The following is a 72,089-nucleotide window of genomic DNA, read 5'->3' as shown; positions in this document are numbered from 1 at the left end:
TTAAGTGATTTGGATATGTAGAAAATAAAATAAAATTCAAACACTAACGAACATTCGTGATCGTCAAATCGACCCATCATCAATATGGGTCGTTGGGCTCATATGTTCATATGAACTAGTGGGCTAATCTCAGCTTTTACCATATATATATATATATATATAAATTATAGAAAACACTACGCAATGCCGATAGGAAAAAATAAACAGTAATTTCGCCTACCCCCATCACCGTTCAAAGTTCATTGCGTGGTCACGATTTTTCGGTAGTGTTTTATTTTTCATTTTTTTTAAAAAATTGGAACGACCTGAAATTTGGAGCTTGTATTCATCAAAAATAGGGGAATCTTCGAAAAAATAAAAAAATTATTTTATTTTGGTCAATGTTTTTTTGTAGATAATTTTTATTTTTATTTTTATTTGATGCGCCCAAGTAAGATGTACATATATTCTAAATTTCAGGTCATTCCGATTTGTAGAAAAAAAAAGAAAAAAGATACTGCTGAAAAATTGTGACCGCGTGATGAAATTTGGACGGTGATGAGGGTAGGTGAAATCACTATTCATTTTCGCTTATAGGTGTTGGGAAGACTTTTCTTATATATATATATATATATATATATATATATATATATATATATATATATATATATATATATATATATATATATATATATATATATATATATATATATATATATATAAAGTGCGCAGCCTAGTGTAGATAAGTTAAATGCACAAATGGCCCAGATTGAATCTGGGCCGATCTGATGATCACATATGTTCAGTAGTGTTTGAATTTTAATTTCTTTCTACAAATCCAAATCAATTAAAATTTTAGACATGTATTCTTCAAAAATAAGCGAATCTACGAAAACTATTAAAAAAATATTTTACATGAAAAACATTGACCAAAATACCTTAGAAACGGTTTTGGAGTATTTTGGTCAATTATTTTCATGTAAAATATTTTTTAATATTTTTCGTAGATTCACCTATTTTTTGCATAACACATACCTAAAATTTTAAATGATTTTAATTTTTAGGAAAAAAAATTAAAAGTCAAACACTATTGGATACTGCCGAGCATCTGTAATCGTCAGATCGGCCCCAGATTCAATCTGGGCCGTTGGCGCATTTAGCTTATATACACTAGGCTGTGTACAATATATTTTTCATATATATATATATATATATATATATATATATATATATATGGAAGATACTAGGGTGAGCCCACTAGCTTATAGAATAGTATAAGCCCAATAGTCCAGATTGAATCTAGGCCGATCTAACGACCAAAAGTAGTTGAATTTTTTTTTTTTTTCTACTAATCCAAATCAGTTGAAATTTTAGATAAATATTCTTCTCATCAAGCCGTACCTAATAAAAATATAAAAAAATAATCCATAAATTAAAAATGACCAAAATAACCCTAAAAATTTACAGGGGTATTTTGGTTATTTGTTTTCATGTAAAATATTTTTTTTAATATTTTTCAAATATTCACCTATTTTTTATGAACACACATATAAAATTTCAAATAATTTCAATTTATATAAAAAACATTAAAATTCAAACAGTATCAAGCATTTGTAATCGTTAGATCGGCCTAGATTTAATCTGGGCCATTGGGCTCATTGTTTCTTGTGAGCCCATTGGCTCACAGAAGCATTTTCCTATATATATATATATATATATATATATATATATATATATATATATATATATATATATATATATAAAGAAAAAACTAAGATTAGCCCACTAACTCATTTGAACATATGAGCCCAACGGCTTAGTTTGAATCTGAGCCGATCTGACGATCACGGATGTTTTGTAGTATTTTAATTTTAATATTTTTTCTACATATCCAAATAACTTGAAATTTTAGGTGTGCGTTCTTTTCATCAAGGCACACCTAATAATAATAAAAAAAATTATCCGTAAAAAATAACCAAAATACCCCTCAAAATCTTTTGGTGATATTTTGATCAATTTATTTCATGTAAAATATTTTTTTTTTATATTTTTCGAAGATTCGCCTATTTTTTATAAACTCTGGCTTAAAATTTCAAATGATTAGGATTTGTAGGAAAAAAAAAAATTCAAATACTACTAGACATCCGTGATCGTCAGATCGGCCTAGATTCAATCTGGGCCGTTAGGCTCACATGTTCGTATGAGCTAGTGGGCTAATCCCAGCTTTTTCCATATATATATATATATATATATATATATATATATATATATATATATATATATATATATATATATATATATATATATATATATATATATATATATAGTCTACTATCTGATAGAACACTATGAGCCCAACAGCCCAGATTGAATCTGGGCCGTTCTAATGATCACAACTATATTTTGTATTTAAATTTTAATTTCTTTTCTACAAATTCAAATGGAGAATCAATTCGTAAAAAATGGATGAATCTAGTAAAAACGTTAAAAAAATACCTGATGGAACAGTGTGGGCCCAATAACCCAAATTGAATCTGGGTCGTTCCAATGATCACGACTTTATTTTGTATTTGTATTTTAATTTTTTTTCTATAAATCCAAATCACTTAAATTTGCAGCATCAATTTTTTAAAAAATAGTTGAATCTAATAAAAATATTTAAAAATTCATTCATAAATTTTAGATAAATTAAAATACCCCTAAAATATTTTGTGAATAATTCTTTAATATTTGCATTAGGTGTACATTGATAAGAAGAATGGACGTTTCAAATTTAATGTAATTTGGATGTGTAGAAATAATTCAAATTCAAATACAAAATGTTGGCGTGTCCGTCAAATCGATCTAGATTCAATCTGGACCATTGGGCTCAAACTGCTCCATTAGATAGAGGGCTTACACCAACCTTTCCTATATCCAAATTACATGAAATTTGGAGTGTCCACTGCTCTCATCAATTCATACTTAATAAAAATAATAAAAAATTATTAAAAAAATTTAAATTGATCAAAACACCCCTAAGATATTTTAGGGGTATTTTAGTCATTTAAATTTTATGAATAATTTGTTTAATGTTCTCATTAGATTCCTGTATTTTTAAAAATAGACAATCCAAATTTCAAGTGATTTGGATTTATAGAAAAATTAAAATTAAAATATGAAATGCAATCGTAATCATTGGATCAACGCAGATTCCCAGATTGAATATGGGTCGTTGGGCTCACACTGTTCCATCTGCTAGTGGGTTTACATCATATTATATATATATATATATATATATATATATATATATATATATATGAGCCCAACTATGCAGATTGAATCTGGGCTGCTCTAACGATCACATATGTCTGGTAGTGTTTGAATTTTAATTTTTTTATACAAATCCAAATGCCTTGAAATTTTAAGTATGTGTTCTTCTCATCAAGGCACACCAAATAAAAATATAAAACAAAATTATCTGTGAATAGTAAAATGACCAAAATACCCCCTGAAAATACCCCTTGAATCTTTTTGGGGGTATTTTGGTCAATTTATTTCATGTAAAATATTTTTTTGATATTTTTCAAAGATTCACCTGCTTTTGGTGAATACACACCTAAAATTTTAAGTAAATTTGATGCGTAAAAAAAAAAATAAAATTCAAGCACTACTAGACATCCGTGATCTTCAGATCGGCCCAGATTCAATTTGCGCCGATGGGCTCATATGTTCATATGAGCTAGTAGGCTAATCCCATATTTTCCCATATATATATATATATATATATATATATATATAGCAGAGTGAGGAAAAGGTACTCCAAGGATTAATGGTTTGTCTTAGTAACTATTGTAATAAACGATGAATAAGGTATTCTAAGGATTACAGCCTGGCTGAGTTCTTTGACCATAATAAATGGAGTAGGAAAACAATGTCTTTCATTACAAATTTTAGCATTAGATAATTTGTATTTAATAAATAGTCTACTCCCATCAGCAGTGTTCAGAATTTGAGTAGTTTTATCGAAGTATTTGGTAGGAACCAATCCTTCATTGAGGCAATTAAGATCAGCACCTGAATCAACTAGGGCTAGAGAGTATGGAATTCATATTCATCGTTTATGACAATAGTTACTAAGACAAACCATTTTTGTGTGATTACTCTATTTAATACATTTACTGATTTCCTAGTATTACTGATTTCCTGGTAGATGATTCGCATTGATTTATAGAATCATTAGGATGATAATAATCATTGGGATGATATGATTTGAGTAAGTGGTCAAATTCAATGGCATCTGACTCAATGTCTATCTCAGAAGTTTTATTATGGAGTTCAAGGATTTGAATTCTATTTTTTAATTGGGTTACTTCTATCTTAACTGTATTTACTTCAGCTTTGAGTTCAGTAATAGTAGGTTCTTTTTGTGTGACTTCATGCTGTCTTACTCGTTTCATTATATTATTAAAGTTAAAATTATCAGGAGGTTTGACTAATGGCATATGTTTTGTTCTTGTTTTAGTTAAATTAATAAACTGAGTAATTATTTCTCTTTTTTCATCAGAATCAGAAATTTTTTCTATTAGGTCTAAAATAAAATTGTCTTCTTTTGTTAGCGTATGAATATCAGAAATTGTAATAGGACATTTGCATATTTCTTCATCTGTGTCAGAACTACTATTTGTGGACCAATAAAAATCATCATTATGTATGGTTCCTATAAAAGATGTATCACTACTTGATGAAGTAGTATCCGTATCTATATTAGTAGATGAATCATATATTTGAATAATGTCATATATTTTAAATCTGATGTTTTCATCTAGTGTAAGAGAGTCTAATTTTTGTTTGACTTTGCATTGGCTTTTATAATGGCCAACTTTTCCACATTTACAGCAAACAGGTAATTTCTTACTGTTTTGTTGGAATTTTTTAGATGCAAAACGTTTAGTAAATTTCTTATATTTTTTATGTTTGGTTGGAAAAGACTTACGTGCTTTTTCTGGTTTATTAATGCGATGTTTTTTCTTTTTATATATTTTATATATTTTATGTGGTTTGTTTTTATCAATATGATAGCCAAATTATTGATAGAAGTCTCCTAACTCCTTTTGACCACTTATGTTTTGTTTATTAAGTTGCTTTTTAAGTTTCATATCTGTGCATAGGGCTAAGCCTTCAGCACATATTTCAAAGGATAATTCACCTAAAGTATATTGAGAGTAATTAATTATACCACTATTTTTAGTTTTCAGACGTTCTTTGACCTTTTCAGCAAATAGATAAGGTAATCCTGCTACGAACTTTTCTTTCCAATGGTCAAGATGGCTATCTTCTCGTATAAGTAAACGAGAGAAAAATACGTCTTTATACCATTTATAGTGAGATAGTGTAGGACAACGTAAATTAGATAAAAGATCAACAGTTCGAGCTGTAAGTATTGAAGTATTTCCTATGAAATGAAGGGCAATTGTATAAATCAATGAATTGACAGCATCACTTTCAGAATATACCATACCTTGGTTGTGTTTATTTTTTGCTGTCATTGACGAGTATTTGTTAATATTTGTTGTTTTGTTTATTCATTGAGATAGGAATTCCACCATCCTCTTAGCCATCCAGTAAATCCTGAGACTATGACTTTTGCTATTTCTTGATCATGACTACCAACCATTTTACATGCTGAAGCATACATAGTCATATGTTTCATTGTATCTAATATTTGGTGATCGGAAATTCCATCAATGTTCCAGTCTATAATAGTTCGACCAGTATATGTAGAAGTATGACTTGTAAGGTCTTCTTCTAATTGGATATCAACTGGGGTTGGTCTCTTATAATATGATCGGGCATTTATTGGTTGCCAATTTCTATTATAATTGACTCGATTTATCGTATCTGGAGTAATATGATGTTCAGAAAATGCTTTTTGTATATTTGTTATTGTGTTGGTGATTGGTGGTTCCATACTTTCATCTACTTGGAACATTATTTCTTCCTGAAGAGTCATATTATCATGCTATGGGATTTTTGTTTTTCCCTTATCATTGTCTGGTATAACAATATTTTGTTTAGGTTTGGGATCTTCTATTTCTAATTTGGATAATTTGGAAGTTAATTGATCCATTAGTGTTTTATTATCATCACATATATGAAATTTTTCTTTATTTAATTCAGGAGGAGGTTTAAAAAATAATTGTTTCTTTTCCTTATAGGTGGGAGGATGCAATAAGTTTTCTATTCTAATAGTTTGTTGTCTGATAGTGTGAAGGTAGAGATTCGTATAATTGTTTTGTTCAATTATATGTGGAAGTAATTCTGTACGAGCTAAATTTACATTATTTAGTTTATATGGTGTGGCTATTGTTTCGTATACAATCATTTGGGTTGAGGTTGAGGATCCTATATTTTGCTCTATGTTTGATTATGTAGTGGCGGATCATTTCGCAGCTATTCCTCGTATTTTTAGACTTTGTTCAAGAGGATGTATGGCTTTAATTGTGTTTCCTTCAGTAGTATTAAATAATGTATACTGGGTTTCTAATATATTTATTTCAAAATCGGGAATAGGAATTTGTTTTTGGCGTAGTATGTCTTTTAACCAATCAAAAAAACATGTTCCTTTATTTCCTTGTTTTCTCCATTTATTGAACCTTTTATGAAATAAAGATACTAATTTAGGATCAAAAGTTTCTACATACCATTCTCTAATATTTTTATTTTCGTGGGATAAATAATCATTTATGATGAATTCTTTATCTAACGTTTCTTCAAGTTGTAGTACTTGAATGAATTCTGATTCAGCAGGTTCTTCCTGAGCCTGTTTATATTGAGGGGTAATGATATTATCAGATGTCCTTAATAGTCCATCAATTTGTGGTTTTATTGGTGTTGATGGAATATTTATGATAGGAGGAATTCTATTGTAAGTAGTAACAGATTTTCTTGCTGGTTCTGGTTCTCGAAAGGAATAAGTACTTGAAGTACCTGAGATGGATGCATCATCCATTGGTTGCAAAATTCTATTATTTGTAGTGAATTGGATTTCAATATTTCCATCTGTATATTCAATAACTTTATCTGGAATGTTTTGGGTAGATGTTTGTGAAGGTTGATTTTCATTATGGATGGACCATGTTTGTGGTAGAACAATATCTGACCATGATATTGTTTTTGGTATAATAGTATTGGATTTTTCCATACTGGTTTGGAAAAATATTGTTTGTCCTCTAGTATCTATTTGAAGTATATTTGGACATAACGTATTCATTACCTTATAATAAATGCGATAAATGATGGCTATGTTTTGAGAACCTAACATCATATTAAATCCTTGAGTTTTTAGATTTAAAGATAAAACATTTAAAATATTTGGATCTGTAAGAGATACAGAATAATTTGGAAAACAATTGAAATATATTGGTCCACTACATAAACTAGATTCGACCATTTCTAGTAATGAATCAGAAAATCTATTATGCCTAGTATCTCGTAAGCATACTAAGATAAAATTATTTAATCCTAAACGAGTTAAGGGTTTCACAGCTATTTGGATTAATCCTACATGTAAATATTTATAGTTCTTTGTTTGATGGACTTGTAATATTTTTTGAGATAGTAATTGAAAATCTTCTTGATTACTTGTAACAGATAGAGTCTCTTCTACTGTTTTGATAACATATCCGATTTTTAGATCGAATGTGCCTTTCTTATAAACATCTGATATTGAAACTTTGGGTATGTTCCAATGTTGTATTTGATTTTCAATATCATTAATAATAATTTCTTCTTTATTTTTTATGCTTAGAGTTCTATTAGTTGCACTAGTTGTTTTATCCGTTAGATTCTAAATAAATTTCTCCATTATTAGGTTGCGGTTGAGTGTTATCTGGACAGTCCTTTTTGACTACCTCTTACGTCATCTAGACCTCAGCGGCTCTCCTGGCCTAAATGGTCAACTGACTAGGTGTCTGAGCGTCTCTAACCTCAATACTAGAACCAACTTTCTTTAATGGATTAATTTTTTAAGTTTCTTAAGATAAAAGATCTAGTGATCACTTTTAGTTCTCTAAGATGATGAAAACAACAGACACAATAGATATATCTATGACTATCCACGAAGTATGAGTATGATTATGAATTTTTATGCTAAAGACTAATTTAAATTGCATTGTACAAAAACATACTAATCACATATATTTATTCAGAAAAAGACATATACTTATGGATTATTACATATACATAAGCTGGAAAATGCCTGCCATTCGTGAGGGCAGTAAGAGGGTAGAGTTGATAAATTACAATCACACATGTACTAGCTAACTAATAAAGAGTAAGAAGTTACCAACTTGAGAGACGGTAGCTTTACAACAGTATTGAGTAGAAAGAGTAAATGAACAGAGAGAGGAGCAAATGAGAGTAGAAGAAGATGGAAGAGAAAAGAGTAAAGGTCTGAGCTTCATCTTTTAGTCTGCAGGAAATTCTTGCTTGCCTGCCTTCTAGTAAGTGAAGAGGTTTATTTATAGAGAGCGCGCGATAACTTGGTCTAGAAGGTATCCTTTCTGATTGGCCGGAGATAACGTGGTGGCGAAGGTATCTTTTTTGATTGACGGGAGGTAACGTGGTGGCTGTGCATTGGTTGATGAAAAAGTGAAGAATATCCAGTACTGTGCTTGAGGCTTCGTGGCAAGTATCTGAGGGAGGTGTGACCGTAGGTGAAGTCACATCGTGCATAAAGTGGAGCAGGTGGAGTCACATCGTGCATAAAGTAGAGTAGGTGGGGTCACATCATGCATAAAGTGGAGTCATGTCGTGAATAAAGGTGAAGATGGGAATATGCTTTATGTCGTATCATGTCGGTAATCTGCTTTTTGTCGTATCATGTGAGCTGCAGTTGATGCTAATTGTATTGGTCGGGTATTGGTCGGGTTGGGTCATAGGCTGCAATTATTGGTCGGGCCTATGGCTGAAATCTTCTAACAATGGAATGTATTCATAATTGTTTAACTTTAAGGGTTTTGCCAAGTTTAGGAATGTATTCATAATTGTTCGTATTATTTTCAGAGATAGTATAATCCCATTTTAGGATCCAAGTATTTGGTAGATGGCCATGAAGTAGAGATGAAAATCATCCAGTTCGGTGCAAGTATTATGTTGTGCAAATTTGGTTTGAAAGGCTTGAAAAGAATCGGGTAAGATTTGTGTCTGCGATCCCCATAATAAAAACCAATGGCGGAACCAGTTTGGGAATCTTTCGTAAATAGGGAGTTTAAATTGCAAGTACCAAGAATGAACATTATTTGGATTCTGGTATGAGAAAACCTTATGCCAGGCTTCTATGTACTCAGCATATTTATAATATTTATATTAGAATTCTGGATTTAACAATTTTTTCCCTTGGAGAGGATTACATCCCCAATCATCATCAGAAAGTAATTTTTTGATTTGAAATTTTGAATAAGCATATACTTTAGTAGTTCCTTGATAAAAATGAACAATAAAAACCGAAGCGGTTTCCATGAGAATGGATTCATACCATTCACGGGTTTTGACCCCGTATGATGGATTTAAATGGTTTACAACGTAAAGGGGAGCTAATTTAATTGGGTCAATTTGTGCATGATTATCAGAAATGGGTATATCTGCTAGGAATGTTGTATCTATATAGACTGACTTAGCATAGGTAGAGGTTTGCTTATTTGGGTATGTTGCCGGGGAAAATGCCGGACTTGGAGTTTGTATTGGACTTTGAGGAGGAGTTTGAATCAAGTATTTAAGTATGTTTGTGGATCTGAGAGGTGACATAGGTGTCAGATTCAAAGAGGAATGGATGGGCATTAGAAGGCTCAAACATATTGCTTGGTACTAAGTCCATAGGTTGTTTTCCTCTTTTGTTTGGAGGATTATTCATATTGGTATTCTTATTGGCAAGAAATAATTGCAAACCGTATGGAAGTGGATCTTCTTTAGGAAGTGTGGGTAATGTAATGAAATTAAAGATTTACTTAATAAGAAACTCATACGTCCCAGTTTATCTCCCTGGAGCTGCTCTGCTTTTTATAAAAACGTCGAACAAGAACGAGGAGTTCCACGACTAGTCATTAATTAAAAACCCCTGAATAAAGAATTACAATGGATTAGATATCCCATTCCAAATAAAAATGATTTATTCGATAGACTCTTACATGCAGTCATCTTCTCCAAATTTGATTTAAAATCTGGCTTTTGGCAAATACAGATAAAGGAAGAAGATAAATATAAAACAATATTTAATGTCCCTTTTGGACAATATGAATGGAATGTTATGCCCTTTGGTCTTAAAAAATATGAACCAAATTTTAGTGAAACAAAAATACCAACAAAAGCTCGACCTATTCAGATGAATACAGAATTACTACAAACATGTCATAATGAAATTAAAGATTTACTTAATAAGAAACTCATACGTCCCAGTTTATCTCCCTGGAGCTGCTATGTTTTTTATGTAAATAAAAACGCCGAACAAGAACGAGGAGTTCCACGACTAGTCATTAATTATAAACCCCTCAATAAAGTATTACAATGGATTAGATATCCCATTCCAAATAAAAAAGATTTACTCGATAGACTCTTACATGCAGCATCTTCTCCAAATTTGATTTAAAATCTGGCTTTTGGCAAATACAGATAAAGGAAGAAGATAAATATAAAACAGCATTTAATGTCCATTTTGGACAATATGAATGGAATGTTATGCCCTTTGGTCTTAAAAATGCTCCATCTGAATTCCAAAAATAATGAATGACATATTTAATCCTTTTTATAAATTCATGATAGTTTATATTGATGATGTTCTAGTATTTTCTGAATCTCTTGAGCAACATTTTAAACATCTTCATACTTTCATTCACACAGTTAAAAATGCTGGATTAGTAGTTTCTGCTAAAAAGTTAAATCTTTTCCAAACAAAAATTAGATTTTTAGGACATAATATAAATCAAAGGACAATTATCCCAATTGATAGATTCATTCTCTTTGCTGATAAATTTCTTGACAAAATTTTAGACAAAACTGAATTACAAAGATTCTTAGGATGCCTAAATTATATAAGTGATTTTTACCAAAATCTCGCTCTTGATGCCAAACCCTTATATGACCGTTTAAAGAAGAATCCTCCACCATGGACTGAGATCCATACTTTGACTGTACAACGACTTAAATTAAAAGCCAAAGAATTACCATGTTTAACTTTATCTAATCCTACCGCTTGTAAAATAATTGAATGTGATGCTTCTGAATTAGGACTTGGTGGTATATTAAAACAATCAGTTGATTCAAAAGAACAATTAATACGATTTACTTCCAAAGCTTGGAATCCTACACAAAAAAATTATTCTACTGTAAAAAAAGAATTACTTGCTATTATTCACTGTGTTTGTAAATTTCAAACTGATGTTTTAAACCAACATTTTCTTATTCGCACCGATTGTAAAGCAGCCAAAAATATTCTTCAAAAAGATGTTCAAAACCTTATTTCCAAAAAATTATTTGCCCGTTGGCAAGCCATTCTATCTGCCTTTGATTTCTCTATTGAGCATCTTCACGACTCTGCTAATTCTTTACCTGACTTCCTTACCCGTGAATTTTTGCAGGGGGACCGTACATAACCCACACTTCCTAAAGAAGATCCACTTTCATACGGTTTGCAATTATTTCTTGCCAATAAGAATACCAACATGAATAATCCTCCAAACAAAAGAGGAAAACAACCTATGGACTTAGTACCAAGCAATATGTTTGGGCCTCTTATGCCCATCCATTCCTCTTTGAATCTGACACCTATCTTACCTCTCAGATCCACAAACATACCTGAATACTTGATTCAAACTCCTCCTCAAAGTCCAATACAAACTCCAAGTCCGGCATTTTCCCCGGCAACATACCCAAATAAGCAAACCTCTACCTATGCTAAGTCAGTCTATATAGATACAACATTCCTAGCAGATATACCCATTTCTGATAATCATGCACAAATTGACCCAATTAAATTAGCTCCCCTTTACGTTGTAAACCATTTAAATCCATCATACGGGGTCAAAACCCGTGAATGGTATGAATCCATTCTCATGGAAACCGCTTCGGTTTTTATTGTTCATTTTTATCAAGGAACTACTAAAGTATATGCTTATTCAAAATTTCAAATAAAAAAATTACTTTCTTATGATGATTGGGGATGTAATCCTCTCCAAGGGAAAAAATTGTTAAATCCAGAATTCCAATATAAATATTATAAATATGCTGAGTACATAGAAGCCTGGCATAAGGTATTCTCATACCAGAATCCAAATAATACTCATTCTTGGTACTTGCAATTTAAACTCCCTATTTACGAAAGATTCCCAAACTGGTTCCGCCATTGGTTTTTATTATGGGGATCGCAGACACAAATCTTACCTGATTCTTTTCAAGCCTTTCAAACCAAATTTGCACAACATAATACTTGCACCGAACTGGATGATTTTCATCTCTACTTCATGGCCATCTACCAAATACCTTGGATCCTAAAATGGGATTATACTATCTCTGAAAATAATACGAACAATTATGAATGCATTCCTAAACTTGGCAAAACCCTTAAAGTTAAATGGTGGGATATTTTTAGTACTGATCCTACTTCCTTACCCCTTAAACGTATACCTCCTCAGAACAATATCTTGAACCCACAAGCACATAATACAGTCAGCCTACCTACATTTTCTGCCTATTTGAAAAAGATGAGACTAGCACACCCTAATGCTACCCTTGAAGAATTAAAGCAAAATCTTCTCAATATCTTTGCTTCTGATACCACTGCACCTACTACGTCAGAAGAAACAGTTCAATCTGGCAATCCATTGTTAGAAGATTTCAGGCAGAGGCCCAACCGATAATTGCAGCCTATGACCTGACCCGACCAATACCCGATCAATACAAACAGCATCAACTGCAGCTCACATGATACGACATAAAGCAGATTATCGACATGATACGACGTAAAGTAGATTCCTATCTTCACCTTTATTCACGACATGACTCCACTTTATGCATGATGTGACCTCACCTACTCTACTTTATGCATGATGTGACTCCACCTACTCCACTTTATGCACTATGTGACTTCACCTACAGTCACACCTCCCTCAGATACTTGCCACGAAGCCTCAAGCACAGTATTGGATATTCTTCACTTTTTCATCAACCAATGCACAGCCACCACGTTACCTCCCGTCAATCAAAAAAGATACCTTCGCCACCACGTTATCTCCGGCCAATCAGAAAGGATACCTTCTAGACCAAGTTATCGCTCGCTCTCTATAAATAAACCTCTTCACTTACCAGAAGGCAGGCAAGCAAGGATTTCCTGCAGACTAGAAGATGAAGCTCAGACCTCTATTCTTTTATCTTCCATCTTCTTCTACTCTCATTTGCTCCTCTCTCTGTTCATTTACTCTTTCTACTCAATACTGTTGTAAAGCTACCGTCTCTCAAGTCGGTAACTTCTTACTCTTTATTAGTTAGCCAGTACATGTGTGATTGTAATTTATCAACTCTACCCTCTTACTGCCCTCACGAATGGCAAGCATTTTCCAGCTTATGTATATGTAATAATCCGTAAGTATATGTCTTTTTCTGAATCAATATATGTGATTAGTATGTTTTTGTACAATGCAATTTAAATTAGTCTTTAGCATAAAAATTCATAATCATACTCATACTTCGTGGATAGTCATAAATATATCTATTGTGTCTGTTGTTTTCATCATCTTAGCATTCTTATACTATGTCAGTTTATTACAGCAAGTAGTATCTTATCATGGTTTAATATTTCAATTTCTAAGATAAAGTTTAAATTTAAGATATTAATACTTATAGGGTGATCTTGGCGCATTTATGGTATATATATATATATATATATATATATATATATATATATATATATATATATATATATGTATGTATCTTCTACAAAATGCCTTATCTAGCATTTCACCCATAGGCCAATCGATGTTCGAAAAAATCAAACGGTGTGTGCTTTTGAACCGCCACGGACCTAGCATGTTCGTGGCGGGTACCATCATTGACATACTAGGTCTGTGGCGGTCCAAAAATTCACGCGGAACTGCAACGGACGGTGCCATCCGTTGCGAGTCCGGTCAATAAAATACCACAGACATAGCAAGTCCGTGACAGAAGCAAAACACTATAGCATTTCGCCTATTAGTGTTTTTTAGGTTTTTCTATATATATATATATATATGTGTGTGCGTGTGTGTGTGGAAAAAGTTATATAAGGTTGCAACAGTAAACTGTAGAATTAAGTTCATCCTAAACATCAATGGGAAATAATCTTTTGATATTGAAAAGCTCTCTGGTTGATCATATGGATATCGATATGTATGAAAAAATTTAAAAAAATTTTGGGTCAAAAAATAATCTATCTTGCAACACATATCTAGATTATCCATTTTCAAGATTTTCATGTGTTTACATATCTACTTGATTTGAATTATTTTTGGAGTTCAAAATTTTATTATTAGAGATGAAAGTATATTCTCAGGCTATCCTATGAATTTTTTATACCAAAATTATATCTTACGATAAAATTTGGAGGTACACCTTACCTTGATGATTTATATGTGTGTGTGTGTGTGTGGAACGTCTGACATTAGCAGTATATGAGCCCAACATTTCAGATTGAATCTGAGCCGATCTGACGGTTGCGACCTCAGTTTGTATTTGAATTTTAGTTTTTTATAAAAATATATCACTTAAAACATTGGGAGTATATACTTAAAAAATAAGAGAATTTAATAAAAATATTAAAAACATAATTTGTAAAAATATTGTATAAAACATATTAAAATTCAAATACGAAATGTAATCGTGGCTATTGGATCAACCCGTATTCAATCTGAGCCGTTGGGTTAACACTGTAGCTATTAACTAGTGGGCTAAACTTAACATTTCCCATATACAATAAGACCATTTACTTTTGGTACAGGGAGGTGATAATTACTTACAACCATCTAATGTGAAATCTAATAGCTTGGGTGTGTCACAAACTGCTATAAAATTTCTTTTGAACTTTGAAGTTGGTTAATGAAATAAATGAAACTGCCAAATTTCACTTCCAATAATTCAAATTAATTGTGATCACATTGTACCAAAGGTAAATGGTCTCATTATATATATATATATATATATATATATGAAAAATTTCATGTACGCCCATGTGCACACCGCTACAGTAAATACCCAATGGCCCAGAACGAATTTGAGCCGATCTGACAATCATGGTTGTTCGAGAGTGTTTGAATTTTATTTCTATTTTACAAATCAGAATGATTTGAAATTTGTAGCGTACGTACATCTTAGTGATGTACACCTAATAAAAAATAGAAAAATAATTCGTAAAAATAAATTGACCAAAATACCTCCGAAAGTTTTTTGGGATTTTTTGAACAATTTATTTTATGTAAAATATTTTTTTATATTTTTCGTAGATTCGCCTATTTTTGATGAATACACGCTCTCCATTTCATATCATTCCGATTTGTAGATAAAAAACTAAAAAATAAAACACTAGCGGACAGTCGTGATCGTCAGATCGGCCCAAATTCGATATGGGCTGTTTGGTGTTTACTGTAGCGATATACGAATCAGCATATCGTAGCATCTTATATATATATATATATATATATATATATATATATATATATATATATATATATATATATATATATATATATATATATATAAGGATAATCTAAACTTCACAACGCTTCAAATTACAAAGGTTAAAGATAGAGTAAGTTGTGAATGTTGAATTTATTAATTTTATAGTCTATATTTTAAAAAAGTTACTTTTTGTAATATCTTCATCATTAAATAAGGGTAATTTTGTAAATATTACTACAAGACAAGGGGTATTTTTATCATCTCTATAAAGGGTAAAGTTGAAATTTTTATTAAAAGACAAGGGCACTCTACAATTAAAATCCCAGCACATTAACTTTCAAAATGCCATTGTACTTTTATAAAAATTTCAAATTTGCTCTTGCTTAATAGTTAAGTTACCAATTAAAATAAATTTTTAAATAAAAAGTAATGATCTTTTTAATGAATACACCCATCACAACACCATTAACTTTAACGTTTGTATTTTGATTGGTTTTTAAGTTTAGACAAACCCATATATATATCTATATATATATATATATATATATATATATATATATATATACACACAACAAAACTATTCCACAATTAAGAAAGAAATTTTATCCATTGTTCATTGTGTAAATAAATTTCAGAGTGATATTATTAGTACTTTATTTTTTATTAGAACTGATTGTAAATCGGCTCGAGATATTTTGCAAAAGGATGTTCAAAATCTTGTGTCCAAACAAATTTTTGCCCGTTGGCAAGCAATTCTCTCTTCTTTCGATTTCACAATTGAACATCTTCATGGTTCTTCAAATTCTCTTCCTGATTTTCTCACCCATGAATTTTTGCAGGGGGGGAAGGGATCTACCGCCTCTTGAACCAGAATCAGATCTTACGCAATACAATTATTCAAAATGAATATCAATAATAGCAATAAAGGAAAATTGCCTATGGAGATTGTCCCGACTATATCTGACTCTCCTCTAAATACCTATCCACCTTTATCTCCAACACGATCAATAAATTACCCAAAATATTCATCTCAACTAAAAGCCACTCCAGTTTTTACCCCTGCATCTAGTCTTAATTAATCCAATAACCTAAATAAATCAGTATTCGAAGAAACTGCTTTCTTGGTAGATATTACCATTGATGACAAGCATATCCATATAGACCCAAATAAATTAGCCCCTCTATATTTACAAAATCACCTCTATCCTTCAAACGGCAACAAGATCAGAGAATGGTACGAAGCTGTTCTGTTAGAAATTAGATCTATATCAATAGTTCATTTCTTTAATCCCAATACAAAAATAATTGGATATTCGAAAATGCAGATACAAAAATTATTATCATATGATGATTGAGGATATAGCCCATCCTAGGGCAGAAAGCTTCAAGCCCCTGAATTTCAATACAAATCATATCGATATACTGAATATATAGATGCATGGCATAAAGTATTTGCTTATCAAAACTTAAATAATTCCCATACATGGTTTATTCAAATAAAAATGCTTGTTTTTGAAAGGTTTTCTAGTTGGTTCCGATACTGGTTTCTAATCTGGGGATCAGGAACTCAAATCTTGTCAGATCCCTTTAAAAAAGCTCAAACAGCATTTGCTGAATACAATGGAGTCGATGATGATATTGACTATCATCTTTGTTTTATGGCTACATACCAGATACCATGGATAGTAAAGTGGGAATATGGGTTAAATGAAAATATTCATAATAATTTCGAATATATACCCCGTTTAGGAAAAAGAATATCGATTCGATGGTGGAATATTTTTAGCATGGACCCAAATATGATAAAACCCAAAAGAATACCTCCTGCTACGCATGACCAGCGAAATACTCCTAAATTTGACCCAAATACTTTCTCCGAATATATAAGACAAGCGAAAACAATACCCCAGAGCTACTAAAGATGAATTGGAAAACCAGCTATTAAAGATTATTCAAGAAGAAACTTCTGAAGCAACCTCTTCTCTAATTGAGCCTGATGAAGACTTCAGCCAAAGGCCCGAATAGCTCGGCTCGGCCCATCAACTTGTACAAAACACCAGCTAGCTGTATATTCATCCAGAGAATGCTACCTGTACAGCTATCCAGCAGAATCTACCAAAAAGACAAAAAGAAATAAAGAAGAAGACAGATGGCATCTGTCGTACAACCGAAGATGCTCTCCGTACTTTATTGGCCGACAGCATATTACTTTAAGTCAGATCATGTAAAAGTAACTTTTTCTTTTTCTTTTACTTTTTCTTTATGTCATATCAACCTTTATCTTTAAGTCACCTCTGACTTTAAAAGATTCCTCTTATCTGCTTTACCGCTACGTACAATGCCAGCGCACCCCCTTTCTTTTCCAACTTTTCTCTGCGAATGTGATAACAGCTCACGACTCCACCAAAAAGATTCCTTTCTGTCCTCTCTTTGCTTTACGTCCAATCCTCAGAGCGCCAGCTCGACGCACTTGATCACTCATCCTTGCCTATAAATACTTCCCCTCTCTTTCATTTGAAGCATCAAGGAACTCTCATCCTCTCTGCTCTTTGCTCTGAAAGACTTTGCCTGCTCTCTCTCTCTCTAAAGCTTCAGTGCTGTCTACCCGTTCCCTGCAAACTTTCCAGGCAAGCCTTTTCACAAGTAAGGTCTTTCCATTAGTCTTTTAGTTTTATTTATGTGTGACTGTAATATACATAGGTTACTATCATTCTGTCCGTACGAATGGCAACACTTTTCGAGTTTCTGCCTCTGTAACTTGTAAGTGATACACCGTCTGTATTTAGTCTGTAATTTGTATCAGTCTGCTGTACTGTTTACAATACTTTGTTTAAAGTTGTATCTATACTGTCTGTACTTCGTTTGATATCAATAAAGTTGTTTGTATTACTGTCATGCAGTTTAAATTAATATTTAGTATTAAACTATTAAATAATACTTATACCACTTGGATAGTAATAGATATGTCTGTTGTTTCGTTCATCATTATACTATTCATCTTTTTATATTACACTTCTCTTCTTAGATCATTATTAGACTATAGCACCCTATTCTCTATGTTATTAAGATAAAAATGAAATTTTAAGAATTTGAGTTAATTTTAGATCTTGGTTCACTTTGTATCAGGGCCTTTAGAAATTCTTAAAATTTCCTGTTAGATTATTTTTAGCTGAGTATAGTATTAATGAGATAAGATTATAATAAAATTAGTCAGTTATACGGTAGTCCGAGAGTTAAGACTCATTGTCGCCCAGTCGCTAAAGACCATTTAGGCCAAGGAGAGCCGTTCAGGTCGTTCAAGACGTAAGAGGTTGACGAGAGTCATTATCCGTACCGATAAATGGAGAATTTTATTAAAACCTTATCTAATAAAACATTATCATCTTCTAAAAATACTCTAAGAGTAAAAATAAAGAAGAAGTAGTTATTGAGAATGTTGAACAACAAATTCAAAATTGGAATATACCCAAGGTCCCTATAACAGACGTATATAAAAAAAGAAACTTTAATCTAAAAATTGGATACACTATTAAAACTGTTGAACAAAGTTTACTTGTTCAGAATGAACAAGAAAATCTTCAACTCTTAATAAATAAAATTATACAATCTCATAAAAATAAAGAATACCAATATCTTCATATAGGATTAATTCAGGTAGCTGTTAAGCCTTTAATAAGACTAGGATTAAACACTTTAATTCTACTATGCCTAAGAGATGAAAGACATAATAACTTCTCAGATTTACTATTAGGAATAATTGAATCCAGTTTATGTAATGGACCAATTTATTTTAATTGCTTTCCTAATTATGCTATATCATTACATGACCCTAATTTACTTAAAGTACTAACTTTAAATATTAAAACTCAAGGATTTGATATGTTACAAGGATCACCAAATATAGCTATCATCTATCAAATATATTATAAAGTAATGACTACTTTAAGCCCAAATGTTATACACATAGATACGAAAGGACAAACTACTTTCTTTGAAACGAATACTGACGGATCAAATGTTATTATTCCTAAAACAATAAAGTGGTCACAAATACAACTTCCACAAGAATGGAAAATTCAGACTTCAAATCCAGCAATTAAAACCCCTCAAAATAATATTCCGAATCAAATAATTGAAAATATAGATGGAGAAGTAGAAATATTATTTAACACACGAACTCCTTCTTTAAAAATAAAAGACGATAATTATTTTCCCTTGTCCAAAAATTCAGCCAAATTCCTATCATCCAGAAGATCGGTATCTAGTATATCCAGACCTGACACTGCATCATCCTCAGAACCTGAAATACAAGGATTAATTAGAACTCAGGATAATATACACAAACCTATATATCACCCACTAAGTACTAATACTCCAGATCAAGATTTTCAATTATTAACATTACAAAAGGAAAATAAAATAAATAAAGACTATATAAAAAACGATTATTTAAGTAAGAACAATAAAGACTTTCGAAATTGGTACTTAACTACGTTCTCAAAAGAATTAATACACATGACTCATAAAAAATATAATCGATTCTTGAAAAAAGAAAAAATAAACTTAGGATTCTTTGAATGAAAATCCCTAAATTCAATAAACTTCATACCCTTGAAAATCAATATCAAACGTATACTACAAATCAAAAGAAACAAATTCGAAGTATTCATCCTCCTGAAGAAAGTATAAAAATCCAAGGAAAGGATAAGCAAGAAGAATTAGAAACTATAGCCACTCCATATAAAACACTTCCTGGAGAACATTATCATAAAATAGAACTATTACCTCATCTATTAGAGCAAAATAATTACATAAATTTATATTTACAAACTATAGGGAAACAGACTACCAGAATAGAAAATATTATCAGACAACCACAAGAAAAAATTGAAGAAAAGAAAAAAACAATATTATTCAAACCTCCTCCTCTAATTAATAAAGTTCAAATGAAAGAAGAACATCCTTCTGAACTAATACAACAATTAATTACCAAATTATCGAATCTAGATATTCAGGATAAAGGAAAAACTAAAGAATCAATAATAAAGATAACAGAACCAGCAGCTATGGTATTACAAGAAATACCTGAAATACTGAATACTATTTCTAATGTCAGAGATGCTTTTACTCAAGAAGATAATGTCAATCGAGCAGATTATGGTAAAAAAATGCGAATCACATCTCAAACTAGAATGTACCATCCTAGACCGACTCCAGTTGATATACATTTTGAAGAAGACCTTATATCCCATACTGTATCCTATTCAGAAAGAACTATTGTTAATTGGAATATAAACGGAATGTCTGAACTTCAGATTCTTGAAACAATGAAACACATGACCATGTATGCCATTGTATGCAAGGTCTTTGGAGCCCATGACCAAGATGTAACCAAGGCTATTATCTGTGGATTTACTGGATGGCTTAGAGGATAGTGGGATTTCCACCTTAATGATACATCAAAACAACAAATATTAACTGCTACTAAACAATCATATATTAAAAATGAATTCAATCAAGATGTTGTCCAAGCCGAAAGCGATGTTGTTAATACCTTTATCTACACTATAACCTTACACTTTGTTGGAAGTACTGCCCTACTAGAAGCCAGATCAGAAGACCTCCTTTCTAATCTTAAATGTCCAACCCTTTCTCACTATAAATGGTATAAAGATGTTTTCTTCTCTCGCCTCCTTATTCGAGAAGATAGTAGTGTCGATCATTGGAAAGAAAAATTCATTTCTGATCTTCCTTATCTCTTTGCTGAAAAAGTCCGCAATAGGCTTAAGACCAAAAATAGGGGGATCATACCTTATCCACTCTATACTCTCGGCAAATTATCAGCCGAAATATGTGCTGAAGGCTTAGCCTTTTGTACTGATTTAAAACTTAAAAGACAATTAGATAAACAAAAGATGACTGGTCATAAAGAACTAGGTGATTTTTGTGAACAATTCAGATATAATCTAAATCTTTCCCAAAATAAACCCCATAAACGAATAAAACCAGAAAGAGACACAAATCCTACAAAAAGGATATAAAAAACATAAATACAAAAGATATGAACAAAATCCTAAAGAAAATTCTAAATACAAAAGCATAAACGAAAAATACCTAGATGCTATAAATGCGGAAAATTAGGACATTATAAAAATAATTGTAATGTAAAGAAAAAGATAAAAGCCCTAATATTAGATGAAAATGTACGAAATCAACTATATGAAATTATTCAATTATATGATAAAGATAATGATATTCGTACCACTTCTTCCTCATATTCAGAAAGTTCTGATGAAGAATCAGCTATAGGAATAATAAAAGATAAAGATTTATTGAATGAGACATCTTCAAAAAACAACAAATGTGCCTGTCATACTCTTACTAAAGAAGACAATTTAATTCTATAAATTATAAATAAATTACCTAATACTGAAGATAAACAAACAACACTCAGCCAATACATTCAAATAGCAAAAACTAGGAATAAACCAACTCCATTAATCAAACCACCAGAAGAATATAGTTTCTCTGAAATTCTTAAAAGAATTAGTCAGAAAAATATTATTCATAAAGAACCAGAATTATCGGACAATAAACAAGTGTCTCAGTTAAATTTAATCAATAAAATATTAAATAAAAAATAGTATACCTTAGTAAAAATCATAGTCAACAATGAATATCATTTTCAATCCATGGCCTTGATAGATTCAGGTGCCGATTTGAATTGTATAAACGAAGGACTCGTTCTTACAAAATATTTTGATAAAACTACTCAAGTTCTAAATACAGCCGATGGAAGTAAACTGAAAATAAATTATAAATTATCAAATGCTGCCATATGCAATAATGGTATCTGTCTAGAATTACCATTTATCATGGTAAAAGGACTTAACCAAGCTGTTATTTTAGGCACTCCTTTTATTAGTATGTTATATCCTATTGTTATAGATCATACTGGAATGGAATCAACAATTGAAGGAATAAAAGTAAAATTCGAATTTATTGATAAACCAAAAATAAAAGAAATAAATAATATAAAACAAAACATACAAAATAAAGAGAATTTTTTATATCAACTCAAAGCAGAGATAAAATATAAAGCAGTTGAAAACCAACTATTACTTCCTAAAATAAAATCAAAAATTGAAAATCTAAGACAACAATTTGAAAAAGAAATATGTAGTGATTTACCAAATGCTTTTTGGAATAGACAGAAACATATAGTATCTCTTCCATATGAGGAAGGATTTTCTGACAATAAAATACCAACAAAAGCACGAGCAATTCAGATGAATTCAAAAATGTTAGAAATTTGTCATACAGAAATAAAGTCTCTATTACAAAAAGGATTAATCAGGCCAAGCTCATCTCCATGGAGTTGTGCCGCCTTTTATGTAGAAAATAATGTTGAAAAGGAACGAGGAGTTCCAAGATTAGTTATTAATTATGAACCATTAAATAAAGTTCTCAAATGGATTAGATATCATATCCCTAATAAAAAAGATTTATTATATAGGTTAGTAAATGCTTGCATTTTTTCAAAATTTGATCGTAAATCAGGTTATTGGCAAATACAGATACATGAAAAGAATCGCTATAAAACAGCCTTCAATGTTCCATTTGGTCAATACGAATGGAATGTAATGCCATTCGGTCTAAAAAATGCACCATCTGAATTCCAGAAAATTATGAATGAAGTTTTTAACCCTTATATGACATATATGCTAGTTTATATTGATGATGTTCTTATCTTTTCAACTGATATTCGTCAACACTTTAAACATATATATATATATATATATATATATATATATATATATATATATATATATATATATATATATATATATATATATATATATCAGGGGTATTTTGATCAATTTATAATTTACAAATTATTTTTTTATATTTTTATAAGGTGCGCCTTGATGAGAAGAATGTACGTATAAAATTTCAAGTGATTTCGATTTATAATAAAAAAATAAAAATTTAAATACGAAATGAGATTGTAACCGTTAGATCAGCTCAGCTGACACTATAGTAGTCAGCATGTGGGCTGACATAATCCACTCTCTCTCTCTCTCTCTCTCTTTATATATATATATATATATATATATATATATATATATATATATATATATATATATATATATATATATATATATATATATATATATATATATCTGTGTGTGTGTGTGTGTGTGTGGAAAAAGCTTCAATGAGCCAATGGGCTCACATGAAAAATGAACCCAATAGCTCAGATTGAATTTAGGCCGATCTAACGATTACGGATGAAGCTTCTATGAGCCAATGGGTTCACATGAAAAAATGAGCCCAATGGCCCAGATTGAATCTGGTGCGGCTTGATAAGAAGAACATTCATCTAAAATTTTAAGTAATTTGGATTTGTAAAAAAAAAATTAAAATTCAAACACTCTTAGCTATCAAATCGGCCCAAATTCAATCTGGGCCATTAGGCTTATACTATTCTGTGAGCTAGTGCTCTCACTCTAACATCTTTATATATATATATATATATATATATATATATATATATATATATATATATCGTCTTATTTCTATCTCTCCATCCGAATATTCAATTATTTGTTCAAGTTCTTTCTTTCCAATGATCAGCCTTAATATCTTCTCTAGATAATAATCTGGAATAAAAAACATATTTATATCATTTAAAGTGAGAGAGAGTTGGACAACATAAATTTGAAAGCAGGTCATTAGATCTAGCTGATAAGAGAGCCGTACTTCCCACGAATTGGAGCGTGATTGTATAGATTAGTGTATTTAATGCATCTCCTTCATCAATTATATTTTTTTGGACCTGTCCAAGTCTGATTTTAGTTTTAATAATCCACTGGTTGGTAGCATTTAAGATTTGATCTTTCGCAGCTTCATCCACATGAAAGTCCCACCATCCTCTAAGTCATCCTGTAAAATTGTATATGATAGATTTGGCAATTTCATGATCCTTATTTCCACTTGCTTTGCAAGCGGTGTCATATATTGTTATGTGTTTCATAAGGTCAAGAATTTGATTTTCAGACATGCTATCTATATTCCAATTTACTGTTGATCTTTCTGAATAGGACACAGAATTAGCAATAAGGTATTCTTCTATTTGAAGATCTACATGAATAGGTCTAGGATAATACATTCTAGTTGGAGCAATAGGCCTGGTTTTCCTCCCATAATCTATTATGCTAATATTTAAGCTCTCGGTTTTAAATCTTTTTCTATTTCAGATATGTCTTGACTTGTATAATTTTGATTTTCTTGAAGAACTTACAGTTCACCAATTGTTAATTTTCCCTTATCATCAATATTCAATTTTGCAAGCCTTTTGATTAGCTCATCTACCAATTCTCTATTATCTTCTTTCTTCTTGATCCGTTGTAGGCTGAATTTTCCTGTTTTTGTACTTCGTGGTGGTTTGAATAAAACTGCTTCCTTATCCTTTTCTTCCTTTTTCTCTAGTCGTGGATGTTTCAAGTTATTTAACATATTTTCAATTCTTGTGGTTTGTTTTCCTATTGTTTGTAGGAAGAGATTTGTATAATTATTCTGTTCTATAATGTATGGTATTCCATCAAGTTTGCCCATTTGGTTTTCTGACTCTTTAGGTCCTAACTTAAAAGGTGAAGCTTTTGTTTCATGTTTTGGCCTTATCGGATCTTAATCTATTAAAAGTTCTAACTTTAAATCTTAAAACTCAAGGTCTTGATATGGACCTTAGATCTCAAAACTTAGCTTTTGTTTATAGGATCTGTTATAAAGTAGTAAATACTCTGTGCCCTAATGCTAGGCAAATGGATACTAAGGGACAAACTATTTTCTTTTAGACTAATATGGATAAATCTAATTTAGTCATACCAAAGTCTGTATCTTGGAAACAGGTTAAATTATTAGAAAAATGGTCTCTCCAGTCTGAGACTCAGACCTAGATCCCTGAAAATAGAGAACCTGAACAAATAATTGAATATCCTGATGGAGAGATAGAAATACAATTCCGATCATCTAGAAGGACTAGGCTCAGTATTTCAAATACACTTCCTAGAAATCCACCTAGAACCTCAACCTCCTCTATTCCTCAATCTGATTATGAAAAGACCCATAATGAGATAATAGTTCTTGAAGGACTTAGAAAGGCTCCAAATCAAGTCTAACATCCAATATGTAAGATTGATATTCCCTGTTCTTCCCAAACTGAACTTGAAGAACCAACCCTATCTGAATTTGATTTCAAACTATTAACAATCCAAAAAATAGACGAAGTTATCATTGATAAAAAAATGGATTCGAGAAGATTTCCTCTCAGATGAAAATAAACAAATACTAGAATGGTTTTTTCAAGAATTTAAAGAAGAATTAAGAAATGATTTTCATATAAATTTTAATAAATTTATGATACAGCACATAAGAAATGTAAAATTCTTTAAATGACTTAAATACATCATTCAAAAAGAAGGGATCAAACTTCCCGAATTTAAAATAAATATTGCTTAAAATGCCTTCCAAACCTTTCATACAATCAAAGGTGAAAAAATATAATCTATCCATCCCCCTGAATCAGGTTTACAGTTAAAATGAGAAAAACATGAAGTAAAAGCTTCACTTTTTAAGTTGGGAACTAAAGAGTCAAAAAACCAAATGGCCAAACTTGATGAAATACCGCACATTATAGAATAAAATAATTATACAAATCTCTTCCTACAAACAATAGGAAAACAAACCGTAAGAATTGAATATGTGTTCATGAATCGATTATGGGAGGAAAACCAGGCCTGTTGCTCCAACTAGAATGTATTATCCTAGACTTATTCCTGTAGATCTTCAAATAGAAGAATACCTTATTGCTAGTTCTGTATCCTATTCAGGAAGATCAATAATAAATTGGAATATAGATGGCATGTCTGAAAATCAGATTCTTGACCTTATGAAACACATAACAATGTATGTCACCGCTTGCAAAGCAAGTGGAAATAAGGATCATGAAATTGCCAAATCTATCAGATACAGTTTTACAGGATGACTTAGAGGATAGTGAGACTTTCATATGGATGAAGGTGCAAAAGATCAAATCTTAAATGCTACCAACCAATGGATTATTAAAACTGAAATCAGACCTGGACAGGTCCAAGAAAATATAATTGATGAAGGAGATGCAGTAAATGCACTAATCTATACAATCACACACTTTACTTCGTGGGAAGTACGGCTCTCTTATCAGCTAGATCTGAGGACCTACTTTCAAATTTACGTTGTCCAACTCTCTCTCACTTTAAATTCTACATTATTATCTATGGAAGATAGTAGAGCTGATCACTGGAAAAAAAAATTTTAGCTGGACTTCCACATTGTTTTTCTTAAAAAGTCAAAACAAGACTTAAAAATAAACATGGTCGAATTATTCCTTATTTCTTTTATACTATTGGCGAACTATCAGCGGAAATCTGCGTTGAATGACCTGCATTATGCACAGACCTAAAACTGCGAAGACAACTAGAAAAACAGAGAATGACAAGGAAAGAGCTTGGAGATTTCTGTAAACAATTTGGGTATGATACTTTACCCACTTCTAAACCTACTCACAAAGAAAAATACAAAAGATTGCGGAAATCAAAATCTAGACATTCATATGAAAAGAAAAATATTTTTCCCAAAATTTTTTTACAATATCACTCTTTCAAACAAAGGGGAAAAAGAAATATACCAGTTTGCTACAACTACGAAAAGGTGGGTCATTACAAAAATCAATGCAGAGTTAAAAAGAAAATTAATGCACTCGAAATAGACTTAGATATCAAAAAACAATTATTTGATAATCTATTAATAAAAAGAGATCACTCAGACGAATCTTCTAACTAAGATAATGAACTATTAATTAGAGAAATTAATGACAAGGATTTGATCTTCACTAGCTCGGACTTTGATTCATACTCCGAGAATGTTCCTGAAGATAACTACCAATGTAATTTTTTAAAGGCCATCATTGATATGAATGGTTTAAATATAAATACTTTGACAAAAGAAAAAAATCTTATCATAGAACTGATTGATAAAATTAGTAACCCCGAGGCTAAAAAAGAAGCCTTGATGCAATATATCAACATAGCTAAAGAGCCTTCTAGACCCACTACTCCTAAACCTTCTCTCATCATACCTTCAAGAGAAGATTATAGTTTTCATGACATTCTTAAAAGAGTTCAAAACAAAACTCAAATTAATAGGAACCTTCGATTCTTGAGCTAAAAGGTGAAATACATGAAGTTCACAATGAACTAATAAATTTTAAAAAATAGAGTACAAATCCTAGAAATGGTTGATGCTACTTTAAAAAAAGAAGGTAACAATGATGAAAATACTGAAGAAGAATTCAATAACTTGATAAAAGATTATAGCCATAATCTTCTACCTCTTGAAATTGAAGACACTATGCCAAGGGTTCTGGAAAATGATGACCCTGAAAACTCAACCAAATGTAATATGTTAGAGAATATTCAAACTGTGAATATATTAATATATTGGACAAAGTCATAACTCAAAGATGGTTTACTATCGTCAAAATCGTTGTCCAAAAAAAAAAATACTTTCCAAACCACAACCCTTATTGATTCAGGAGCTGATTTGAACTGTATATATGAGGGCTTAGTCCCAACAAAATATTTTAGCAAAACTACGTAGGTTTTAAATACCGTTAAAGGAAGTAAAAAGATAATAAACTACAAGCTCTCTGATGCGGCTGTTTGCAATAACGATGTTTGCTTCAAATTTCTTTTTATCATGGTTAAAGGATTAAGTCAACCGGTTATTCTTAGAACTCCTTTCCTAAATATGTTTTACCCTATAAAAATTGATAATACTGGTATTGAGGCTAACATAGAGGGAAATGAGGTAAAGTTTACCTTCATAGATAAACCCAGAGTTCATGAAATAAATAATATCAAAGATAAAATCTCTACCAAGGAAAAATTTCTTTTTCATCTTAAAGAAGAAATCAAATTTAAAACCCTTGGGGAAAAAATACTATCTCCTCAAATACAAAGTAAAATTAATAGTTTCAAAACTATTTTCAAACGAAGAATATGCTCTGATGTCCCTAACGCCTTTTGGAATAGGAAACAACATATTGTTGAACTTCCTTACGAACCAGGGTTTGCTGAGCAAAACATTCTTACAAAAGCTAAGCCTATTCAAATGAATAGTAGGCTCCTTGAAATTACAAAACTGAAATACAATATTTGCTTGATAAAAGGCTTATCAGGAAAAGTTCCTCATCCTGGAGCTGTTCAGTTTTTTATGTTGAAAATGCTTCTGAATAGAAAGAGGAGCCTCTAGACTGGTTATAAACTACAAACATTTAAATAAGGTTTTAAAATGGATTCGATATCCCATTCCAAACAAAAGAGACCTCTTCGATAGATTGGTTAATGCCTGCATATTATCAAAATTTGATTTAAAATCTGGATATTGGCAAATACAAATAATAGAAAATGACAGATATAAAACCGCTTTCAATATTCCCTTCGGACATTATGAATGGAGTGTTATGCCTTTTGCTTTAAAAAATGTTCATTTTGAATTTCAAAACATCATGAATGATATATTTAATACTTATACCAAATTTATGATTGTATACATTGATGATATTCTTATTTATTCCGAAACTATAGATAAACACTGGAAACATCTTAACACATTTTTTAAAGCTGTTAAAAATGCTAGGTTAGTTGTATCAGCAAAAGAGATAAATCTTTTTAAAACAAAAATAAGGTTTATTGGACATAATATTTATCAAGGGAGAATAATTCCTATTGATAGGGTGATTGAATCTGCATCAAAATTCCTAGATATTATTAAAGACAAAACCGAACTTCAACAATTTCTCGATTGCCTGAATTATATCGTTGATTTTTATAAAAACCTTGCTTTAGACGCTAAGACTTTGTTTCAAAGGGTAAAAAAGAACCCTCCTGATTGGACTGACAAGCATACCATGGCATTCAAAAAATTAAAATTGAAAGCCAAAGAACTGGCTTGCTTAGATTATCTAATCCTACAACGTTTAAAACTGTTGAAACTGACGCTTCAAAACAAGGACTAGGTGGCATACTTAAACAAAAATTTCAGGAGCAAGAACAATTGGTGCGTTTTACTTCCAAAACCTGGAATCCTGCCCAACAGAACTATTCCACAGTTAAAAAAGAAATATTAGCTATCGTTCATTGTGTGACTAAATTCCAGAGTGACTTATTAAACCAAAATTTCTTATTCATACTGATTGTAAGGTAGCCAAAGATATTCTTGAAAAAGGCGTAAAAAATCTTGTCTCAAAACAAATTTTTGCCCAATGGCAAGGTATCCTTTCATCGTTTGAATTTACAATTGAATACATTAATGGTAAAAATAACCATCTCCCAGACTTGTTGACCCGAGAATTTTTACAAGGAGGACATGAAAAGGCAAAATCATTCAATGGATATAGTTCTTAGCCCGAGTAAAAGTTTGGCTCCTCATAGTCATCTAATGAATATAGTTCTCAGCTCAGGAAAAGGCCTGGCTTCACCATCAACTCCAAGAGCTTTAATAAGACAGCAAGAGATTGATATATCTCCCCAACAATCCCCTTTAAGCACTAAAAGTGCTAATAGAACTCCGTTTCTGGAAACAACATATATATCACTCATAATTGTTGAGAATGATCACAGGGGAAAAGACCCACCGAAATAGCAGCAATATATTTACGAAATCACTTTCATCCCAATATGGGAGAAAAATGTAGAGAATGGTATGAAACAAGATCTGTGACAATAGTACACCATTATAGAAATAATGACACAGAGATTGCATACTCAAAATTCCAAATTCATAAAGTCATCTCCTATAGAGATTGTGGATTAGATCCTTTAAAACCAAGGATGTTAAATACTAGAGGATTTAAAATTAAATCCTACCATTATTTCGAATATATCAAACCTTGGGATGAAATCTTTGCTTACCAAAATACCAAAACTTTGTATAATTAGTATGTACAGTTTAAAATAACCGAACTCATGGAATTCCCTAACTGGTTAAAAAATTGGTTCCTGTTATTGGGATCATGCAACCAGATACTTCCTCAAAAAATACAGATATCACAGAGAAAATTCTCTGACTACAATAAACATTGTCTAAAAAGATACTATCGTTTATACTTCATGGTCTTATATCAGGCCCTTTAGATACTAAAATGGATATATCAACTCTCCGAAGATGATATCGACCGGTGGGATTATATCCCAGAATTACGTCGACAAATATCAATAAAATGGTGAGACCAGTGTTTAAAAAAACGCCGAGTCGAACCGGACTCGCCCGGTTCGACTCGGAAATCGCCATGGACGGATCGGCGAAAAAAACGGGAATCGTCCGGTTCTAGAGAGAACCGGACGATTATGTACAGTGACTCGCCGATTCACTGTACGGAATCGGCGAGTCCGAACAGTGAATCGGCGAGTCCCGTACGGAATTTTTTTTTTTTTTTTTTTTTTTTTTGTAATCCATGATAGATTTTTTTGTAATACGTGATCGATTTTTTTGTAATCCATGATCGAATTGTTTTTTTTTTTTGTAATCCATGATCGAATTTTTTTTTTTTTTTTTTTTTTTGTAACCCATGATAGAATTTTTTGTAATCCATGATCGAATTTTTTGTAATCCATGATCGAAATGTTTGTTTTTTTTTCTTGTAATCCATGATCAAATTTTTTGTTTTTTGTTTTTTTTTGTAACCCATGATAGAATTTTTTGTAATCCATGATCGAATGTTTTGTAATACATGATCGAAATGTTTTTGTTTTTTTTTTGTAATCCATGATCGAAATGTTTGTTTTTTTTTTGTAATCCATGATCGAATTGTTTGTTTTTTGCTTTTTTTGTAACCCATGATAGAGTTTTTTGTAATCCATGATTGAATTTTTTGTAATCCATGATCGAATTGTTTTTTTCTTTTTTTGTAATCCACGATTGAATTTTTTGTTTTTTTTTGTTTGTTTTTTTTTGTAATCCATGATCGAATTTTATGTAATCCATGATTGAATTTTTTGTAATCCATGATTGAATTTTTTGAAAATTTGTGATTTTTTTTTTTTAATCCATGATCGAATTTTTTTTTGTAATCCATGATAGAATTTTTGGCAAATTTGTCATTTTTTTTTTTTAATCCATGATCGAATTTTTTTTTGTAATCCATGATAGAATTTTTTGAAAATTTGTGATTTGTTTTTTAATCCATGATCGATTTTTTTGAAATTTTTTTTTTTTTTTTAATTCATATTATTCAAAGAGAAAATGAGAGAGATGATGATTCTGAGGCCACCCTATCCCAGCCATATTATTCACATATCGAGTCCCAACAGCAACAGTGTAGGGATGAGCACGACAGTGCAGGTGAGCATGAAGGATGGACAATCTTTGGGGATTTTAGATTGGGAACACAACAAAACACTAACACTCAGGGATTTGGGAATAGTCAGACGCCTACTAATATCGATTATTCGTTTTCAGATCGAATCAATGAATTGTTAAACGAATTCAATCCATGGCACCAGCGTGACCAAGAAGAACAATAACGTCGTCTATCATTTTATTTTTAGATCATATGTTACTAATTTTATGCTTTATTGTAGTCCATGTATGTTGATATACTTATTCCATGATCATTATATGTTTATCCTTTTGTATGATGTAAATTAAATGCTAAATGGTGGTTCATGCAGGGAAAGAACATATCAATATTCGCATATTTATTCAAAAACATGAAAATTCTTAATGGAGTACCCTCATTTCTTATTGAATTCCTAAAAAACAATATTTATAATGAATTTTAATAATTTTTTCGGATTTTTTTTAAGCTTTATTCTGACCGATTCACCCGATTCCCGATCCGGATCTCCGATTCGCCGATCCGGATCGGTTTTTTGGAAGCCCGATCCGGGTCACCGATCCGTTTTTTAAACCATTGGGTGAGACAATTACAAAAATAACTCCCTGGACCCAAAAAAAATTTATATGAAGATAAAACCATCCTCCTCGCCAAGTTCAAATATGGTTATAATAGAATACGTCACAATAATGCAACAAAAGAATCCCTAATTATCAAAAGCAGAGCTTAAAAGAAAGCTGCTTTTAGTACTAGAAGAAGATGTGGATGTACAGACCACACCAACAAAAGAAGAAGAAGAAATTGAAGATTATAGTCCACTCAATGGTGATGGCTGTGCAAAGGATAAATTTTTCCGCGATGAATTAAAAGCAAAATTAATAGGGACGGTACGACTCCAAATTCACACAAGACACATGTCCCTCGAGCTAGCAGTGAAAGATAAGAGTATTATTACTACTGACGAATTCCAGCAAAAAGAAAAATATTATTGCTACCGACAAAACTATTTACGGTAGGAAATCTTGCTTTTCTCAAAAGGTGTCAAGTTCATTATAGGGAATCTTGCTTTTTCCCAAAAAAATGTCGGTACGGACTTAAAACATTTTGAAGTCCGACTCCTTCCCCTATATAAGAGAAGCAAAGAAGAAGATGAAGGCATCCGAAAACAGCCGGAGAGTTTTCTTGAGTGCTTGGTTTGTTTGCGTGTTTGTTTATAAGAGTTTGTCTGAGTGCTTGGTTTGAGTGGAAGTAAACCACACCCTGTTGGTGTATCAAGCCTACCATGTAAACTTCCTATTGTTTTGTTTAAGATACTTGTTGCTATTGTTATTTAATTGAAGGTGCTCTAATTTAATTGAAGGTGCTCTATTATTAGTTTAAGATATTTGTTGCTATTGTTATTTAATTGAAGGTATTATGTTATTAGTGATAGTTAGTCTCATTGTTATATATCTGATCATCTTAATTATGCTATCATTCCGTTGAAAGAAGTAAAATTAATTTTAGAACCTGTTGTAAAATGAAGGCCGTTATCTTAATTCCCCAACGGTTGTAAAATGAAGGCCGTTATTCCCCAGCGGTATTTAGAGCTTGTGTAGCTTGAGAGAGACTTTTTTTTTATACCATTTATTTTAACTCTACATGTCATTTTGTCTGCGGTATTTTTTGAGCTACAAAGACATGGATTTAAAGTGAAAATGCATCAAGAGTAACTTAAAGTATATTTTAATGCCTAAATCCCCCTCCAAGATAGACTTTTGGAAGGACCTCATTTAACCTTTTTTACCATCAAATAATGGTAAGGATGGGAGCCAAACCACCTTATTTGGAAAAGTGGTATTTGTCAATGTAACCACTTCAAAAGGAACAGGAATACAAAAAGCAAAAAACTACTAGTGTTGTGTATTAAATAAATTAAAATGCGCTAAATTTTTCCATAAATTTGATCGAGTGGGTTGCTTTGTTTCCCCCTGGAATAATTTCCCCCTGGAATAAGAATATTTGTTGCTTTTTATATTGGATAGGTTGCAGAGATTTGATGTCATGGAAAGTTCCAAGCGTTTGAAAGCGATGTTGGTGATCCTGGGCCCTCTTGTTATGGGTCTTACTTGAACATAGAATAAAGAAGATAATGTTCCCATGAGACTTTTTCCCCTCCCCATCCCCTTTTCCTTTTCCTAGTACTTTTTTTGTCTGCCCTTTTCATCATTGGTGGATTATCTGTTTTTGATTTTCGGTCTCTTTCATTAATTAATTAATTATTTATTTATTTATTTATTTATTTTACCCCTAAGTAGATTAATGTTTAAGATGAGAATACTCTTTAAGATTAAGTATCCTGTCATAATCTACCCTCGGTGATTTGCTTCGAGAGCCTCGAAGACTTGGTATCTAGCTAATCAGGTTACCGCCTTAGATGGGGCTTTGCCCTTAGAGGGCCTAGTGAGCCATGTTGTGGTTTTTCATGTTCTTTTATGGTAGCTTGAAATTCCTACAAGGTGTTCGATACTGTTTCTTATGGTAGTTTTAAAGCCCGTATTCTCTTCCCTTGGTATTTTTTTCCCTCTTTATTTCATATTAGCTTTTTCACTTGTCTCCCACTTCCCTCTCTCTCTTCGGCTTCTCATTTGACTTATCTTATGTTCCTGATCATTGGTTGTGTGTCGCCGCCACCTTCCTGTATATTGCCATGCTTTTCTTGTTATTCTCTTAAATGCTTCTCTTCAGCGTAGATTGTGCTATGTTTCATACTTATTGCGTGGGCACCGACCCAACCTTGATTTGAGCGATCTCGATTGATTGGGGTGCTGTGTAGTTTAGTTGGGGTCTTAGGCGGAAGGTGTAGTAGAAGCCTTCAAGGTAAGGATATTGGTAGTGTCTGGAAGTCTTGGGGGGCGGTCTTCCCTGGAAGTAGGGAGTATTTCTTGTATTTTTTTTCTTCTCCTTTTTTTTTTTTAACTACTGTACTTCTAGAGCTCTGCTTTATTTTTTTTTAATAAAATTACGTGTTAACATTACAAAAGAAAAAAAGTATACATACATATATACGCACTAGCGTATTGCAGGTGCTTTGCACGTGTTATTGAAGCATTAAACATTCTAACAATACCACTATCTAATTCCCTTCGTCCTCTGGTCCTTAAGTTTCTCTCAACGTATATTCCTCTTTCAAATAATTTCCTCTCCTTATCATATATGCTTTTTTTGGTTTTTTGAGAATATATAAACATGCAATATATTTAGGAATTGAAACTCTCTTTCTTTCTCGTCCACATCTCTCTCTCAAATCCACAGCTCTCTCATTCAAATTTCCTCACATATTTCTCCCTCTCAACTTTTTCTCGACTCACATATTGATTTTAGGAGTTCAACTTCTCCCTCTCCCTCCCCCTCTCCTATAAATTACTCTTGTCTCTTTTACTTTTTTTTCTCCATACTCCTTAATTTTCTCTTTACATATTGTAATTAGCTTTCAATGCTCTATCTCTCTATTCATGTAAGTCCCACATAATATCTGACAAACTTTCTCTAATTTTGCCAAGACTATTCATATAAATTGTTAATGTCATACAAGTGGTCTCAGTTATGCAGTCTACTTCCGAGCCTAATATATATCTTTTAATTAACATGTGATCATATATATATATATATATATATATATATAGAGAATATACAAAACGCCTATAGATGAAGTTCTACAGTACTTCACTTACACCTCATCACCGTCTAAAGTTCATCACACGGTCACAGTTGTTTGGTAGTATTTGAATTTTTATAATTATTGTACTAATCATATTTATCTAAAATTTGTGATGTGTGTACATATGACCAAGTCGCACCAAAATAAAATATTAAAAAAAATATAGTCATAAAATAAAATGACTAAATTACCTCTGAAACTTTAAAAAGGTATTTTGCATAATTTTTATCATTCAAATTATTTGTTTTATATTTTATTCATGTGCATCTCACTAAGACCCACACACCTACTAAATTTCAGATCATTCCGATTTATTAAAAAAATATTAAAATTCAAATACTATCAGACATCTGAGAACGTGTGATAAACTTTGAATGGCCATATAGCTGTAGGTGAAGTACGGTAGAACTTCACCTATATATGTTTTGTAGTGTTTTCAATCTGGATCATTGGACTCATATGTTCATATGAGCTAATAAATTAATCCCAGCTTATTCATATATATATATATATATATATATATATATATATATATATATATATAAACACACACGTTCGCACATATACACATACCCACATGGCTTAAAAACGCGATTCACCTTTTAATTATACTAAAAAATCCAGAAACACATACGTTCGCACATACACGCATACCGACTTAGAAACGCAATTCACCTTTCAATTATACTAAAAAATCTAGCAATTGCAAGGATGTATTTCACATTTCGCTACCAAAGCAATGCGAAGACAAAAACTTCGAATTTTTTATTTTTATGCTATTTGTTATTTTTATTTGTTCCATCCTAATATGTATCATGCACTAGAAACTATAAACCCTAGAAAAATTACCAATAGGGACAAGTTCCAACACATGGGGCCTCGCGAAAGTCCAAGGTAAATATGGTAAATAAGTGGTTCAAGCCCCAAGCATTAGAACCATGAAGCACACACACCATTTTGTCGCAGCAGTCCGTGAAACAAAAACAATGTGAAGAAAATAGAGCATAATATTGAAGAAATTTATTTATTAAGAATATGTTGAAGGACAATTCACCAATGGGGTGGTGGCGCAGTTGGCTAGCGCGTAGGTCTCATAGCTAAAGAGTGATCCTGAGGTCGAGAGTTCGAGCCTCTCTCACCCCATTAAACTTTTTGTTATATGCCCCTCCCACGCATTAAATTTTTTCTTATATGTTAAATGCCCCTCTCAAACCCCATTAAACTTTTTGTTATATGCCCCTCTCACCCCATTAAACTTTTCGTTATATGCCCCGCTCACCCCATTAAACTTCTTGTTATATGCCCCTCTCACCCCATTAAACTTTTTGTTATATGCCCCTCTCAACCCATTAAACTTTTTGTTATGTACCCCTCTTGTTATGTGGCCCTCTCACCCCCATTCAACTTTTTGTTATAAGCCCCTCACCCTATTAAACTTTTTGTTATATGCCCCTCACTTTTTGTTGTATGCCCCTCTCACCCCATCAAACTTTCTGTTATATGCCCCTCACTTTTTTTTATATGCCCCTCTCACCCATTAAACTTTTTGTTATATGCCCCTCACTTTTTGTTATACGCCCCTCTCACCCCATTACACTTATTATATGCCCCTCTCACCCCATTAAAATTGTTTGTTATATACCCCTCTCACCCCATTAAAATGTTTTATTATATGCCCCTCTCACCCCCTCAAACTTTTTGTTATATGCCCCTCTCACGCCATTAAACTTTTTGTTATATGCCCCTCTCAGCCCATTAAACATTATATGCCCCTCTCTCAAATTTTGTTATATGCCCCTCTCACCCCATTAAACATTATATGCCCCTCTCTCAAATTTTGTTATATGCCCATCTCTCAATATTTGTTAAATGCCCCTCTCTCAATATTTGTTAAATGCCCCTCTCTCATTTTTGTTATATGCCCTCTCACTCCATCAAACCCCTTTAAACATTATATACCCCTCTCTCTCATTTTTGTTATATACGCCTCTCTCTCATTTTTGTTATATGCCCCTCTCACCCCATCAAACCCCATTAAACATTATATGCCCCTCTCAGCCCATTAAACATTATATGCCCCCTCTCACCCCAATAACCATTATATGCCCCCTCTACCCCATTAAACATTATATGCCCCCTCTACCCCATTAAACATTATATGCCCCTCTCACCCCATTAAACATTATATGCCACTCTCTCATTTTTGTTATATACCCCTCTCACCCCATCAAACATTATATACCCCTCTCAGTTTTGTTATATGCCCCTCTCTCACCCCATTAAAATTTCTGTTATATGCCCCACTCTCATTTTTGTTATATGCCCCTCTCTCACCCCATTAAAATTTTTGTTATATGCCCCTCTCAATCCATAAAACATTATATGCCCCTCTCACCCCATCAAACATTCTCACCCCATCAAACATTACATGCCCCTCTCACCCAATCAACCCATCAAACATTATATGCCTCTCTCACCATCAAACATTATATGCCCCCTCTCACCCCATCACACATTATGTGCCTCTCTCTCGCCATCAAACATTATATGCCCCTCTCACCCCATCAAACATTATATGCCCCTCTTACCCATTAAAATTTTTGTTACATTATATGCCCCTCTCACCCCATCAAACATTATATGCGCCTCTCACCCCATCAAACATTATATGCGACTCTCACCCCATAAAACATTATATCCCTCTCTCACCATCAAACATTATATGCCCCTCTCACCCCATCAAACATTATATGCCTCTCTCACCCCGTTAAAATTTCTCCATCAAACATTATATGCCTCTCTCACCATATGCCTCTCTCACCCCATTAAAATTTTTGTTACATTATGTGCCTCTCTCACTCCATCAAACATTATACGCCTCTCTCACCCATTAAATTTGTTACATTATATGCCTCTCTCACCCTGTCAAACATATATGCCTCTCTCACCCCATACCCCATCAAACGTTATATGCCTCTCTCACCGCATCAAAATTTTTGTTACATTATATGCCTCTCTCACCCCATCAAACATTATATGCCTCTCTCACCCCATTAAAATTTTTGTTACATTATATGCCTCTCTCACCCCATCAAACATTATATATCTCTCTCACCCCATCACAATTTTTGTTATATTATATGCCTCTCTCACCCCATCAAACATTTTCTGCCTTTCTCACCCCATCAAATTTTTTCTTACTTTAAGAAAATTATTATATGCCTCTCTCACCCCATCAAACATTTTCTGCCTTTCTCACCCCATCAAATTTTTTCTTACTTTAAGAAAATTATTATATGCCTCTCTCACCCCATCAAACATTTTCTGCCTTTCTCACCCCATCAAATTTTTTCTTACTTTAAGAAAATTATTATATGCCTCTCTCACCCCATCAAAATTTTAATATTATATGCTTCTTTCACCCCATCAAATTTCAAATTTTTAATATTATATGCCTCTCTCACCCCATTAAATTTCCATCAAACTTTTTGATACTTTAAGAACATTATTGTATGCGTCAGTGATACATTTCCATAGATATATTATTTCAAGTTACTTTAAGAAAATACCCCATCGTTATATGCGTCAGCGATACATTTCTATAGATATACTACTTTAAGTTACTTTAAGAAAATACCCCATTACTATATGGGTCAGGGATGCATTTCTTTAGATATATTACTTTAAGTTATTTTAAAAAAAGAGAAATGATTTTATAAAACTCTCTCCCACCCATGTGTGTAGAACCCAAAAAGATCACCATTAAATTTGGTATGGATCTCTAAAAAAGTCAAGTCCCGCATCTATGTAATAATTTTTTTAGAGATCCGTACCAAATTTAATGGTTATCTTTTGATGTCTTACACACACATAGATAGAGGAGAGTCCTATAAGATTATTACTAAAAAAGAAAGTACCCCATCAACTTTTTTGTTATTTTAAGAAAATATTATATGGATACATTTCTATAGATATATTACTTTAAGTTACTTTAAAAAAATTATTATATGCATCAAGGATACATTTCCAGATATATTACTTTAACTTACTTTAAGAAAATTATTATAATGCGTCACGGATACATCTTTACATTTGCGATTCCTGAGGCATAAAACATCCATTTCACGATACATTTTTACATTTGCGAGACATTTTTACATTTGCGATTCCTAAGGCATAAAACATCCATTTGACGATACATTTTTACATGTGCGAGTCCTGAGGCATAAAACATCTATTTCAAATATAAATGCAAATTAGTTGTTCCCCTCAAGAAAAATTTAAAATCAATGGTCCAATTTTTTTTTAATAAAACTGTCATTTTTAAATTTTTAAGATTTGTTTTATATGTTCACGATCTCCGATATATTGAAAATAATATGTTTCTTAAGGAAAAATATATAATGAGACCATTTATCATTGGTATAAGGTGGCACAATTAATCTTGACGTTGGGTGTGAAATTTCATTGTTGCATTTATTTCATTGACCATGCTCAGAGTTCGGAAGAAATTTTTTCGAACTTTTTGACACACCAAAGCTATCAGATTTCACGTTGGATGTTATAAGTAATTATGACCTTCGTGTACCAATGATCTTTTATTATATGCAAGTTTAAAATCCATCTTTGAAAAATTAAATCTAAAATAAAAATCGTCTACTATCCATCTTAAAATTTTATTTTTAATAGGGCCTCATTTCTACATGAGACCCAATACTCATAAAAACAATTCAAATACTTGGGACCAAAGTTTTGAAAAACGTTTCGATCCAAATTGAGTATCGTCACATCACCCTTTTGGCCACATGTTCTAACCATATAGTAGCTTGCACTTGCACGCGTAGCGTGGCTAATGTTGCTACCATGTATGGCTAAAGGTTTTATAGAGTCTTTGCCATTGTAAGTTTCCCGATGTGGGACTTTTTTCCTTGTAGGTCGCGCTAAGTGCAATACGCACTCAGTGCAATAGTGCAACATTCAAGCTTGTGTTTAAATAGAACGAAATAAGTAGTGTAGCTTGCCTTTAAGTAAAACATAGCATGTACTAAGTGCAAACCATAACCTATTATTATAGTTAAGTGATTACAAATATTAATAGTATTATTAATAAGTATGATTATAAATTTAAAATCAATTCAAATAATTTTAAATTTAATATAGTTGTCCATCTACTATGTCACTACAATCATATCGAAATTACGTTAATATTATTGTATTGAATGAATATAATCATGTAAAAATTATTACAAACTGTTATTGCTATATTGAAACTTTTATTGTTATAAATACATTAAAATATCACATAATTTAATACATTAAGTTGCTATGTTATTTAACAAATTTTTATTATTATATAGATTCTGTTATTTTTATATTTAGTATAGATTGTAATTTTAAATTAATATATTTATTACAAAATTTAACAAATAACTTCTTGTTAATTTGCTATTGTATAGAATAATGAAACATGTTCTCGGTATTTCCATATTTTTATATAAAATAATGAATAACAATGATGAATTACCATTATTTTAAAAAAAAATCTAAACAAGTAGATTTTAAAAAAAAAAATACTGATTTTTTTAGAAAAATTGAGCCGTAACTAACCGATTTGATCGATTCTCTGATTCGACATACTGATCTATCAATCCTACACGGTTTTTGGTAGACAATCTAGCATTGTTTTTTTAAAAAAAAAAAACCTAAAAAGTTAGATTTTTTTAAAAAATATTGATTTTTTTTTAAAAAATTAAGCCGACGCTGTTTTTGGTAGACAATCTAGGTCGTTCTAAACCTTGCTTGGGACCTACAGCATTAAAAGAGGGTTTGTAAATTCAGATTCTTTTGACACGAAATACCCGGATTAATAAGACGAGGACGACGAAACGGGGGCAGTGAATTCAGTAGGACCTACATTTTATTAAGGCCCTACATCGTTCAACTACGTCAAAAAGAAATTTGACCCATTGGAGACGGAAAGAGAGGGATACCTTGAAAAAGAAATCTCCACCGAGGCCCGCTTTGAAAGAAAAAATAATTGCCATGCTTCATAATTGGCCAATATTGTGAGGCTTGTACATGCGACTGAGATTGGACATGTGATTGAGAGAGAGTCGTAAAAATATTTTTTTGAAAACAAAAAATATTTTCACATAAAAAAGATTTCATCACCCGATTATGTATAGGAATATTTTCACACAAATTCGCTTCCACTTGGTATGAAAAGATGCACTCGAATTGATTGGTAGGAAAGTATTTCCTCACTTGACCACTTAATATTCTTTCATGCAAAAATATTTTTTCACAAAATACTTTCGCGCAAAACAAACGTGAACGGTTGTTTCATTGAGAATCCAGGAGCGGTAGATCTTAAAACAAAAGTCTTTACAGCACTGTTTGAGTCGTTCAACATCCCCTCCTTTTATCTAAAGAAAAAAGTGAAAGAGTTGATGTTATGTTGGCCAAAAGGTATGATGTTCATGAAGGAGAATACTGTCCATTTACTTCCTTAAGTAAAACTGATGGTGTATAGAGGCCTAACTCAAGGAGCTACTATTTAAAAATTTTCAATTACCCAAATTATATGATGCGGTTTGTATAGAGCCGAGGTTCTAAACAATCAAAGTAAAGCCCGCCTTCAAATAGTATCAAGAAATATGGTTTTAATACTGGAAATTTTTGTGATAGTCTTAAAATATAATTTTATATTTAATTATAAAATTTAAAGCTTCAAAATAGTATAGATCGAGCAGATCTATAAAATCTTGAAAATCTTGATAATTGACGGTCCAAAATGTACTACAAGATGCACTATTTTCAAAACTTGAAATCCATTTTTTTCTCATGTCCATGCATCTAGATGTTGATCAATTTGAGGATATTTAAGCATCAAAACAACGTCTTCCTAATGAAATTTTTTAGGTGCTCTCTTATTTGATTGTTTAGAGCCTAGCTCTGTATAAACGTTTTCCAAATTACATACACAAAAAAAAAAAAATTACAGCAAAAAGCCTCTTTGGTGATAACAATTTCACCTTTACGGACACTTGAAACAAAAGCTTGACACCTCACTTTTTGTCCCCAACGAGTTCCACGCTAACGGTTTGACTGGAGATTTACTAAACATGAGAATTGCACCTCTTACATATAGGCAACCTTCTATGCTTTCTCTACAGCATGAAACATATATACCTCCTCTTATCTCTCATCCAACCGTCCATTCTGAATGGGGGGCTAAGGTTGCCCCAATCACAATATCAGGTTTCTACACTATTTTATTTTTAATTGTTTTTATATAAACTATTTTTATACCAAATTTTGTATGTCCAATCATCTATTAAACTCGCATTAGTGAAAAATATATAAAAAAAATATTTTCAATAAAATAAAATGAACAAAATCCTCTGAAAATTTCAAGGGGTATTTTTGTCATTGTATTTTTTCAAAAAATTATTTTTAATATTTTTTATAGGTATGCCCCCAATAAAAAGATGGCACGTCCTAAATTTCATATTTATACAATATGTATAAAAAAAATCTAAAATTAAAATACTTTGAGACGTCGGATATAAGATCAAAAGGTGAGTGATTCTCTTGATCAAAATTGGACAGCTGGATGGTAGAGGAAGCATAGATCTTCTACGCTGTAAGGGAAGTATAGAAACCTTTCCCCGTGCATATAACTTTTAGCAACATACAAATTACTTAAGTAATATTATTCAATTACATAAACCACAAAACCATACAAAGTTAATCTCCATAATACGTAAACTCAACCAAATGTGTGCATAAAAGTCTCTTAATCATGGGAAGTCTATAACAAACTCAACTTGCCCCGGTTTCACAGGACTTCGGAACACATTGTATCTATGTCCACTTTCCATAGCACAAGATGATAGCTTAAATGGATTTAAGATTTTGGAAAGCAAATACTTGTAATGCTCGAAAAACAAGAAATACTTAAAGGAAGATTGATATGCATCAACGTGGGAGAAAGAGAGCGTGTTGGCCTAAAGAATAAGCTATGAGCTAGTTATGTGGGAAATCAAGAACTCGTAAAAAGGCCAAAAAGCTTGCCAATTTGTGGTGAAAAATCTCAGAAAATTCTACCAAGAAGTACTCATGAAAGCCATACAAAAACTAGGCCAAAATGGAATGCATCAAACTAGGAATGGAGGTAGATGATCAAAACACATAAGGCCATGCAACCATTAAGCAAATTGGGACGTGGGAGAGCATATCCCTTGCTGTTTTGGGAGAAGTTATATTTTTTTCCCATTCTTGTTGGACTTTTAATTTTGTCCATAGTTTATTTGCCTTTTCCTGCTTTTATCTTTTTCTTTAAGAAACTTTTTGAAACTGTTTTTTAACTTTTTACCCCATTTTTTACCTTTTAAACTACTCAGGTGAGTCCACTCCGACTCATCGAGTTAGATGGCTCGGGCAGGGCCTGGGCCCCTAGCACAAGCCTAGTAATTGAACCTTGACACAAACTAAAGCTCAGATACAGATGAGAGTATATAAAATAATAAACTCAATAACATCAGACAATTACATAAAAACTAAAAATCATAACTTCCAATTACATAATTAGGCAGTGAATTCACAAAACTGGCTGTTCCTAGAGATACAAGCGTTCATCATTTTCAGTCAAGGACCACTACAATTCATTAACATATTCATTGAATTACATGATCCTCATGGATCTTGGGTGGCAACCATACATTTTTAAGTTATTTGTTCCAGCCAAGTTGCACCTTATATATATCACAATATATACAACAGTTCCATTTTTCACAACATACAAAGTGGATTCACTTACCGCCACTAATGTTACTTCCAGTTCATATAGAAGAACCATCTGTAGTCCTGTTTATCATTATCGTATTGTTTATACCAACATGGTCACCAACAAGCCTTCTTGGATGAACAAATTTTTTCGGAGATGATGCCTGCCCATTCACCCAATCTGATGCAGTTGTCTCAGATTTGACATCTAAGGCAAGCATGCCACCTCTTGAGCTGCCAGAATTACGCAATCCTGGCAAAGTTGGTGCAGGAAAACTAGGATTCCGGTTGCTTCTGTACAAGCTTTGAGAAGGCGTAAGAAGAGGAATAGGGCTGCGATTTCCAAGAGCCCATGGTGGGGGTGGATAGGCATGTGGCGTGGATCGATCTTCAGACTGTTCTTTATCCTCAGAGGTGCCACTTGATCGGGTCTTACCATGCACATAATTCAATGCCCAAGGAGCAACATAGTTGTTTTGGGGCAAATTCCATCGATAATAGGAGTTTGATTGAGACCTCTGAACATAAGAATGACCCATCCGAGCAGGGACTTGTGAGAATGGTTGTGAAAAAGATGCAACGGGATGTGGGTTACTATCAAAGAGATTGATCATGCCGTTGGGTTCATCTTGTCTGAATTTCATTGGTTGTGGGCGTTCAAGTACAACCAGCTGACCTGATGGTGAGTTGCTTGAGGCTGAAGCATCAACAAGGGATGATGAAGAAACATCAGCATTACTAGCTTTTTCAATAACTCGGGTCGCTGTGCTTGTTGCCCTTGAAGACCTTGAGAATGAAAGGGAAATAAGAACCACACTTACGAGGATAGATGCATGCACACATATGTATAACTGGAAAAGATGTAGTCAATCTAGCAAAGAGAAGTAGAATATAAGCAAAACATGCTTTTCTTTTGGGTGTGGTAAGCGAGATGGATTGGAACCTTCGACGTCACGTTGTGGTTTCGCCAACCTGACCGCTGAGCCAGGTGTTGAGTTCCCAAACGAAGCCATGATTGACTAATAGTATTTACGAAGAGTGAATAGAATCTTTTACCTGCGTGCCAGCTGAGCAAAACCATCATCATCGTCTTCATGTTCTTCTTTAGCTTCACTGTTTTTGACCACTGTGAGGGAAGAAGTGCTTTGTGGGCTAGATTCAACTAGTTTAGGAGGGAGAGGAGCACCCAAGGCTATGGCATCATGCTTTGCTAGCAAATATTGCAATTTATCATTCAGAGAAAGACCTTCTTTGAGAAGGTCCTCGTCCCTACAGTAAGATGAAAAATATTCTGATAAAAACTGAAGAACCCCGAATCTGGACTAGTAATCAATAAAGTCACCAAAAATAGACATTCTTTGACTAATTCATTTCATTTCTTCTCACGGCATACACATCACTGGAAAGAATAACCATTTCATAGAGCAGTAAAGTGAACAGGTCAGAGGTTGGAAGCCAGTTGAACTAATTGGATCATGTTCGCCTGTGAAAGGGGTGAAAGATAATAATTAAGAAAGGAAATAGAAAAAGATTGTTTATTTCTCTATACTTAAAGCACTCTAAGTACCTCTGTTTGTCCCCAATTTACTAGTTTGTTTGCCTCTAATAATTTCAGCAATTAGAACAAAGAGCTCATTCACTTGCTAAAAACTGAAATTACATGGGGGCTTCAAACAGGAAGTGCCTGAAATAGTAATGCTAGAAAAACCTTGGTAATAACACCTGCTTTTGTGGGCTGCCTGAAGGGTTTTTTCGTACTATAAAGTTTACAATATTAATATAATGTTGACCATTCTCCAAAAACAAAAGAAAAAAAGAAAAAGGAATGAGACAATTTTAAACAAATAAAATGGAATAAATCAACTTATTCAAAAAATAAAATAAAATAAAATAAAATAAAAAAGCCTAATTTTAGTCTTAATTCTCAACAGAAACATAAAAAATTTAGAGAAATTATTATTTTTGTGCTTTTCTTTCTACTTTGATTAAAAGTAACAACTCTGTCCCATAAAATGTCAGGTCCAATTGTAAGGGTCTGTGTCGGTTCTGAACACCATGTTGTGTCTGGGTAGAAAAGGTGACCACTAGTTTGAAGATATTTCTTCTGTAGGAAACATTAATTGGTCATCAATTGGATGAAAAGCGAGACCTGTAGTACTCAAAAATTAGAATTATCACCAAAAGGAAAAGCATCTTTCAGTGAAGCTATAAATATGCAATTGTTTAGATTTATGTGTATTTGTCCCTTGACGATAATTTAAACACATTTCTTCAGTTGGAGACAAATTTAAACATACTTTTTCTGTTGTAGACATTATTTTACCATCCATTGAATGAGAAAAGAGGCCTTCAGTGCCCTAAAATTAGGATTATCCCTTAAAGGATAGGAATCCTTCAATGATGATATAAATGTGGGGAATGTTTAGGTTTCTTTACTTTGTTTTTTCAATCCATCAAAGTGGTCCCTTCTTGGAAAGTGCCAATGATTTAAAAATTTGCACAGAAATAAGTTTGTTAATAGAAACATAGCTTATACTATCTTAGAAATGGGGAAGTTATCCTAAAATGATGGGGGCTGGAATACATCCATATATGGTAAAAGATGAAGGATTATCAGCTTGAAGATAAACTGTAATCATTGAGGGAATATCTCATAAGGCCAACTTTTATAAGCAAGCTCTACAATTGTAGTTCGTCATTCCCCTAAAACAAATACTTGTAGTTCCTCATTCCCCCTTAAACAAATACTTGTAGTTCCTCATTCCCCCTTAAACAAATACTATCTTCATATGTAAAATTTATGCTACAAGCTAGTCTAACACCAATGGTACGGGATGGGTGGGTTCCAATATCGACAAATCTAGTCCCAACCTATTAACATATCTTAGAGATGAAAACTCTCTAGGAAGCATATTTACACAATTTATATACCATAATAGAATACCAGCCAAATACGTAAGACATCAACCATCATCACCATCCAAGCTTTATCCCAATTATTTGGGATCAGCTACATGAATCATGCTCTGTCATTTCACTCTATCAAGGACCATACAGTCAAACAATAAGTTTCTACACCTTTTCTCACTACGTTCATCCATGCCTTTGGGGTCTTCCCAATGGCCTTTTTAAGCCTCCCACTAGAATAAAATTAACCTTGCTAACTGGTGTTGTTCTAGGTAAGACATCAATGATCAAACCAAAAAATTATGATAAGAATTTGAAGACAAAAAAAACCTTCTTGGGGATTCTATCATGGAGGAAAATCCATCAACAATGTCACACCTAGATGTTTATTTGCATTCCTACCAAGAAAAGCAAATTTCTCCACAGGCCACAAGCTGAAACCCAAAACCATCACCACATACATCTTTATGTCCTATAAAGTATAAAAGCCAGTTCATGCAATAAGATGATCAAATTCCTTGAAATCCTTATGTATTATGTGAAATCGTTTAAGCAACTGCTAGTAAAGGCCCAAACTCATCGAAACGTGTTTAGTCAAGAAAAAATATCACACTGTCAAGAAGTACAATTGTTAAACCTCATTTTTACATTATGGTAGATATTTAGTCAATGATAACATGCACAAAAAACAAACAAAAACTTATCATGATCTTAAATGTAGACTGGAAATGAATCGCAAAAACTTGAAATCATCTTTTCATAGTTATAAGAAGCCCAAGTAAAAGATGTTAATTGGTTATACTTACATGGTGGTGTCAATCAGCTGCATGAGCCTTCTCTGATTTGTACGACATTGGTTGACAAGATCCTCTATCACGTCATCCTTAACAGACTTCAAGAAAATAAAACAAAAAGTAAGCCATATGATGCCTTCAAACAGAAAGCAGTTGCAGACACTATAGTAATAGCTCAAAGGGAGTTTCTGCCTTGGAACTGAGTGTTATAGTAGCCTATATCTCATCCTTAAGATGTAGGTTAACTATCAGGGGTTGAGGAGTGAATGATTTTTTCCTCTGTTCTTGGTGTTTTTTACACTAGAACAATTGAGACTCAATCACATAAAACAATATTAGAAAAGTTGAATAAGTCTCTTAAGAATCTAGCACACACTGAACTCAAAAGCCCAACAAATGCCTGTCAATAGGTCATTTTTGGTACAAGATGATTCTATTTTGTCAAATGTTCCTCAAACCACATATTTCTCAATTCTCTTTCAGCAGCAATGGCCATTCAAGGGCATGACTTTTACCTCACGAGAATTCGGATTTGCTGCATTCAACATATCAGATAAGAGCACCATTACATGTTGAGAATGCTCCATATCTGATAAACTGCCAAGTTGTCATGGCATACATCCAAAAAGTAATTAGAACAGTTAAAAAATCTCAACGGAATTTACATATCTACTAAAGAAAAGAGATACGAATTAATATAAAATATTATATAAATAAAGGTAAAAAAGAAGCCTTGAATCAACAGCTCCACTATGCATTAGAACAATTTAACAATGTATGACAACATTTTCAATCCCCCAACAGTAGTATTACCTCAAGCCCTTCATCTCAGATGCCATAACTTCATCAAGTTGTCTTACAACATGGACAGACAACCCATAATTTGCATGAGATTGGATTCTGGCAGAGTGTCTCAGTGGGGGAGTGAATATTGGAACCATCTTATCTGACTGTTTGGGGAACTCCATGCCAGATTGCTACAACAGACAAAATAAATATTAAACAAAAACGTGAAATCAGTGGTCAGGGATTAATGGTCAGGGATTAATGATCACTAAATTCTCTCCCCCAAATATCATGCACCTAAAACCAAAGGTTCACACAGAACTCTAAGAAATTAAAGCACAGGATAGAGCTTTCAATTTACGCTATATGTACAGGTATGTTTGCTGGAGAAAATGCATATACCATAAGGAGAGTAGTTAACCTTCATCATCATACTCTTTATTCATTTATTATTTATATATGGGAAAAGTTTATATAGAGCCGAGGCTCTAAACAATCAAATTTGAGCCTACCTCAAAAATTTCACTAGAAGAGGTTGTTTTGATGCCCAAATATCTTCAAATTGATTATCTTGACATCAAGATGCACGAACATGAGAAAAAAATGGCTTGCAAGTTTTGGAAATAGTGTATTTTGTTACACATTTTTGGACTGTAAATTTTCAAGAGTTTCAAGTTTTCATAGATATCTCGATCTACACTATTTTTTAAGCTTTAAATTTTATAAATAAATATGAAAATATATTTTAAGGCTATCACAAAGATTTCCAATATTAAAACCACATTTCTTGACACTATTTGAAAGTAGGCTCTAATTTGATTGTTTAGGGCCTAGGCTCTATACAAACCGCACCCTTTATTTATTGACTCAAGGATTTTCTTCTTTTTTTTTTTTTTTTTGCCATGTATCACTTGATGTTGCTTAACATTTTAAATGTTTTCATACATATATGGAGAGACAGTTGCAAATCTCCAGGGTTATTTATATCTTTTGTATCACAAGGGCATTTACCCAAAAAGTCCTCTATGGTCCAAATTGGTTCATTTAACAGTTCCAGGAATTTCCAATATTAACAATGGCATCTGATCTGTACAGATACCTATAAATCAAGTCCTCGTTTAAAGCCCTAATTCTTTGGTTCCCCATTCTTCCAACTACAAATTTTCAACGCAAAGGGGATTGCAAACAAATTAAAGATTGACCAAGTGGAATCCACACTTGTTTTGGCCATTCCACATAACTTATTGCACATATCACACATGTCATACAAGAGTAAGTTGAAAACCTCTGAAACCTAAGGATTTTTTTGTCAAGGGATGCCCATTGCTATTCATCATGTGTCAATCAGTGTTCCCAATAAATTTCATATAGACCAGGGTTTTGGATGGATACCTTTTGATTTTTCTGTAAATATGAATGTTTAGGGCCGTTATCAAGATCAACAGTGGTTGGATCTAGTTTGCATGGCCAAATATGAATCCACTGTAAATTTGGGAACCTTGGGTTACATAATTTGTGAAATACGAAGTTTTTGCGATAATCAGTGTCATTTCCAGCCCGTATGAATGCCTCAATTTCACAGGTGCCAAGGCTGCAATGAGAGGCCAACGTGTGGATATGCACTAGCCTAAACTGTAATTGACAAAAAATTTAAAGCACACGGTGGTTTCAATCTAGCCTAGAGTATTTTTGGCTGAAATGTTGATCGACTTTGTTGAGCCTTATGAAGGATGTGAAAATTTTGTATTTTTTAATCAACTTGTTTCTCATATTTGATACATATGAATCTGTAAAAAATAAAACCCATTGTAGTCGTTAAACTCTGATTTCATTGCATATGGATGCTCCACTTGTTTGTCTTTGTGGTTGAGGAACTTTAGAATTCTTTATATTTTGCAGCCCCCAGAGCTATGGCCAAGAGCCAGGGACACCTTTGCCATTAAAAATTATAAATTTCAGAATTCTGCATGAAGTTCTCACTGCAAAAACATATGATTGTCGTATCCAATTATTTCAAGATAATTTGGGAGAATAGTAGCATTATTTGGTAATATTTCCAATCTAAATAGATTTTTTTTAAGTACCCAAATTGATTGGAAATAATCCCAATAGATGGGACTTTCCTATAGGAAATATATTAATGGGTAACAATTTAAAAAGGTGAATTGATGGAGAGACCACATCGACTTGGTGAGATATGTACGATGGAGTGCAAACTAGTGTACGAACAACTAGTAGAGAGACGAGTCAATTTTCTATGACAATAGGTCGACATCAAGGGTCAACATTGAGCCCATACCTCTTTATCTTAGTTATGGACGACTTAACTAGGCACTTACAAGATGAGGTACCTAGGTGCATGTTGTTCAAAGATGACAATTTTGATCGATGAGACCCAAAATAGCGTCAACACAAAGTTAGAACTTTTGAGGGAAGCTCTAGAATCTAAAGATTTTAAAATTAGCCTGACTAAAACAGAGTATATGGAATGCAAGTTTAATAATAATAGGAGTAGAGACGAGGAAGTACTTAAGATTGACAACCAGAAAATACCAAAAAGAGCGCACTGTCGATATCTTGGGTAAACTAGGAAAACGGAGAGATTAGGGAAGATGTTGCACGTACAATTAGAGCTGGGTGGGCAAAATGGAGATGCGCAACTAAAATTTTATGTGATCGCCGCATACCAATGACGTTGAATGGCAAGTTCTATAGAACCATTGTGAGATCAACTTTGTTCTATAGGGCAAAATGTTGGGCGGTCAAAAACAATATACCCATAGAATTAGTGTAGTGGAGATGAGAGTGTTGAGATGGATGAGTGGCAACACAAGAAGGGATAGAATTCGAAATGAATACATTCGAAAAAATTTAGGTGTGGCAACAATTAGGGATAAGATGAGAGAGAGTAGACTTAGGTGGGCTGGCCATGTGTGGCGCAGACCCAGTACAATACCTATTAGGAGGTGCGAGTTAGTTCAAGTGGAAGGCTCAAAAAGGGCAAAGAGTAGGCCCAAAAGGACATGGTTGGAAGTAGTGAGAAAATATATGGGGACTTATGGCCTCACTGAGGAAATGACCCTTAAGAGATGGCAGACTAAGATTCGTGTAGCCAACTCCAATTAGTTGCAAAAAGGCTCTAACGATGAATTGATGGTTCTGTAACAAATTTTCAGCTAAATATTATTTGGTTATGCTCATATAAACAGTTGAGATGGAAGATAGCAATGCCAGACAAGTTGACTAAGTTATGCTAAAAAACAGTTCAATGATTCTTTCAAATTCCACAACATATCGATAATTTCGTGCAACATAAATGAACCATATTTAATTATCATATTTGAACGTGAAAAAGACCCAATAGGACGGATATAAATCTGACTGATGTTTATTTAGTGTGATTTCAAATCTATCCCTTAGTTCCTAATGTAAGATCACCCAATCTAAAGGACACTACTAGATCTTAAGTGTGTCCATAGATGTTAAAGTTGAAGAGACATGTTCACCTATGTTACCTATGCATATGATGATAGGTTCTAATAGATTAAAAGAAAATGGCTACAATTATGGACTTGGACCAATACATCACAATATAGATATTCAAATTGGTGCAAGAAACTGCTATGTACTTAAGATAAGTGGCAGTACGGGGGAGCACAAACAGTTATTACCATTGTCTATTATTGCAATTGAAGGAGGTTCAGACTAATCTCATTAAACATATCCACTACATGTGGTATATAAGCTTTGTTCACTGCAGAGCAGTTCCAACAAATCTCACAAATGATGCCCTTTCTTCAAGCATCTTTTTTAATACTTGCCTCAGGTACGAGATCTTTTAGTAGTCAGGTGTTAGCTTCTATAGCATCTTCCAGTTCTTTGTTCTCTCGTTGCACCAGATTGCATTACTAGTCTATACATGGTATAAATTCCAAAAAGATGGTCTTTTCCAGATAGGAACTTTCAATCCTTCAAATTATCTTTTCCTCATCTTATGTAATTCTTGTTCCCAAGAAGACAACAATTGAAGTTTTCTTTAGTCAACTTCTTAACAATATCTTCATTTCTCATGATCATAGTAGCCATCCAAATCCTTGAATACTCCTTAGGAGTTTACTTCCTCAGCAACTCAGACATTAACCCCCACTTGGTCAATAATTGGCTAATCACCATCCCACGAAAAGCCCCCAGCAATTTTATGACAATTCTTTGACATTCCATCATTGAGCGTTACCCCCTCAAATATGTTCCCATGAAAATAGCTTAAAGAACCTATTCCAAATACATAAATTTCAAGTTATTATTATTACAAACTGATCACTAAGACAATAAAGACAACTGTTTTCATGGTGAACTTCCAATTAAGTATCAAACCTCCCTTTTATGTAAAACTATAACCAAGACGCAAGAGAGAGGCCTGGTCAAATAGGATATGGAAATATATGAAGGATAAACTCAAAACTAGAGGTGCTTCATAAACTGTCATGGATAGTTTTGGGGATAAACCCAAAATCCACCAACAGTGTCTACATTTTCTTTGGATTACATACTTAGAACAAGGAATGCAGTTCCTAGATCACCTAAATTTGTTTAGATTCCTATTCTAAACAAAAAAGTCCTAAATTTGATATGAATTTTAAAAGAAAAATAAAATTCAAAACAAAAAGTTACATTCATAAAAAAATATGATAAAACCAGTGGTTTAAAAAATGGATTGGTGGGGTGGAATCTCCACACACCTACCTAGATCCAAATAAAAAAGGAGAAAAGAAAGAATGCCATAATATATATCCATGTATTAAATAAGTTAGCTAGGATGGGTCGAGGGCATGGTTGTGGCCTAAAATGTGGAGGTTCGAATCCTCCCACCGCACTTCCTTCAGTTAAATATTAATTAAAAAAAATGGAAGTTAATATTAAAAAGAAAAAAGAAAAAAGAAAAATAGGGACATCATTGGGTCCGAACCTGCCACAACTTCTCATTTCCTAAATATATACATTCTATACTATACACTGTTAATCACCGATTCTGACAAGGAATTGACATGGTTATTGGGGATTCCAGACCGGATCGGCGATTTTTAATTACAAGATAAAACTTAATGAAGTTGTAGGTTTCAATACTAAACATCCCTAAATTAAGCAAGAAAAGAGAATGACAAGCACATGGTCCAACAAAAATAGTAAAAAATCTGTTAAAAGAAGTCACTGATCTTGAATTATGCTTCCAAATTGGACCTAAAGAGTAAATGCCAAATCAGGAGCTTCAAACTCAGTAATTTTTTCTGATTCATGCTTGAAGGGAACATTAAACTAGCAAGGAGATGATCCCACAGAATAATGGTGTTTATATTCTTGACAAGGGAAAATCATGTGGGATCATGCCTCCAGGCAATTTTGGCTATTATGATCATAAAAGTTATATTCTATCTCCAGAACTGTGAGCTTCGAACTGCGACCACTTACAATGCATCTTCAAATGCCTCTTTTTGTTATTCTTGATTATGGCATCCTAACTTGGCATGCATGTGCATTGGTACATAAAATACCATTTCACGCGATAGCCACACTTTCCATCTTAGACCATTATTACCATAGTCGTCGGGAGAGGGATCATGGGATCAACCCGTGGCTAAAGCTACCTAACTTGGGAGCGCCTAGAAGCATGGTTTAGGAAGCCGGAGGGAGTAGCATGATGTATATGCCGCATATATATTGGATTGCTTGGGGGATACTTTTATACACACACATCACAAATGCATTCATACGTACATACATACATACACACATGCATGCATATAATTTTATTTTATTTTATAAAGTCATTTAAGGCATTGAAAAATGTATAATCCACTTGTTAGCATTATATAGACATGCACAATGAGAACTCCATAGCCTCAAAGTCCCATAAAAAATTGAGTAAAATGAGATTGAAGAGCCATATAAAATCCGGATTTAGGTATGGCCAGCATCACTAACCTGATGAGACAAGGCCGATGAACTGTAGTAAGAAATGCTCGGTTCTGGACAACCATAGCATATCACCACTGTAGGGACTTTAACTGGAATAAGGGAGCCCCCGGGTCCGAGTCAACTGCAGTGATTCCGACTCTAGTTCGCCAATTTTCTACTTGTGCAACAAAAATCATCTATGGGTGGTAGTTAGGTAGAAAATTGACAAAAAGCAAAAAAGTAGCGAAAAATCGATGACATTGAGTTCAAAATTCAATAATATTTGAAAGTTCTCCTAGAACCGAGATCCCTTCAAACCATTGTCATCCCCATTTTCAGTGGGGCTGCGATCCCTTTCCAAAGTAATCAAGATCCTTTTAGTCTTGGATCGAGATCCATATAGGATAGGAGTTGAACTCTCTTGATGGAAGGATCGAGATCCACTCAGGCTCCGGCACCAAGATCGCCGGAGCAAGATTCCGAGGGGAACACAAGAGAGAAAATTGAAGGGGGGTCACCATTAACGAACAAAGCTCCCTTCATCTACAATTATTACATAAAGGAATAGGTATACTGAGAGGATTATCAGAGGTAACACATGCAGCTTGAGTAAGGTAATAAACCTGAAGTATTGATTAAACCGTTCCTTGTAACTGGGGCATCTTCAGGTTCAACACCCAACAGGTGAGATGTTATCAAAAACATTAGAAGCAAGAACATGTCCAGAAGAGTTGGGTCTCTGTTAATTGCTCCTTATGTTGGCCTACAGATGCTATTCAACTTATCTAGTTTCTTTGGGCATGTGAACTTCACATGCCAAAGCCAGTGCATAAATAATAAACTGGGCCCATGGTATTCAATGGGAGTTATGAAACAATATATGCCAATTTCAAATATTTAGACCTCACTCTCAAATGCCAACTAGAGGTTCTTCAGATTTCCAATCTACAGATTGGAATGTCGTGAAATTGCAGAAATTAGCCATGATGGTCAAGAGCTTTCAGACCATAAAGTGTTACACATCAACAGTGATCCATGTGATAAACACACATTTATTGCAAGGTCAGCATAAAGACAAATCCTTGCATAAGATTATTCATAGAACCAGTATCCAAGAAACTATAACAATGGGCTGATCCATATGGCTTTTTGAAGAGTGGGTTCAAGCTCTATAAGTGTCTCGCTAGAGACGTGTAAATAACAGCTATGTCACATGACAAAAAAGCTAGCATCTACCTAATGCGAAATCAAACACAACAAACTCTAGTAGCAAATCAACCAAATGGCAACAGTTTCAGAGCCTATCATGGGTTACGCATGAAAATTAGAAATGCACAAATAGTTTCTGCCCCTGCCATAACTTTAAGGTACTTATTGAACTGGATATCAGAGAGTCCTGAGGTACTTTTCAAAATACTCGCACTAATGCGAAGATAAGTAGCCCCAATCTCTTCATACAGATGCTCATGCCAGTAAATAGTGATCTAACATGAGATCCATGGAATATAAAGATCCAGAGTTCTAATCTTCAGATATAGATGAAAGCCCAGAATTCCAACACCACACAAAAGAGGAGACTAGGGTTACAAAAATTAAAGTCTCAGGTTCTGAGAAATACACTTAGCCGAACAAAGCAGAAGAAATTCTCATTGCAAACTCAATTATCTAAAAGGAGGAAAAATGGAGGTCTAACATATCTTCAACACCAATACGAACTGAAGGTTCGTTTCAGATCTTATCACTAATCACTGTGATTAACCATTTTTGTTTTTACATCTACAGATTTCAATTTGATAAGAAATCCTAGGAACTTTTCATATTTATAATCAATTTTCAATTGATTTTAAAGAAGCCAAGAATTATTTCATTGGCTAGCCCACAATCAGGTGTACGGTCCTATTGAAATCAAAGCGACCAAAACACCAATAAGACAAAAAATACTAGAACTCCATTTCCATTAACCAGGTATCCGTATTGCAAATATAGATGCACAAAACGACTGTTGTATACACTACAAAGTTGTTTATTCCCAACAGTCGAAATGATAAATGAGCAGCATAATCAGTACTAATTAGTTCAAGGAAAGCCTTCGGTTCAGGACTTGGTGGCTCGCCATGTAACAAGTTGGCTAAATGATCTCTAAAATGAAAAAAAAACAAAATGATACTCTTTTAACAGGTAACAATCGGCTTCAGAACTTTACTCAGTATGGAAGTGATAGGAAATACTGCCATGTCAGATTTTTATGTCACACAAAGCAGGCAAGCGGCTGAGCTGAGTTAACAGTCAACACAAAAGAGCCCCGAGTCATTTGCCTGGGTTGTTAGCCATTAAAATAGTATCCCATAACATTTAGGAACCAAGTGTTTCATCACAAAATGTTGGGTTGGCAATGACATGGAGGAAATCATGCATGTTTCAAAAAAAGTAGAGCTTACCCTCAGTTCACTACAGGCCCAGAAAAATTGTGGATTCTTTCCTCCAGGACCGCCAAAAGCTTTCTGCCAGGAGTCTAACAGCACCAGTATCTTATCCCTCACATGCATATCCGTCTATTTAGAAATTGTGCCATTAGATAATGTCAAAAGACGAAATGACTATGGTGCAAATTTACAATGGTATTGCTGCATAAAGAAATCATTACTTATACTGTCAGACCATAATACATGAATGTGCTTACTGTAACGGTCCTATATTTTTTGTGTTTTCTTATATTTCTTAGAATTAGCATTTCAATAGTTTGGGGCAGGAGTTGACAATTTTTGAGATATATTCAGTGTACTGTAGCTTTCCTAATTAATAGGGATTTCAGTTTGGCAGGTTTAAAGGAAGTATAAGGTTAAATGGTAGGCTGTTGTGAACAGAATACAAGATAATGAAGGTTTTAAATTTAAATAGAAATAAATAGGGATTTTGGAGAACAATGTCAGGGGTTGGAGAATCAAAATAAAAAAACGAAAACAAGGCCTAATAAGGTTAAACCCCTCGAATTGGCCTAATATAGAAGGAGGTTAGCCCCTCAGAGAGGCTTACTATTGAATTAAAAATCAGATATATTTATCGCAATACGTTCTTTATGTGGGATCATATCAATTATAAGCAGCATGTGAAATTGCAAGCAATTTTCTTTTATTGTTTAGTCATTGGCAAACATAAAGTCAGTCATATACATGTACAGGGCTGAGAGAGATAAAAAAAATTGCAAAAACCAATTCAGCTATTAACTCAAAATGTGAAATGATGAAGCTGATGCACAATTGTAAATGTGAAGCCAAAAACTAAGCAAAGTCAATTCATCTTTTGATATAAATTACTTAAAATAATCAAGTTCCAGGGAGTCTAAGTTTTTTTTTTTTTTTTTGAAATCACTAACATATTGTTTAGCCCAGTAGTCGTACGGCTACGAATGCTCTGCATTTCTAATCTATATGCAACTTTTTTATTTTTGAATGAAGCCTTTTCAAATTAACATAGCATATTTGCAATCTAAAATAGCTTTCAAAATGCCAAACTCATAATAGTTTCAGAAGGGGCTCCAAATTTCTCAATTTGGACAAATTTCAAGCAATGGCCGAATTTCAGAAAGGGGACAGAAAAAGAAACCATTGAACTTATGCTTGTCTAGATGCTTCCCCAAATCATAATTTCATGCTGGGGGGGCAACATTTTAAGTGAGGCACCATTAATGCTTGAGTGATCCCTTCTAGTGGCCATATAGAACCCCTCGTACGTACTCAGAAAATGCTGAAGTTTTGTGAGTGAGATGAAAATTGATAATGCTAGTTTCCATAACATATGCAAACCACCATAGTTTGTTGGGACGTCAATCACAAATTAAACAAATCCTAAGTTGCATGCATACTCTTAATGTTCACAAGAATCACAACACTACTCTAACTGGTCAGATCAGCCAGTTGGATTGTTCCAGAAAAAAATTAAGAAAATCAAGAAAACATTAAAAAAAAAAGTCATTATAAAAAATCAAAATTTTATAAAAAGATGATCCTACTGGCTCGTTTAACCAGTTCTGACTGGTTTCACCCATTTGGTGATCAGACCAGACTGGTTCAAAGCCTCGTTTGGTCCAAACAATAGGATGGGCCAGCCCCGAGTCTTCGTAACATTGGGAATTATATTGCCACAACTTAAAATGCTTAAGATTGTAATGCTGATGTTGCAAAGGCTTCCAACATTGTTAACTAACAAGGAAAGAGAACATAAGAGATACATAATTGACTATAAAAGCATGGTCAGTAAGCAGCTTTTACAGTTCTCTTAACAATTTTGATCATCTCTTGAAGGATACACCCCTCAACGACTTGATGGTGCACAAGTTCACCACAATTTTTCATTATTGTCTCCAACAGCTGAAAAGAAAATATGGCCAAGTTACAACAAATTCAAACTTATATCAAATTTGACAACATCTTAGTACTTAAAATCTAAAATAATTCTAGAAAGTTTCAATTCATGAGGCAACACACAACCAAGAACATATAATTGACAATCTGAGACAAATGGGAACCATAAGAACGCATAATATGTGTTCCATGATATATTAATGAGCAATTGTGCATCAAGAATATACTGGTGTAGGTAGAATGTACAATAAGAATACATAAACAAGGGATTGTCTACAAAGCGACCATTTACATTTTGTACATTGGGGCCATATTGAAAAAACCGAGTGATCTAATCGGTAACAGCCCGGTTAGATCGGAATTGGCCTGTTCCAGTTTTGAGCGGTTTTGGTGATCGGCCGGTATTTAAAAAAAATTCAAAAAAATGTATATAAAATCCCAAAAATAAGGAATTTGGTTTGTAATACAGTTTTTAATATTCTTTACATTATGGTAAAGATTAGAAATTTTTTTGGTCATTAATACGCACTTTTATATATTCCCATCTTTTTCAGAAAATTTTAAAAATACTCCTAGGCACAAATCAATTATTGAAAATCCATTTTTTTCATTAATTTTCAACTTCATTTGAATGTGTTTTATTTTTTTAATCATTCTTTATATGCTTTTCATATTTTAGTAGAATGTTTTTGTATATTTTTATTTTTTCAACAATTTTCTGACCACGCGAGACTTGCCCGGTTAAAACGATTGAATCGGCTGTTTTACCGGTTAGGCCAGTTAAATTGCTTCCGGCCCCATATCCGGTTAACCGTTCCAGTTAGATTTTATGAACACTGCATTGAGGTCACAATCATTTTTGTCCCTTAAATTTCAAAGTGAGTGGCTGTAAGAGTGTCATTGAATAGACACAAAGTTCCAAAAAAAAATTCTCAGACTTCATGACTCATGCCAAGCCATCCAATTTGACATCGTTGTAAGAGTGTTAATGAATAGACACAAAGTTCCAAAAAAAAAATCTCGGACTTCATGACTCATCCCAAGCCATCCAATTTGACATCTAATGAGTGATAATGATTGTGACCTCTATTTACAAAAGATAATGGTTTTTGTAGATAATCCCTATAAACAATATCAAATCACGCACTGTACTAATGTTCCATTTCAGTTGTTGATCTCCGAATCCGGAACATGTTGCATTAAGTATACATTCATTGTGTTTAGAAGTATGTAGGGGTGAAAACTATTGACATTCTTCTTTCCAGGAATAAAGAAAATATGGCAAACATTTTCACCAAGACCCAGTCCTTGTACCAGCTATTCCTATGTACCTTCAAAATAACAAAACTCCATCTTCCTGCTTTAGAGGGAATACGGAAGTAAAGGCACAAGTTTAATATCATGTAACAGCATTATTTCGAATTTGCATAAATGCTTAATACTGTACTCTTTTCTCTTAACCCTAAGGATATTTGCCTCATTTGTAAACATTTATTGGCTGTAATGTTTTCATGGAAGTTTCCCGTGTGTTAAGGCTTTGTTTTCTTTAGCAATGTGCTACATGAACACTTCTAAAAAATGTTGGCAAGATCATTAATGCTAGCGAATGGAGTGAAGAATGAAGCAAGCACATTTCCAAGTACAATGCTCAAGGAAAATAACAAGAATGCTAGACACAGGCCAATCTTGAGAGGGACCTGAACGTACTGTCAGTGAAACCATCTGAACCTTTGGGTTTTTATTCTGAATTCGTCTTTTTACTGATTTCAGCACATCTTTTGCATGCCTGCCAAAATCAAACAGAAAGTAGTGAAATATATTAGACCTATGGATAAAAAGAAAACATAGGCTACACAATTTGTTATTACAAACATATGCTAAATAAATTCCAAGTATCAGTACTGCCTTACATTATAAAGAATAAATGGAAAAACTTAAATTCAATATCTTCAAGTCCACAATGTAGTAATGAATAACGAAGCACTTGACATGCAATGTCACATCTTAATCCTTATCACATCAATGTGAAAGCACAACTAGAAGAGTCCTCAACTCCTTTTATTAACTCATAAGTGTCGACAACTGACAATTTGAGGTGATACTTCTTTTATCTGGTTGTTAAGAGTAGGGCTCAAGCTGAAACCAGCGGCTCAGTACAAATAAGGCACAGTATTATATTACTCACAAATCCAAACATTTTAACAACTTGCTTACAACGAAGTGTATTGCAAAAAATATATTTACAGTATTAATATGGAAATGTAGTATTAATCATACAATAACTCCAACAAACTACGTTCAAGTTTTGTTGGAACCTTACTGTAAAACCAAATGATTTTTCTTTCTTAATGGATCTCAAAAACTAAATACCCAAGTGAACAATAACTACTCCGCCAAGTACAAGTGCTTATCGAACAAAAATGTATTTATTTGATTCATGTCATTACTTCTTTCATTAGTTGTACATGGTTCAACTAGATCCGCACATGCTTCTGTCCACCCATCTTTCATAGGGCCAAGAGAATAGAAAGGCCGTAGAGATAAAATGTTAAACCTATGAACCTTTAGTGCTTGTCCATAAGACTTACCAACTTCAATGGCGCCAGACACGATGGCAGCAGACACAGGATTTAATTACCGATATTTATTTATAAATCAATATTATAATACATAAATAATATAACATTAAAAGTCCATATTCAATTCAAATCACTTGTAACACAGGGAGCACAACATCCATGACCCAATAAAAACCTTGAATCCATGCTTTATTTTCCCGATAGCGGAATCTTTGATTGCAGCACTTTTGATGATTCTTTCTACCATCTTGGGAATTGATCTAGTATTACCATTTAAAAAAGAAAAGGCATGCCAGTTTTAAACTGGCTTTAAAGGTATAACGAATAGGATATTAAATATATACTGGTAAAGATATCAACAAACTGAGCTAAACCAAGCTTCGACATGTTAAATTTCAGGTTTCAGGGGAGGAAGACCAGCTTGGGCTCGACTCGAGCTTGAACCACCCAGCTTGAGCTTGGCTTCATTAAGGGGAGACAAGAATAAGCTGGGCATGGCTGGACATGTTGACTTAAACAAGCCCAAAAATGACCCAAGTCTAGCCATAAACATGCCGAGCACAAGTACATAAACAAATTAAGCAGAAAACAAATAATATTATAAAGTAATTTCCTCCTGGACCTATTCTCATGCAATTATGTTTCAGATGCACACATACGCACGTTTCTAGACATATACATGCGGGTTCATATAAGGTGCAACACTTAGTTTCCTGCAGTTTGTTGACATCCTAGCACTCCTTTATTGACATTTGATGGTTCGGTTGATGTCAACAAACCGTAGGAATAGGAACCAAGTTCTATGTACAATACGTGTTTGCGCATGTTTGTATGCTCAAGCGCATGTGCTTGTGCATGTACATGTGCACGTGTTCTATGTGATGAACAAACTTCAAGAAGAGATTGTCGCAGAATGGGCTTGACTCATGTAATAGGCAAGGTGCCGGGTCCGGCTTGGTGAATACTCGAGCTTGTTTTCTTTTTTTCACCAAGTAAAATTCTTTAACATTAATGGGATAGGAATAGACTCAAGATATCACGTTGTGGCACCCCACCACCATAACTACCTAGATCTTGGGTCAGTTTTTAAGCTTGCAAGCCAACATGAGCTGGCTTGCAAGTGAACAACTCGGCATATTGACACTTAAAGTCCTCAAAAGTTCAACAATCCAGGTTTACCAAGAACAGGATATTAGAATCTATGATTGAATACAAGGTACCAAAGTTCAACAAATTCAATTCCAGCAAGACCAAGCACGTTAAAATCATGGATGAAAACAACACCAAGGACTCAATTCCTCAAAAGTTCAGCAAATTCAATTTCAGCAAGTAATGTTCAAAAACTCAGCTCATGCTCAGGACTAAGGCCCTGGCCAAGCTGAGTAACTCAAGCGAGTCCCAGTGGACTCCCTCAATCAGTAACAACAAAAATAAAAATTATTAAAAATAAAATAAAAATAGTAAAAATCATGCTAAACTATAAACAACATCAAAATTCCAAAAATCGAAAAAATATATAAAAGATGGGTTCGGAAGAAATTGATTATGGCAAGAAACATTTCAAAATAAATCCAAAAAAAGTGGATTATGAAAATGGGGCATATGATAAGAAAAACTCACAAATCATCATTATCATATATATATATATATATATATATATATATATATCAGGGATTGTATACGGTAAGACCATTTACCTTTGATACAAGGAGGTCAAAATTACTCATAACCATCCGATGTGAAATCTAATAGTTTGGATGTGTCACAAAATTCAAAAAAATTTCTTTTGAACTTTGAGTTTGGTCAATGCAATAAATGTGGCCACCCAATTTTACATCCAATGGTCAAGATTAATTGTAACCACCTTGTACCAAAGATAAATGGTCTCATTACATACTTTTCCTATATATTATATATGAAAATGGTTTGATAGGGCAGCACCCCTATCAAAATAAGTAAAGCTTCACCTCATAACTCATCAAAAATTCCTAAGAGTTGAAAAACCTTTAAATCAATCATCTCAGATTGAACATTATGGTTGTGAGAAAAAATTTGGATTTCAAGTTTTAAAAATAGTGTATATTGCAATTAATCATCTAAACCATCCATTTCACCCTAAAAATAAGTGTTAACATATCCGTAAGATCTATACTATTTTTTTAGTTTCAAATTTTATTGTCAATGTTGAAAATTGATTTTAGAGCCATCATAAAAATTTCTGATGCCCAAATTGCTTTCCGGATGAAGATTTGAGGCAAGGCTTTATTTTGTTTTCATAAAGCCTAGGCCGTATAAAAACTTTATCCTTCCACTGTGAAATAGTTATGAAAACCAGACAAGTACTTATACAACTAAACCAGATAAGCATGAAACGGTGCAATACATTAAAAAAAAAAAAAAGGTAATATATGAACCTCACCATTTCCTAGAATTGAGCATATCACATATTTCTAAGTTCAGAGACCAGTCTGGACCAATGAGCAGATCATTGGTGGCCTTCTTGACACGAAGACTCACACTCGCCATCTCCAAACCGAACAATCAACAATAAAAACTCAAAATTCTTCTTATCTATGAGCTATTCAGAAACCCAGAATCAGAAGAATCCCAGCAGAAACCGTAATTTTGTTAATGTATTCCTCACCCGAATTTCTCACTCAGAGGCATACAATAGCATCTAAAATGAGATCCCATGCCATCAAAAGTATTCACACAAAAACCTCCATTTTCCCACAATAAATTTGAATGATCAGTTTTACAAATTCAACCCCTAAAATAAATAAGAAATATGGGGAAAGCAATGGGCCAGTCTCCAGTTCTTGGCTCTAAAAAACACTAAGAGCCAACCACTCCCATGAAAAAATTTAATAGGGTTCCAAAGATTCAATGCAAGAATTATGGTTAAATTAGGAATTCTTGTTATGGCCATTGCAAGAATTGGTTGACCTAGGCGTTAAAGATAATGTATGAAAGGGGCCCATTTGGGGTAAAATTAGGGTTTGATAGCAACAAGAATGGCATTATACCAACAATGGCAAATTGGAGCAGACGATTGCAACAAAAAAAAGGAGCCACTGTGACGTGGACATCACATGGCGTGGTGGCCTTAAACTTTCATAAAGAGGTTTCCATCTTTGACTCTCCCTCTCTTCCAATGCTGCTATTATTAGATACCCAGTCTACAAACCGTTAAAGCAAGAAGAACCGTTGAGGTTAGAACAGATATAAGAGGTAGTCAAAAAAAACTGTCCAAATAACACTCATCAACCTAATAATGAAGAATTTCACTAGGAATCTATCAAATAAAGCATTACCCAAAACTAGTAATATTCTTAAGATAAAAAATAAAGAAAAGATAGTAATAGATAGTATTGAAAACCAAATACAGAACTAGAATATACCTAAAGTCCCTATAAGTGATATATATAAAAAAAGATCTTTTAACTTCAAAGTAGGTTATGCTATAAAAACCGTTGAATAAACTCTATCAGTAACAAGTACCCAGGAAGATTTTCAGTTATTAAGTAATAAAATAATACAATCTCATAATGATAAAAGTTACAATTATCTTCATATAAGTTTAATACAAGTAGCTATTAAACCATTAACCAGGTTAAGACTTAATAATTCAATATTAGTATGTTTAAGAGATACTAGACATAATAAGTCTAATGATTCCTTATTAGGTATGGTAGAATCTAGTTTATGTAATGGTCCAGTATACTTTAATTGCTTCCCAAATTATTCTATATCATTAAAAGATCCAAATATCCTTAAGGTATTAACCCTAAACCTGACCCAAGGGTTCGATATGATCCCAGGATCTCAAAATTTAGCCATAGTATATAGAATATGTTACAAAGTTATGACTACATTATGCCCTAAAGTTTTACAACATGATACAAGAGGAAAAACAATACTTTTTCAAACCAATATTGAAAAATCTAATACTATTATACCAAAAACCATAGAATGGTCAGAAATTATTCTACCCGAATCATGGTCAATCTACAATGAAAATCATCAGTACCAAGCCCCAAGAATAAATAATATTCCAGAAAGAATATTAGAAAATCCTAATGGTAAAGTAGAAATCCAATTTACCAACAATAGAAGAAATAACAGTAAAGATGATTCAAAAATAAAATCATCTACAAAACCTATAATAGAATTACCAAGAAGTTCTACTTCTTCTATAAATCCAAACTTAGAAAGTCTATATAGAACAAGAGAAAATATTATCATCCCACAATATAGGTCCATACAAAAATCTGAACCAGAAATAACTGACTCAGAAATGGATTTTCAAGTCTTAACTCTCACAGAATAAAAAAGACTTAGCAAACAATTTATAGAACAGGATTACTTATCTGAAGAAAATAAGGAGATAAGAACTTGGTATAAAAAACATTTTCAACCTAGATTAGTAGAATTATTTCATATAAAGTACAATAAGGCACGAAAAAGAGAACGATATAACAAAGGATTTTTTGTCTGGTTAAAAGAAATATGTAGGGAACGAAAAATATATATTCCTAATTTTGAAATAAATACAATACAAAGTCAATATGCTTCATATGAAACAACTGAAGGAAATACAATGACAAGTATTCACCCTCCTGAAAAAAGTATTATTATAAAAGGATCAAAACCAGAATTAAAATTAGAAACAAAGGCTACACCATATAAAATGACTACAGGAGAAATAATACATAAAGCTGAATTAATTCCACATGTAATAGAACAAAATAACTATACAAATTTATATATGTAATCTTTAAGAAGGCAAGCATCCAGAATTGAAAATATGTTAAGACTTGTACCTATAAAAGAAACCAAAAATGTTTTATTTAAACCACCTCCATCACTTGATAAAGAAAAATTTAATTTTGGAGAAGATAATAAAACCCTAATGGATCAATTAATATCAAAATTATCTAAATTAGAAATTAAAGAAAAAACTTTAAACATTCAGGACAAAGGAAAAGATAAAATTGCTACAGAAAGCCCTGAATCATCTACATTAACCTTACAAGAAGAGACACATATAATTGCCAACACAATAGAAAATATGGAAGAAGCCTTTACGAAAAATAGTCATGAACAAGATAATAATAATATTCAAAGAATAGTATATGGAAAATCATGGAAACCTTTAACAGCTAGGCCCTATCATCATAGACCAACCCCTGTTGATATACAATTCGAAGAAGATTTGGTAGCCCAGAATATTTCCTATTCAGGAAGATCAATAGTAAATTGGAATATAAATGGATTATCTGAACAACAAATATTAGACACTATGAAACATATGACCATGTATGCCTCTGCGTGCAAAATGGTAGGCAACCATGATCAAGAGGTCGCCAAAGCCATTGTTTGTGGTTTCACAGGATGGCTTCGAGGTTTGTGGGATTTCCACTTACCTGAAAATACAAAACAACAAATTTTGAATAATACTCGCCAATGGACTATTAAAAATGAAAATAATCAAGACGTTCTATATTCCGAAAGTGATGCTGTTAATACTCTCATTTACACCATCACCCTTCATTTTGTGGGGAGTACAGCCTTACTTGAAGCCCGATCTGAAGATTTATTATCTAATTTAAGATGTCCAACCCTATCCCATTATAAATGATACAAAGATGTTTTCTTTTCCAGACTATTAAGCAGAGAAGATAACCAGCAGGATCATTGGAAAGAAAAATTTATTGCTGGATTACCATATTTATTTGCAGAAAAAATAAAAACTAGATTAAAAAATAAAAATGGAGGAATCATACCATATTCTGTTTATACATTAGGAGAATTATCTGCAGAGATATGTGCAGAAGGATTAGCCCTATGTACTGACATGAAATTGAAGAAACAATTAGATAAACAAAAAATAATTGGTAAAAAAGAATTAGGAGACTTCTGTGAACAATTCGGATATCATATAGAAAAATCTAGAGATAAATTTCATAAAAAGAAAAAATATAAGACAGAAAGAAAAGAAAAGAAATCTTATAAAAAATACAAGAAAGATAAATTCATAAAAAGATTCTCTCCAAAATACAAGTATCATAAGGGTAAAAAGAAATTACCTGTATGTTATAAATGTGGAAAAGTTGGCCATTATAAAAGCCAATGTAAAATAAAAAAGAAAATAGATACTATAATCTTAGAAGAATCCATTAGAAATAAACTATATGATATAATACAAATATATGATGATGATTCTTTTGAATCTTCCACTGATACTACAATGGTAGGACAAATAGAAGATGAAGATTATTTCATGTCCTCAACAGAACAATCTGGATCTGAACAGAATATAGAAGAATGTTCCTGTAATATGCTATCCAAAGAAGATACATTAATATTAGACCTTATAGAAAAAATAAATGATCTAGAGGAAAAAAGAGAAATTATTACCCAATTTATCACATTAACAAAAGCAAAAAATAAACCAATTCCATTACTCGAACCACCAGAGGATTACAATTTTGCTGAAATACTCAAACGAATTAATAAAAAAAATATACTTCAAAGAGAACCCACAATATCTGAATTAAAAAAAGAAGTAAATGAAATAAAAACAGAAATAGAACAATTAAAAACTAGAATCAAAATATTAGAATTACAGAATGACATATCAGGAGCTGTAACTGATACAGACGAAATCGAATTCGATCAACTAGCAAATTCTAGTGATAAAGAACCAGAAACCTTCAAAACCAAAGAAGTTGAAGAAAATATATCGGTAAACTTAGTAAATAAAATTATTTCTCAAAAATGGTTTATATTAGTAAAAATTGTCATCGAAGAGGAATATAATTTTCAAACATTAGCTTTAGTAGATTCATGTGCAGATTTAAATTGTATTAATGAAAGTTTAGTTCCATCAAAATATTTTGATAAAACTACTCAAATACTTAATACTGCTGATGGTAGTAGATTATTTATTAAATATAAATTATCAAATGTCATGGTATGTAATAATGGACACTATTTTCCAACACCTTTTATTATGGTAAAAAACTTAAGTCAGGCAGTCATACTTGGAATTCCATTCCTAACCTTACTATATCCCATAACAATTAATAATACAGGAATAGAAACATCTAGAGTAGGACAAACAATTAAGTTTGAATTTTTAGAAAAACCAAAACTTAAAGAAATCAATAGAGTCACAATGGATAATAAAGAAAAGTTTCTATGTTCCCTTAAAATAGAAATAAAATATAAACAAATAGAAGAAGATTTAGAAAACCCTAAGATAATAACAAAAATTAATAATCTTCGAACTCAAATAGAAACAGAAATTTGTAGTAATCTTCCTAATGCCTTTTGGGCAAGAAAGAAACATATAGTAGGATTACCTTACGAAAAGGGGTTTGATGAATCAAAAATTCCTACCAAAGCTAGACCAGTACAAATGAATACAACCTTATTAGAATTTTGTAAAAAAGAAATTGATGAATTACAAAGCAAAAATCTAATGAGAATAAGTGCATCTCCTTGGAGTTGTGCTGCCTTTTATGTCAATAAAAATGCGGAAAAAAAAAGAGGCGTACCAAGATTAGTAATAAATTATAAACCTTTAAATAAAGTTTTACAATGGATTAGGTATCCAATACCAAATAAAAAAGACTTACTAGATAGACTTGCTACTGCTACAATCTTTTCTAAATTTGATTTAAAATCTGGTTATTGGCAAATACAAATAAAAGAAGAAGATAAATATAAAACTGCATTCAATATTCCATTTGGACAATATGAATGGAACGTAATGCCATTCGGATTTCAAAAAATAATGAATGAAGTATTTAACCCATATTATAAATTTATGATAGTATATATTGATGATGTTTTAGTCTTCTCAGATACTATAGAACAACATTTTAAACATATTCATACATTTGTACAAGCAATTAAACATGCAGGTTTAGTAGTATATGCTAAAAAGATAAATCTTTTCCAAACAAAAATAAGATTTTTAGGCCACCATATTCATTATGGTACAATTATACCAATAGAAAGATCCATTCAATTTGCTGATAAATTTCCTGATATTATTTTAGACAAATACAAAGATTTTTAGGATGTTTAAATTATACAGTAGACTTTTATGAAAATTTAGCTATAGATGCTAAACCATTATACGACGGCTTAAAAAGAATCCTCCTAAATGGACAGAGGAATATACTCAAGCTATAAAGAAAATAAAAATTAAAGCTAAAGAATTACATTGTTTAAATCTAGCTAATCCTAATGCTTTCAAAATAATAGAATGTGATGCTTCTGAATTAGGATTAGGAGGTATTTTAAAACAACAAATAAACTCTAATGAACAACTAGTCCGCTATATTTCGAAAGCTTGGAATTCTACTCAACAAAATTATTCTACCGTAAAAAAAGAAATACTTTCCATAGTTCATTGTGTTACTAAATTTCAAAGTGATATACTTAATACACATTTTCTTATTAGAACAGATTGCAAAGCTGCCACTGATATTCTTACTAAGGATGTGCAAAACCTTGTCTCTAAGCAAATCTTTGCTCGATGGCAGGCAATATTATCATCCTTTGATTTTTCTATCGAACACTTAAAAGGTACTACTAACCATCTTCCTGATTTTCTTACTCGTGAATTTTGCAGGGAGGGCAACACTGATCATTTTGATCCACCAGCTTTATCTTTTCCACTAACTTTGTTTTATACAAATATGAATAAAAATAATAATATTTCTACTCCTGAGCAAAGGGGAAAAGCCCCTATGGAAACCTCACTGGATATCATTCCAGTAAATATTACCCAGTCACCAATAAGAATAGAACCTGCTTTATCACCCAATAATAGTCCTATTTCCTATTCCCCAAATATCAATTATTCAACTTATTCAAGTCAACCTTCCGCTTCTCCACCAACTTCAGTTTTCCAAACCTCTACACCAAAGAAACCAACTTTATCCAGCAAAACTCCATATCTTGAAACCTATTTTGTTGCTGATGCAATCATAGAATCCAGACATGTGAATGACAACCCAAATAGTGTTGCTAAGTATTACTTATGCAATAATCTTTGTCCATCTGTAGGTACCAAAACAAGAGAATGGTACGAAATGATTCTGTTAGAAACAGAGTCTATTTTCTTGGTACATTATAATCAAAAGAATTCAAAAATAGTAGCATATTCAAAATTACAAATAAGGAAAGTATTATCTTTTGAAGATTGAGGATCAGACCCTTCTAAAGCCAAAAGAATATATTCCCCTGATTTCCCAAATAAATACTACAAACATGCTGATTACATAGATGCTTGGCATAAAATACTGACGCTTCAAAACCCATATAATTCTCACACTTGGTTCTTACAGTTTAAAATTCCTATAAACACTCCATTTCCAAATTGTTTTCGTAACTGGTTTGCAACATGGGGATCTTTAACCCAAATACTTCTTGAACCTCTGCAACTCTCTCAAAACCGTTTTATTGACTTCAATGAAAGTGATCCTAATATAGATTACCACTTATATTTTATTGCTATGTATCAGGTACCATGGATTGTTAAATGGAATTTTGTGATATCCCCAAATAATACGAATAATTTTGAATATATGCCATGTTTAGGCAAACAAATTACCATAAAATGGTGGGACGTCTTTGTCTACCATAATATTGAACCAGACAATATACAGCTCAAAAGAATCCCATTAGCATACGGCTCTCATTCATACTCCAACCCAAATAGTCTAGCAGAATATATTACCATAATGAAAAAGCAAAATCCCAGAGCCACCAAAGAAGAGCTAGAAAAACAACTACTGAAAATATTTGAAGAAGAGGCAGAAACTGCCAGCACACCAAGTACTCCCGAAATAGAAATACCACTTGACACACCAGACCCATCAGGACATGGAATGTCCCAAAAACATACCTTGTATTAACCCAATATGAATACCAGATGAACAATAATATTTATGATATGACATAAAGCAAAGCTGATGTGACCCAAAGCAAAGCTGATATGACCCAAAGCAAAGCTGATGTGACCTAAAGCAAAGCTGATGTGACTCAAAGCAAAGCTGATGTGACCTAAAGCAAAGCTGATGTGACCCAAAACAAAGCTGATGTGACCTG

General features: G+C 32.7%; 1 protein-coding gene and 1 non-coding gene across 7 annotated transcripts; one reads left to right on the top strand and one right to left on the bottom strand.

Annotated features, from left to right (window-relative positions):
* The first annotated feature begins 36,853 nt into the window (after window positions 1–36,853).
* Window positions 36,854–36,938, top strand: TRNAM-CAU (transfer RNA methionine (anticodon CAU)). Its single transcript is given in 2 exon segments — window positions 36,854–36,891; window positions 36,903–36,938. It is a non-coding gene; the product is annotated as a tRNA-Met (tRNA).
* Window positions 36,939–44,437: 7,499 nt separating this feature from the next.
* Window positions 44,438–65,358, bottom strand: LOC18425652 (TOM1-like protein 6). Of its 6 annotated transcripts, none has more exons than XM_088866102.1 (9): window positions 64,988–65,358; window positions 61,090–61,168; window positions 59,290–59,388; window positions 57,460–57,573; window positions 49,097–49,260; window positions 48,799–48,880; window positions 48,296–48,381; window positions 45,639–45,851; window positions 44,438–45,368 (listed from the first exon to the last, which is right to left on the bottom strand). In XM_088866102.1, exons 2-9 carry the CDS (start codon window positions 61,102–61,104, stop codon window positions 44,639–44,641), a joined length of 1,503 nt encoding a protein of 500 aa, XP_088722228.1. In that variant the 5' UTR covers window positions 61,105–61,168; window positions 64,988–65,358; the 3' UTR covers window positions 44,438–44,638. The 6 variants fall into 6 exon arrangements, with proteins under 6 accessions (XP_088722228.1, XP_088722237.1, XP_020517761.1 ...); XM_088866111.1 differs by having other exon boundaries at window positions 61,080–61,168; window positions 64,988–65,125; XM_020662102.2 differs by lacking the exon at window positions 64,988–65,358 and adding an exon at window positions 64,381–64,763 and having other exon boundaries at window positions 61,080–61,168.
* Between the last annotated feature and the right edge of the window lie 6,731 nt (window positions 65,359–72,089).

This window comes from Amborella trichopoda, chromosome 1 (genome assembly GCF_054954075.1).
Source record: "Amborella trichopoda isolate Santa Cruz 75 chromosome 1, AtrichopodaSantaCruz75HAP2 v2.0, whole genome shotgun sequence".
In the NCBI taxonomy this organism is placed as follows: domain Eukaryota; kingdom Viridiplantae; phylum Streptophyta; class Magnoliopsida; order Amborellales; family Amborellaceae; genus Amborella; species Amborella trichopoda.
The sequence above is the reverse complement of the archived record's forward strand: the minus strand, read 5'-3'. Positions and strand labels throughout refer to the sequence as shown.

What these genes read in the sequence shown, in the direction of transcription:
- LOC18425652 (XM_006830192.4), bottom strand. Translation starts at nt 64,487, where the DNA reads ATGGCGAGTGTGAGTCTTCGTGTCAAGAAGGCCACCAATGATCTGCTC. An exon ending in GGGCCTGTAGTGAACTGAGG is followed by an intron (nt 49,261 to 57,459) that starts GTAAGCTCTACT and finishes TGTCTGTTGTAG; the next exon opens with CAATCTGGCATGGAGTTCCC. An exon ending in TTTGCTCAGCTGGCACGCAG is followed by an intron (nt 45,369 to 45,638) that starts GTAAAAGATTCT and finishes TTCATTCTCAAG; the next exon opens with GTCTTCAAGGGCAACAAGCA.